Source organism: Rhincodon typus, chromosome 5, assembly GCF_021869965.1.
Source record: "Rhincodon typus isolate 14 chromosome 5, sRhiTyp1.1, whole genome shotgun sequence".
Lineage (NCBI taxonomy): Eukaryota > Metazoa > Chordata > Chondrichthyes > Orectolobiformes > Rhincodontidae > Rhincodon > Rhincodon typus.
The window spans coordinates 39,971,185-40,043,273 of record NC_063336.1 but is presented as its reverse complement, the minus strand read 5'-3'; the positions used below and the strand labels follow the sequence as shown (position 1 = coordinate 40,043,273).

The 72,089-nt window shown below is 39.6% G+C and overlaps 1 protein-coding gene across 4 annotated transcripts; it reads left to right on the top strand.

Annotated features, from left to right (window-relative positions):
* The first annotated feature begins 18,276 nt into the window (after window positions 1–18,276).
* Window positions 18,277–65,717, top strand: si:ch211-278j3.3 (E3 ubiquitin-protein ligase RNF19A). Of its 4 annotated transcripts, none has more exons than XM_048596879.1 (13): window positions 18,277–18,328; window positions 26,389–26,518; window positions 31,319–32,187; window positions 35,725–35,930; window positions 47,310–47,454; window positions 48,134–48,296; window positions 50,524–50,638; window positions 53,848–53,982; window positions 57,408–57,597; window positions 58,523–58,698; window positions 58,961–59,162; window positions 59,376–59,607; window positions 60,619–65,717. In XM_048596879.1, the coding sequence occupies exons 3-11, from the start codon at window positions 31,703–31,705 to the stop codon at window positions 58,999–59,001; spliced, it is 1,656 nt and encodes a 551-aa protein (XP_048452836.1). In that variant the 5' UTR covers window positions 18,277–18,328; window positions 26,389–26,518; window positions 31,319–31,702; the 3' UTR covers window positions 59,002–59,162; window positions 59,376–59,607; window positions 60,619–65,717. The 4 variants fall into 4 exon arrangements, with proteins under 4 accessions (XP_048452836.1, XP_048452838.1, XP_048452835.1 ...); XM_048596881.1 differs by having other exon boundaries at window positions 26,389–26,522; window positions 58,984–59,162; XM_048596878.1 differs by having other exon boundaries at window positions 26,389–26,522.
* The last annotated feature ends 6,372 nt before the right edge of the window (window positions 65,718–72,089 follow it).

The following is a 72,089-nucleotide window of genomic DNA, read 5'->3' as shown; positions in this document are numbered from 1 at the left end:
CCTAGGTGATCAAAGTTGGTATAGAAGGTGTAGCTGAAAGAGCCATGACTCACTCCTGTAATGATACCCTGGGATCGAGGTGATTGACTTCAAACAATCACAGCTATCTTCCTTTTTGCTGGGCATAACTTAAACCAGTGGAGATCTTTCCCCTGATTTCCATTAATTCCAGTTTTGTTTAGGTTATTGGCTGCCCTACTTGATTATTGCCATGATGTCAAAGGCAGTCACTAGCATTTTATCTCTGGAGTCCACTTTGTTTCTGTTTGGACCAATGCTGCAATGAAGTCAGGAGTTGAGGGACACAATGCAAGATGGCAAGAAAAAAGCCTGAAGGTGGTCTGTAAAAGCTTCGTTAGATATGCGAAAAGGAAAAGATTAGCTAGGAATAATGTGGGTTCATTACAGGTGGAGAAAGGCAAATCTATAATGATTAATGAAAATGGCTGAGAAACCATACAATTACTTTGTGTCTGTCTTCATGGAGGAAAAGATAGAAAGCCACCCAGAAATTGCTGGCAACCAAGACACTGGTTAAATTGAGAAACTGAAAGAAATTGCTATTGGCAAAAGAATAATATTTCAAAAGCTAATGGGATTCTTGTTTTATTCATTCATGAGATGGCCATCATTTATTGCCCAGAGGGCAGTTAAGTGTCAGCCACATTGTTGTGGTTGTGGGGATACATTGGCCACTCAGGGAAGCATGGCAGTTTCCATCCCTAAAGGACATTAGTGAACCAGATGGATTTTTTTGACAGTTGGCAATGTTTTCATGGTCATATGTAGACTGTCAATTCCAGATTTTTATTGAATTCACTTTCCACCATCTGCCATGGCGGGATTCAAACATGGGTCCCCAGAACATTATCTGGGTCTCAGGATTAACAGTCCTGTGATGATATCACTAGGCCATTGCTTCCCCTTTAAATTTGGATTGAAGTTTGACAAATGCCTGAACCAAATGAGCAGCAATCCAGAATGTTGAATGAGGTGACTACAGGTAATAGGGTGTACATTGATTAACATTTCTTCAGAGCAAGACAGCAACCAGAGACAAAGTAAGACCCATTAAAGATCAGAGATAACAAGGTCTAGAGCTGGATGAACACAGCAGGCCAAGCAGCATCAGAGGAGCAGGAAGGCTGACATTTCGGGCCTAGACCCTTCTTCAGAAAAGATTTTAAAGATCAACTAGGTCATCTTAGTGTTGAACCTCAGGAGATGGGAGAGATGTGAAGTGAATATTTTGTGTCAGTTACTCATGAATGAGAAAGAAATGGAGGCTAGAGAACTTGGGGAAATAATATTGATGTTTTGAAAACAGTTCACATTACGGAAGAGGAAGTGCTGGAGATCTTAGAAAACATAAAGGTAAATAAATCTCCAGGACCTGATAAAGTGTATCCCAAGACATTGTGGGAAGTTAGGGAGGAAATTACAGCGGCGCCAGCAGAAATATTTGTATCATCAATAAACACAAGTGTAGTACTGGAGGGTGGCTAAAGTTGTGCTATTGTTTAAGAAAGGCTGTGAAGAGAAACCTGGAAATTTGTGACTCTGACACCAGTCATGGGTAAGTTTTTGGAGTTGATTCTGAAAGTTTGGATTTACATGCATTTGGAGATACAAGGATTAATTAGGGATAGTCAGCATGGTTTTGTGCGAGGAAAATCAATCTCTCAAACCTCAGTTTTTTTCAATGAATTAATCAAAAAGATTGATAAGGGCAGAGTGGTAGTTTTGTTTACTTGGACTTTAATAAAGTCTTTGACAAGTCTTCACATGGTAGACTAATTAGTAAAGTTTGATCTCATGGGATTCAGGGAGAGCTTGTAATTGGATACAAAATTGGCTTTATGGTCGAAGGTTTTTTTTTCAGCTCGAGGCCTGTGACAAACAGTGTTCCCCAGAGGTTGGTACTGGGTCCACTTTTGTTTGTCATTTATACAACTGATTTGGTTGAGAATATAAGAGGCATTGTTAGTAAGTTTGCAGGTGACAGCAAAATTTGTGGTGTCGTGGACAGTGAAGAGTGTTATCTAAGATTACAAAGAGATCTTGATCAATTGGGTCAATAGGCTAAGGAGTGGCAGATGGAGTTTAATTTGAATAAATGTTGAGGTATTGCGTTTTGGTAACACAGATAAGGACAGGACTTAGCAATTTATGGTAGAGCCTTTGGTCATGTGGTAGAACGGAGATCTAGGGGTTCAGATACATAACTCTTTGAAATTTGCATCTCAAGTAGACAGGATGGTTAAGAAGGCATTTTGCATGCTTGCCTTCATTGCTCAGACCACTGAGTGTAGGAGTTGGGATTTTATGTTGACATCGTACAGGATATTGAGGCCTCTTCTGGAGTGTTGTGTGCAGTTCTGGTTGCCCTATTTTAGAAAGGATATTGTTAAACTGGAGAGCATTTAGAAAAGATTTACCTGGATGTTGCCCAGAATGGAGGTTTTGAGATATTAAAAACAGACTGGGAAGGCTGGGACTTGTTTCACTGGAGCATAGGAATTTGAGAAGTGACTTCATTGAGGTTTATAAAATCATGAGGGGCATGGATAAGGTGAATGATGATATTTTCCCTAGAATCAGGGAATTCAAAAATAGGGGACATATTTTTAAGGTGAAAGGAGAAAGATTTTGGAAAGAACATGAGGGTCCCTTTCTTATACAGAGTGGTTCATGTGTGGAATGAACTGGCAGAGAAAGTGGTGAATACAGGTACAGTTACAACATTTAAAAGACATTTTGGATAAATATATGAATAGGAAGGGTTTGGAGGGATATGCGACAAGCGCAAGTAGGTAGGCTTAGTTGAGTTTGGGGACATGGTTGGTGTGGATTTGTTGGACCAAAGGGTCTGTTTCCATGCTCCATGACTCTCTAATTCAAAATTCTATTGATTCTGGAATGGTTCATCCAACTTGAAAGTAGCAAATATAACCCCTCCATTTAAGAAGAAAGGTGAGACAAATGGAGAACTGCAGACCTGTTAGTTTGACATCAATGTGAACATAGGAATTTGAAACAGGTGTAGGTCACAGGGCTCTTGAGCCTGCTCCAACATTCAGTAAGATTAAGAATTATTTGGTTACTTCGCATTTCCACCACCCTGTAACACTGTACCCCTTGTTTATCAAAAAACTTTCAGCTTCTGCCTTTAAAAACAATCAAATATTCTGCTTCCACTGTCTTTTGAGATAGAGTTCCAAGTACTCAGGGCTATCTATGATAAAAACATGTCTGCTGTTCTGTGTCTTAAATGGAAACACCTTCTTTTTGAATGGTGACTCCTAGTTCTGGTTCTTTCATGAGAGGAAGCATACTTTCAACATCCATCCTGTCAGGAACCCTCAGGATTTTGCATTTCAAACGAGTCAGCTCTCTTTTTTTTTTAACCTTTTCTTCTAAACTCCAGCGAATACAAATTCCAGTCTGTTCAAAACTGGGTCTAAGGACCTAACTAGTTAACAGTGGTGGAGGATGAACTACTCATGAACCTTAACAGGAGGAACTAGTCTTAACAGTACTATGTAGTTTGTTGCATAATAGCAATAGGCACAAGTTACAGTGGATAGTTAGACTCAATTGTGAAGAATATCAGGAGCCAGGAATAACACATGACCCCTTCAAGATCTTGAATGGATAGTGTAAGCAATGGATACAGAATCCTTAAATATTTTTAAGACAGGGATAGATAGATTTTTGATTACCAAAGGGCTGAAAGATTATTAGTGAAATGCTAAAATCAGATCAGCCATGATATTATTGAATGATGAAGCAGGTTTGAAAGGCTGAATGGCTCAATTTTTTTTCCTTGTTTGTCTGTTTGACTCGCCTTTTTCACCCCCCCCGCCCAAGACTTTGTGCACCATCCAATTTGATGATGTCAATGCAGAATCCAGCATTAACTCTTTCAGAACCATCGCCTTGAACAGCATTCAGTACAAGCCTTTCCAGGCTGATTTTATCCCTCAAATGTACAACAACTCTCCTGTAATTCTGGCTTTTGGTCAGTTATTTGTGGGCAAGTCATGCAGTACAAGATAGCAATAATTTCAGGATTGAACAAGAAAGGCTTTCTGATCAACTAAATCATACCTGATGATTCTCATAAATTCAGTAACATTGATCAAAAGGGTATATTTCAAGGGCAGCTTTGGGAATTGAAGTGACTGCTCCTTGACATGGGTACACTATCTGTAAGGTGATCAATTTTCATTATCCCCTTCATCATCCCATTTTTTAAGGACAAAAGATTGAGAAAATTAATTTGTGTAAGGAGGAGCCTTCTAAATATGCTTGGAAAGCGATTTTAACGACCATTGTAAAATATTGGAGTGGGGGAGAAACGGCAAACAACATCAAAAAACTTGAAGTTAAAGCTAAAAACAGAAAACTTATTAAAAACAAAAGAAAATTAGGCAGGAAATGATTAAGTAGTTAAAAACAGAAGATTGAAGTCTGTAGAAAGCCGATTAATGAAACTATTTGTTTTTAATAGAATATAGATAGTATTTACTGGATACTAATGGGCTTGCAATTTCTAAGAATCAAATGTAATACTGTATTAAAAAATGGTGGGTTGTGTCTTTGTCCCCTTTTTCTCCTCTAGCCCCTCCCTTCCTTACAAAATAACACTGCTGACTTGCATGTCCTCAGATGTTTCATTGTTGCAAGGGCTGTGTGGATTCTGGGCATTTTTTATGTATGAATGACTGGAAATATGACTGACAATTGTCCACAAGCTGTTAAGGTGAATCTGCACTTTATCTCCTTTGGAAGACAGTATATCTTGCCTGAGATAAGGTGCTCAAAATTGAATGCAGCCAGTTTTGGTTTCTTTGATCCAAAGATAATGATCTCTCACTTCTCCACATTGACTTCCATCTCCAGTTGACTTCCCCACTCATAGTTTGCTTAACTTTTCCTGTCTGCAGTTTTGGGTATATAACGTGCTTATTTCATCAAAGTTATAAGCTCATTCAGAAGACAGCCTATTCTTGTTAAACTGAAGGAGCTGAAAGATTAATAGGTGCAGGCAAGAACATGGATTTGAGATTTCAATTAGATCAGTCATGTTCTTATTGACGGGGGAGCAGGCTCGAATGGCTGCATGTCCTACTCCTGATCCTGACTTGTATGTTCATATGTAACCATATTTTTACTACTCCTCATTTTGAACCTCTCAAAATAAATAAAAATCAATGCTGAAAGGATACTTCCACTTCCACTTGATCTCATGTTTGCTAAAAGTATCTTCTACAGAATCTTAGCAAATGTTTTGGGAAATGTATGTAAGTATCAGAGACATTCTCCAATTTGTTATGCCCATGACCTTCTCAAAACCATGTGCAAGATTTATGACCATTCTGAAATGCACATGTTGGCTATTTGTGCATGGCTAGCATTTCCCTGAGTTCTCAGCCATGGTCTCCAATAACATGTTCTAGGAATTTGAAGACAGTTAGCCAGGTGACTGGTTTATCCTCCTCCTCTTCCACGAGTATGCTCGGTGTTTTTGTAGAACTATTTTTGGGAATAATTGTATTATCTTCATTCTTTCATGGGATGTGGGGTTTGTCAAAAAGGCCAGCCTTTGGCTTCCTAAGCCATTGGCATTTTAGCATTCAGGTAAAAGTCAGCCACATTACTGGAGCCACAAGTAGGCTAAACCAAGTCAGGATGGCCTTTTCTAAAGGGCATCAGTGAATGGGATGGGTTTTGACAACAATTGATAGCTTCATGGTTACCATTACTAATATCAACTTTCAATTCCAGATTTCTTGTTTTATTAATGGGATTTAAATTCCACCAACTGCCATTGTGGATTTGAACCCATGACCTCAGAGCATTTGCCTTGGTTTGTTGATTACCATCCTACATTAGCACTAGGGTATCAATATAACACCCTCCAGCTCCCCACCCCCCAAACCAAACAATATGACCAGAATTTTAGTGTCTCCACTATGATAACAGTATCCTTTTAACAAGTCTGCTATTTTCTCACTTTTCATTATAGTGTCTCCAACATTTGTTTTTTTTATATTGAATCCACATTCAACGTTACTTTGCTAACTTTCTTAATAACATTATGAACAATATTTCTATTGGCTTTGATGTTCTTCAAGTTTGTTGTTCCACGTTTTTTTTTACCTTTTGTTACCTCTTTCTATCCCCTTGGTGTTTTCATGCTTCACAAGGCCTCGGGACAAGCAATTGGACTCTGGCATTGGTTTCCTGATGCAGACATGGATGTCTTCTCTACTACTTGTTAGTCATTGTTTATATGCCTAATACTTAGTGTAACCAGTATCTTGTTACTGTTGTGCAATAAATTGTACCTTCTGATCAAAGACACAATCCTTTTCTGCTGAGAACAAGTGTAGAAAGGAAGATTGGGCAGAATTCTACACCAACTACAAGGCACCTGTGCTTGGTTCTCGGTCATCGCACTGGAAAACCTCCTGCTATCAAATGGTTTCTTGGCATGATACTAATATGTGTACACCTTGGCTTTAAGAATTCACCTGCAAGGACTCCATGTGCTGGGTGTATACAATGCGCCGACTCTAGTGGCAGTTAGTTTCCTTTGTGCATCTGCATTGGACGCACAAATCAGTGTTAATGTTTGTTTCATAGATTGTAATGTATTTTGTTATTGTAAATGAAGTAAGCCATGAAGTTATTCAGCCCCTGGTTAATGATTGATTATTAAACTGCTTTCATTAGCATGACCCGGTGAGCAGTGTTGGGAAACATCATGTTGATTAGGGTTATCATGCTTTACAGTCAGCAAGCAAAGCTACTGTTGGAACACATGATTGACAGTCTTAAATTGTGCTCAAGTGTATGGGGAAAACTTCAATGCCTTTGGTTGTTACAATGTTGGAAAGTGTTGAAAAACACAACTTGCTGGACAAATCCCTATTGAGATGTCGATTTGACTAACTTATGAAAGACAAGCGATCAGGATGTGTGTGCCGGATTAATAGCAAACAAGAGAAGGTCATAGCCTAGTTTAAATTGGGAAGTTAAATCAGGAGACTTCCAAGCAGAAATTAAAATGTTTAAATAATGTTCAGTGCTCGTACTTCTCAATTTGGATATGTTTGCTGCAGAAAACAAAGCCATTAAATGTTGGTTAGCAAATTGGGAACAAAAGTCTGTGCAGACTTAACGTATCACAATGAACTGCCAAAGAACTTAAAAATCCCCCAAAAGTATGGACCACATTAGAGTTAGCTTAAACTTTTGTATTCACCAACTAGAATTCCTGTCATTTAGACACCAAGCACATAGAATGTATAGACCACTTTATAAGCAGATGCAGAAAGACGGGTTTATTGTGATTTTTTTAATGGAGCTAGCAAGTTGGTGACCGCATCTACCACCATGGAAACTTTCCAGAAAGATTTGCTTGACAACCCCAAGAAGGAAGGATAGATGCAACTCCAAAGCAAACCTTCCAGGTTGATGAAGCTTACAGATCCCAAGTACAAACCTGATGGTTGACAGAAACATGACAACATTCAAACATAATAAGACATATGCAAGATGTGACCTTCAACAGTCGCTAAGGATGTACCTAGCTTTTAATCCATTTTGCAAGGCATGTGACACAAAAAAACTTTTGGGACAGGCAAAGTCTGATACAGATAGAGTCATATACTAACTGAACAGGCATTAGGAATACCTTCAAATTTTAAAAAAATCCATCTGGTATCCTGCCAGATGCATATACGTGAAGTGATTGACAAGCCAGAACCCTAAGTATACAATACAAGGAAGGGTAGTGAACATCTGTTTCACACTGTCAATGTCATTGGAAAACATCAAAGTTATCGCACCATCCAAAGTGTGTGTGGTGAGCACCAATACGATAGCTTTGTGATTTCTTAAAAAACATGTACCCACACACATGGAAAGCCATGACAAAACCTATGAAAATAAAAGTTTCAGCACGCAAGTTCATTAGCTCCATGTGCAGGATCAAGCGTTGGCCAATACAATCAATCTGTCTGGACATTGCTGATGTTCTGTGCGTAGACACTGATAGATGAGCAATTGCAGGTGTACCAGCTTGCTGAGACCTTGCACTTGTTACAGTCCATGGATTAGTCTAACATTAAAATGCTGGAAACTGCAGCACACTGTCAATTAAATTCATGGAAAACTGAATATGACAGAAGAATGAACCACAGAATCCCTACAGTGTGCGAACAGGCCCTTGGGCCCAACAAGTCCACACCGAACCTTGGAGCGTCCCACCCAGAACAATCCCCCTATTCCCCACCGATTCTACACATCCCTGAACACTACGGGCAATTTTAGAATGGCCAATTCACCTAACCTGCACATTTTTGGACTGTGGGAAGAAACCGGAGCACCCGGAGGAAACCCACACAGACACTGGGAGAATGTGCAAACTCCACACAGGCTGGAATCGAACCCGGGTCCCTAGCGCTGTTAGGCAGCGGTGCTAACCATTGTGTCACCGTGCAGCCTCTTTCTTTCCTCCTTTCGTCCTTTCCTCCTTTCCTTCTTATTTTCTCTCTCTCGCTCTCTCTCTCTCTCTCCCCCCAATAAGTGGAATACTTTCTTTCAGATCACCTTGACCAGATGGGCAAATGGGCTGAGGAGTGGCAGATGGAGTTTAATTTTGATAAATGTGAGGTACTACATTTTGGTAGGGCACATTGGGACAGGACTTGTATGCTTAATGGTGAGGTCATAGGGAGTGTTCCTGAACAGTTGCTGGAGTGCAGGTTCATAGTTCTTTAAAAGCCGAGTTGCAGGTAAACAGGGCAGTGAAGAAGGTGTTTGGTACACTTGCCTTTATTGATCAGTGCATTGAATATAGGAGTTGGAAGGTTATGTTGCAGCTATACAGGACATTGGTTAGGCCACTTTTGGAATTCTGGTGTCCCTGCTATAGGAAAAATGTTGTGAAACTTGAAAGGGTTAGAAAAGATTTGCAAGGACAAGAGTTTTAGCTATAATGAGAGGCTGAATAGGTGGGGCTATTTTCCCTGGAATGTTAGAGGCTTGCGGGGTGACTTTACAGAAGTTTATAAAATCATGAAGGGCATGGATAGCATGAATAGTCAAGGTCATTTCCCTGGGATAGGGAGTCCTAAACTAGAGGGCATAGGTTTAAGGTGAGAGGGAAGAGGTTTAAGAAACGAGATAAGAGGCAACATTTTCATGCAAAGGGTACTGCATGTATGGAATGAACTGCCAGAGGAAGTTGAGGAGGCTGGTACAATTACAATATTTAAAAGGCAACTGGATGGGTGTATGAATGTGAAGGGCTTAGAAGGGCTTAGAACGATATGAGCTAAATGCTGGCAAATGGGATTTGATTAATTTAGAATATCTGGTCGGCATGGACAAGTTGGACTGAAGAGTCTGTTTCCATACTGTTCATCTCTATGACTCTATCATTGGAGCTTCAGTCTCAACTCTCTGCTGTTGATTGATTAAAGTTGAAGAAGAAAAGACTAAACTACTAGATTAAAGTCCAAACTAGACAATATATTGTCTGAGTTGAAATCGCTAGAGAATACCTCCACTTAACTATCAAGAGTGAAGATTTGAAGGAAAAAGAAAGGATGCTGAACAAATAGATCTGTATCACTAATCTAGTGAAAGAATTGAAGATTTATAGAAAGATCAGGAGTAGGCCACGTGCAAAACAGATCAGACTCAACAGGAGCAGCTTCAGAAGCATCAGCATGACCTCAAATCAGTGCTGCATATCTGCAAAAACAGATGGAAGTGTGTGGCATGTACAAACTACTACAAATCACTCATCAAATTGACCTTTCAGAAGTGTGATGTTTGAATAAATCCTCAAGCAAAACTAAGTGGAGCCAAACAATCACTGAAAAACCAGGTGGAAGAGGTCCAGGCTTCCACGATTACCAAAAATAAACAAGTTAGAGAGGCGGCCAGTTGTTAAAGCAGGTTATAACAGAAACAAAAAATGGACAACAGAAGGCCAAAACTTTGATAGCATTGGAAAATTCTAGGGTATAAAAACAAGGTTCAAAATGAGTTGGAACCTCCTGAGGAATAAAGCAGCAACTGCCAAGAAGATGTGAACCACTGGAAACAGTTTGGGGAATGAGATTAGTTAATGGTTAATCTGCAACAAAACCTGATAGCGTTGCATCAGAATAGGCCAATTCTGGCATAGCAACTGCCACCAATGAAAGAAAACTTGACAACGCAAACTGAGATGACGGGCAATATTACTGACTGGGATCTCCAATCAAAAGTCCAGATCTTACTAATCCCATATGTCACAGAAACTTGGGCTCACTTATTAGTGTAAATTGTTCATTTCTTTTGGAAAGCTAGGATATGTTGTATGTGTCAGTTATGAAAAAGGGTCACTGGGGTTGAAAGGTTAACTCTGCTTTTTTTACACAGATGCTGCCAGACCTGCTGAAATTCTGGTATGTTTTTGTTTCAGATTTCCAGCATCTGCAATTCCTTATTTTTACAGTAAAAAGCAGCTACTTGTATTTCAAAGGAAATCTGTCAATTTTTTTTCAAAGCCACTTTGAAACCTCAGTGTCATAGAGTCATACAGCACTGACTACTGATTCTGTGCAAAGGCAAGGTCATCTTCTTAAAGGAGACAGAAGATCATCAATTTGAAATTTAGAAATGGTGACAGTTAGGCTCAGCAGTTTATAAGTAGCTTCAAGTGTATGACTGCTTAATTCAGTGAAATGCCACTGCCATGCTCAAGGGACAAAGCACCTCTGAGTAAATTCAATGCAGGTTGGTGGTCCTAGGTTAGGAGTAATTTGTTCCAGTCCCCATCCCTCACCAGTGCTTTTAAAAAATGTCTTTTGTTTTGATCGTGAATGATGATGTAGTCAACCATGCATGGTAGATGATTTAACACGAGCAATTCAAACTGCAGACTCGCAGAAATGATGGCTGACTAATAACCTTTTGCTGATACTTGGCACTCTTGTTGTGCATGGCTCAGCAGTTCATCCACATCAGTTTCCCACCAAAGCCATTAGCGCTCATTTTTCAAAAAAAAGCAAAACAGCTGTAAAAGGTGAGAGTACAGAAAACAGGGTCACCCCTTGCTAATATTTGCCAATGATTTACCAAGCACATGTGCATGACTAATCCATTTTGATTTCATAATTTTAATTTGGTGTGTTGTTTTTTCCTTTCTATTTGTTAGCAATACTAAATGTTTTCCTGTATACCCATTTAAAAATGCGGAGATCAGTTTTAACCTAGCTTCATAGTTTTGCTCTTTGCACACAAGTATGGTTGCTGAAATCTCAAATCAGTCCTTGTTTCAAAACTGAGAGAAGTATGAAGTAAATACAGGTAAAAGCAAAATGTTGCAAAAATCTGAAATAAATGCTGAATGCAGAGCAGATCTGGTAGTATCTTTGGAAAAAAAAAACGCTTTAACATTTTGAGTCTGGTATGATGATTCTTTGGAACTCAAAGGACTTGGAAATGTTTTGGGTTTTATGGTGTTGAAAAGAGAAGACAGAGAACTAAAGGAAAGGTTTGGGTTATATTAGAAGCGAGGAAAGGTAAAAGAACAAAGCTGTCATGAATCAAAAGGCAAAGGGAGTGGGAATGGTTGCTATAAAGTAACAAAACAATGGTCAAGAGTGTCAATTGCAGAATAATGGGTATCTCTGCCTGAAAACAAACACATGAAAACAAGATGCAGATTGGAACTTGGCAAAACAAGGAATCAAAACAGAGAACTGGTTCATGGTCTGAAGTTGTTGAACCCAGAAGCTTGTTGTTCCTCAAGCTTGCTTTAAGCTTCAATGGCATTATGCAGCAGGCTGAAGACAGAAATGTGAGTGTCAGAACAAGGTGGTGAATTAAAATGACAAGCTGTCAGAAAGTTAGATCATGTGGACTGAGCATTTCTGAAAAATGGTCACCTGGTCAGTGTTTAGCTTCTCAAGTGTAGAGGACTGCATTGTGAGCAATGAATAAAATATACTAAATTGAAAAATGCATAAGTGAATTGCTCCTTCATTTGGAAGAAGTGTTTGTGGCCTAGGACAGAAGGAGACAGGAGGAAAAAGGGCAGGTATCCAGCTGCTGTAATTGCATAGAAAGGTAATATGGAAAGGGGACAATTAGTCAGACGTGCTGGAGAAATGGACCAGGATGTCAAGGAGAATATAGTCTGATTGGAAATGCTGTTTGGGGATGATGTGTTCAATGGCAGTGTCATGCTAAATGTGGTGGAAATGGCAGTATTTGGTCCTTTTGAACATTGAAGCTAAGGGAATAAGGGAAACCCTATTGCAGTTCCAGGTAGGAGGGGAAGTGTGTTAGTGCAGGAGCACTAGAATTGGGTTGGACACAGTTGAGAGCAAGCAAGACTTATCAAAAGTACTGGTGTGAAAGATCTCCAAGGAAAATATGACTGAGGCATAGAAACTGGGAGAATGGAATGATGTTCTTATAGGAAGCAAGGTGTGAGGAAGTGTGGAAGGCAATGGTTTCCCAATGAATATTACTTTATAGTCCACTTCCAAAATGGAGACAGAAATCAAGGAAGAGAAGTGCTGAAATTGAACTATGTCCCCAGTTCCACACAAGAGCAGGAAGCAGCACTGATAGGTCAATGTATCTGAAAAATAGTCGGGACAGGAAGCCTCGGCAGCACTGTAACAAGATATATTCTATACTCTCCACAAAAAGACAACATAAATATGGCTATCAGCTAATATAGTTCATCGATCATGAGTACCAATTAAACTATCCCATTGCAGCAATACATTTTTTAGTAAGCTGAGTAAGGGTAGTGTGGAAAATCTATTGGCTTATTTTAACCATTCCTCAAGCCAGCTGGTTCTGTATCTGCCACATTGGCTTGCAGACTGAAAAAAAAGACAGTAAGCCAATGTTGCAGGTTAGAATATGAAATGCACTCTGACCTTCCTCATTCACCTACTGGAGTCCTTTCAGCCCCTCAAATCTGTTCCATTTCTGAAAGAAAAATTATGATTGTTCAGTAAATACCTTAACCTCACTTCATCATGTTTGCGCTCTACATCCTTGCCTAAGAAAAAACAAAATGATCTCCTGTTGCATTTTTTAACAGACCCATGATCCAATGCCTTTTTGAGATACAGGCTCCAGATTTTCAATAGCTTTGTATTTTTTTTTAAAGAAAACTAGATTTACTCTTAAATTTCTTGGCTATAACTTTAAGACGATGACTCCTCGATCTGGATCCTTTCATCAAAGGGAATAGTTTCTGTGTGTCTGTGAAAGTGCATTTCATATCATTTTCCAGATATCAATAATGAATCAGTCAAAATCTTTTGAACTCCAGAAGAAAGGCACGTTAATATAAATTACTCACATCATTGAAACTTGTAATTCCTAGTAGTCTCCTGAATTTATCTTGCAGATTTTCAGGAGGTTTGGTGCCAAAATGGAATGCTGCTGCCCCATCTAACTGGGGTAGCAATCTTGAAATTATGTCACACTATACCCAGAGTTGTCACAAAAGCTAAATGCTGTTACCTTGATTCTTAAAGGTTCCGCAGTCTTTGGTTTTTAAAATAGTCCTTTTCCCATTTTGATTCACAATAATAAAAAAAAAGAAAAATTTGGTCTTTACATTGTTCTCTATATGAGCAGACCAAGGCACTGTCCAACTGAAAAATATTTCTTCACTTTTGAATTCAAAACTCCTTTAAATAAAGGCTAACATTTTATTACTTTTTTATATCTCTGTATCAGCTTTTAGTTGTCAATATATGAGCATGCACAATTTCTTTGAAACTCCTATAATCTTACCAAATTAATTTAACCCCTGAATGTAAAAATAAACTTTTAATTAAAATAAACTGCCATATAGTAAAAGGGAGTACCCTAATTAGTGCTTGATTATCACTTAAAATAATTTCATCTTTCATCCAAAATTCACCATTGACCAGCAACACCAATATCCCACAAATCTATTTTTAAAAAGCAGCTAAGTTGCACACAGGAAGATCTCATAAGCCAGGAGTAAAGCAAGGTGGCGTTTCATTTTGTTGTTTTAATTCTGCTGACTATTGACCAGGACCTGGCGAGAACTCCATGCTGTTTTTGTAGTTCATACCGTGGGTATTTTCCACCCATTAGAACAAGTAATTGAGCTTAACATCTCGTCTCAATCTGGAACTTCTGCCTGTGCAGCATTCCTTCAGTACTGCACTGAAGTGCTAGTCCAGATTAGATGCACTGGAACTTACACTCATGACCTTTAGACTTGAACACACATTATCAACTGAAGCACAGGGTCATTTAGTGTAATTCCCATCTCTATCTCAGTAATTCATCATTAACTCAGAACTTTGGTACATAATCTAGTTTGATCCTCAATGTCAAAACAATGTACCCTCTAAACTGTTTTATTATTGTTGTGCATATTCTGTTACTTTAAGCATTCAGTGCCTTTAATTTTATTTTGCTTGGCTGTGCACATGGTATTGTAAAAGGAAACCAACTTGAGTGGCATGACAAGAACCTTCCAGATTGATGCACTGCAGCAGTGGTGTACACTTTAGAGTGAACATTGGTGTCAAATTGAGGTTAGCAGTTAACCATGAGTAACAAATCCTAGACAGCTAGCAGTTTTAAAAATTATAGTCCTGTTGTTTTTCCTTTTAGTAGAGCTAGAATTGGAAGATTTAAGAGCCGAAATGTGTTAAGGTACTAGCTGGTCTTTTCCTGTTCTATTTGGTATTTTCATATTTCAGTTTAATCCCTTTTTTGGATTGAGCTACATGATATGGTATTGTTCATCAGATTACACGTCTGAGTGCTGGATGTTCCATTATTGTCTACCAAAATGGACCTGGTCACAAAAACTTAAAATTTTAAGCAACCGTTAATCTTGAGAAGAGATCTTGAGTTAGCCTTTCCGAAGCAGTAATGCGTCCAAGGATTGAAGTCATGTTGAAAATAAATTTCTCAAACTTCACAAGTAAGGTAAGTGATGGCCTAGTGGTATTATCGCTGGACTGTTAATCCAGGGACCCAGATGATATTCTGGGGACCTGGGTTCAAATCCTGCCTTGGTAGATGGTGGAATTTGAGTTCAATAAAATATCTGGAATTAAGAACCTAATGATGACCGTGAAACCATTGTCAATTGTTGGAAAAACCCATCTGGTTCACTAATGTCCTTCAGGGAAGGAAACTGCCATCCTCACCTAGTCTGGCCTACATGTGACTCCAGACCCCAGCAATTTGGTGGAGTCTGAATTGCCCTCTGGGCAATTAGGGATGGGCAATAAATGCTGCCTGGTCAGCGATGCCCTCATCCCGTTAAGAATAAAGAAAAAAGAACTTCACAAATGATTTATAACCTGGTCTGAGCTTTTTGCTGTGCGTTCCTTCTTTGTGCCCACCCCAATAAAGCAGTTATTGCCTCACACTATGGTGTATGGTCTGTGTTGTTCATTTCATGGTGCTTACAGTAAAAAGAATCCAGCATCATTCCAATTCAGTGTGAACTAAAGTTAAATCTTATTAGGGGCTGAAATTCTATCACTTTTGTAACGTTTACCAAAAAATAAAGCCTAATTAGCTAGCACTTCCCTGTTAGGAGCCATAGCTTTTGGTATGTGTGTAGGTTTATATTTGCAGAATGGGGGTTCAAACAAGTCAAATTTCTGTGACCAAATTTTTCCATGTTTCACTGCACATGAACAAATTACTTTGCAGAAAAGGTAAACAATTCTGCTAATGTGTTGTTATCTGTGTGAATTGGGTAATGCTTATAGTTTTACTCTTTTATATTTAGTCAATACTGATTTGATGAGTCATGTAATGTTCAAGACACATGCAGTATTTGCAACTGTTAAACCTCCTCATTTGTCATTTGAATCGGATTGCTCGTACTTTGTGACTGTCCTTCAGCTTATTATGTGTTATATCATAGAATAAACTGGATTTTTTTTGCTTAAATTAAATTATGGATCCATATGCAGAACAATAACAAGACATACTGCAAACTCATTATGATTTATTGTATTCAATACTGTATTATCTGGCCATAGCTTCTTAGTTAAAGGCTGAAGAAAGACACCATTACTATGCCATCAAGCCATTGAATTAAATCAAGGTTGGCTACATGAACTGTACATGTTCCTATGGCAAAAAATCCTTAACCCCATTCCTCTTGCACACCGTACCTCAAATGAATATGATCAGACAAAAGAAATTGACAGTTTAGTGAGGAAATTCTAACGAGTTAAGCTGAGGGGTGTGATGAAATGTCTTTACATTCCTTTATGTAACGGCTGTACCTACCTCCAAGAGGTCCATATATGGCCAATTTACACTGCATCGTGGATAGATCATTGGCTGAAAAAGCCGGAAGAAGTGCCTAAATTAATCTGACTCTTTTGTTCCTTCCTCTTTGATGCCAACAAAAACACTTACGACTATAATACATAATCTGCTATGTAGTAAAATGCTGATCCTTTTGCAGGTAAAGTTTGTATGTTAATGCACTGTACTTAATTATTAAAGAAAATATTTAATCAGATATGAATACCAGCTTTAATAATCAGTGCTTTCCTGTCATATCTTCTTCAGTATCTTTTAAAGTAAAATACCTTGCATAACAAAGAGACAAATTTGTACCTTGGCTGTTCAGTGTGACATCATGTTCCATAATGAGAAATTGAGCAGAAAAATAACGGTCTGTTGAATGGTCTTTTTGGAGCCTTTGCTTATTATCAGATATAAGGTGCCTGTATTTCAATACGATTACTTGCTATTTAATTGGGGTGTTAAAGTAAACTATTGAAGATTTGCTTTGTTTCTTTCAAATGTTGCTTTTATTCACTCTTTCAATTCTGAATTATTGGCCAGAATGAGCGAGTGGAATATAATGTAGCACTGTACTATTCATTGTTGACTATTTCCCTTGATCAAAATTTATGAAAACTGATTGAAGTACAAAACGTGAGAAGTGTAGAATAAATCTTTATCCCATTCTAATTTTCGTAATTTCATTTGACCGGAGGTCGGGGTTGCCATTTACTGAACTTTTGCAATTATCCTAGGGTGGCACGATGGCTCAGTGGTTAGCACTGCTGCTTCACAGCACCAGGGGCCTGGGTTCGATTCCACTCTCGGGCGACTGTCTATATGGAGTTTGCACATTCTCCCCGTGTCTGCATGGGTTTCCTTCGGGTGCTCCGGTTTCCTCCCACTGTCCAAAGATGTGCAGGGTAGGTGGATTGGCCATGCTAAATTGCCCATCGTGTTCAGGGATGTCTAGATTAGGTGGGTTATAGGGGGATGTGTCTGGGTGGGATGCTGTGAGAGTCAGTGTGGACTTGTTGCGCCGAAGGGCCTGTTTCCACACTGTAGGGAGTCTAAGTCATCAATTAATTATGGTTTATCATAGTTTGTAGCTTCAGTATTGTAGTGACTGCATTCATAAATATTTGAAGAAGAGGCATAAACGTATTTTTGAAACATTTCAGTAGCAAGAATGTGGCTTACTTCAATCCTCACGCAATAAGATGGGTTGAAAAGCTAAACACGAAATGAATTTTGGCTTCTTGTTGTTCAAATATCTACAAGCCAAATAAGATATAAAAAAAACTCTACTTGAAAAACTGGTCTGTCAGGGAGTATGCTCCACCTTCCATCCATCCACTCTTAGAATAACTTTAAACTTTTAAAGAATCAACAGTTGTCAACCAAACCCATTTAAACAGATTGAAACCAGTACTTATAAAACAATAGACTAATAGTCTTTGCACTCTTGTATATTTTCACTGAGCTACTCTTCAAACACCAATTGTTTCATATTGCATTAAGTAATTGCTTCAATTACAAGCTTTAGTTCAAAATTTCTCAGGAAATATTATTTAATTTATTTAACAACTTTTGTAAGGATGGGTGAATCTGTGTCAGTTATTTATCAGGAAAATAAGTATTCTACTACTATTGCGTTTTTTTTTAACTTTACTGCATGTTTGTATGTTTATGTCAGTAAGTTCTCAGTTTAGCCTGAGCTCAGTTTTGAAAGTTATAGAATTTCAATTGACATGTTTTGACATCTAGCAACTTGGTAGCAAACATACAGTATCCTCCAAAAAGTTGTTTTATTTTTGAAAAGGAGGCCTTAAGCCAGCTAAAAATGATCCCTTCTTGCAAAAGTTATTTCCATCAACAGAGTTTCCCTGTGGAGAAAGAATTTAACATTAAAAATGTTTCACTTTCCCAGCAAAAAGAGAACCTCGTATCGACTGAGACTGCTTTTTGGGAGACCTTACTGGTGAGTGATATCATCTAACCAAACTTGTTGGATCTACGTTGGACACTGTTGGCACGACATTCAGGACATCAGCACTTCTCCTATCATTCTCTGCAGCACAGAACTGTCCACCAATCTAGTAAAGTTCATCTCTCTCACATCTTGTTGACGGTCAATTGAATGTAATGATGCACATCATAATTGGAGCCCTATGCTCTATATCTCTCCCATGGCTTACTGTCCTCTCAAACACCACCTTCTCCACATATCCTCCACTGACAAAAAACCCACAGGCCGATTGAAACCATCATTGCTATGCACTTTGCACTCCACGACGGCCCATTCAATCCATGTATTGCTCACCTTTCATCTCTACTCATCATATAGAGTAACCTTCAGAGCAAAATGGCCCAGCAAACAACCTTGGAGCCAAAGGATGGGAAACGCAGGCAGTCGCCAAGTTTCTTGAGATAAACACCATCTGTTCAAAGGCAGGGCTTTAAGTGACCACAGCAGTCCTTGCAAAACAGTTTAAGACTCAACCAATAAAAAAAGTGTTGTTTTCCCAAAATCCTGAGAACTCACGCAAAAATTGTAGTGAGGTCTTTCACTAAACCATTTCATATTTGTACTTCATCAGAAAAATATTTCTCGTAAACGGCACTTGATGTGGCTAGCTAAAATCGCACTGAACAAATTTGCTGCCCATCCTTTCTGTATCTGTCTCATATATTAAAAGAAAACTTCTTCAGATTATTAGTTCTGTTTAAAACCTTGGAAGTGTTTGTATTTTAGAAATTTTGTTTCTGATTTATTGTTGCTCACTTTGTTGTAATGGACTATAATTTTCTTTCTTCTTTTCAATCATTTTGCTGGTGTTAATACTTGTGAGCATAATCAAAAAATGTGATGCTTCTGAAGGAATTTCAACAAAGTGCAACCAAAAGTAGTATTCCAATCTTTACACAATGGTTCATTGAAAATGTATTCTTGCAGTTCAGTCTCATCCAACATAAAGACGTGGAGAGATGTTTATTTCATTCCAATAACATTCAAAAACATTTCTTTGGATATTGGTCTTCAAGTTTTTGAGGAATATAAGCCTTTTCACTACCTCTCATTGGCAATTGAAGAGAAACCATCAGAATGACATTTTAACAAATGGGAATCTTAAGGTCAGCTCACTGAAAAAGTCATTTTCTGTAACTGGGATGAGTGGGCGGTGATTTGTTTCTTTCTGAAATTCTTTTGCTAGGATCAGATATTTCTTTATTTGGAAAGGAATGTATTTCTTTTCTTTCCTTACTTACTGATAAGCATATCTGGATTTGATGTCTACCTTAAGAGGCAAAATCCAAATTATTGGTTGCACTGACAAAATCATAGATACCAAAAATTTTCATAAGCACTGTTTCAAAATCATTTTTATTACTTTTGCTTCAAGACCGAGTCTCTCTTCACCAATCTAGTGCTGGCCAGCATTGAACATTGGGTCTACCTGTGCCAGGAGAAAATGTCAGCCTTCCACACGAGCAGTGAATGGCAACATCCAAATGACGGCTAGCACTTGAAATAAATTTTCATGCAACAAGCAGTATTTTTAATTTGTTTTAAATCTTTAGAACGAAGAACAAAGAAAATTACAGCACAGGAACAGGCCCTTCGGCCCTCCAAGCCTGTGCCGATCCAGATCCTCTATCTAAACCTGTCGCCTATTTTCCAAGGATCTGTATGCCTCTGCTCCCTGCCCATTCATGTATCTGTCTAGATACATCTTAACTGACGCTATCGTGCCCGCCTCTACCACCTCCGCTGGCAACGCGTTCCAGGCACCCACCACCCTCTGCGTAAAGAACTTTCCACGCATATCTCCCTTAAACTTTTCCCCTCTCACCTTGAAATCATGACCCCTAGTAATTGAGTCCCCCACTCTGGGGGGAAAAAGCTTCTTGCTATCCACCCTGTCTATACCTCTCATGATTTTGTAGACCTCAATCAGGTCCCCCCTCAACCTCCGTCTTTCTAATGTAAATAATCCTAATCTACTCAACCTCTCTTCGTAGCTAGTGCCCTCCATACCAGGCAACATCTTGGTGAACCTCCTCTGCACCCTCTCCAAAGCATCCACATCCTTTTGGTAATATGGCGACCAGAACTGTACGCAGTATTCCAAATGTGGTCGAACCAAAGTCCTATACAGCTGTAACATGACCTGCCAACTCTTGTACTCAATACCCCGTCCGATGAATGAAAGCATGCCGAATGCCTTCTTGACCACTCTATCGACCTGCGTTGCCACCTTCGGGGTACAATGGACCTGAACACCCAGATCTCTCTGTGCATCAATTTTCCCCAGGGCTTTTCCATTTACCGTATAATTTGCTCTTTACTCAAGAATGAGCACACCTTCTTCTGCCTAAGGTGTGATGTGGGCATCCTTCCCCACCTGATATTGTACCTTTAGTAATACCAACAAGTCAAATTGGTGACGAATCCACCCAATACATCCCAGATGACAATGAGTATTGGCAACCGTTCTTTTCATAGACTATAAGAACTAGGAGCAGGAGTAGGCAAGTCAGCCCTTGAGCCTGCTCCATCATTCAATACTATTATGGCTGATCTCATCTCAGTCGCAACTCTGCTTTGCAGCCTGCTAAACCATTGACATACTACGAATCAAAAATATTATCTCCTCCTTAAATTTACTCAGTGTCCCAAAATCTATCTCTGGGTCAGTGAATTCCACAGATTCACAACTCTTTGAACAAAGTAATTTGTCCTCTCGCTCTCGTTCTCTCACACACTCCAATCAGTTTCCCCTAAAACTATGACCTTTCATTGTAGCTTGTCCCACAAGGGAAAATATCCTCTCAATGTCTACTTTGTCAATCTCCTTTAGCATCTTTTGTACCTCAGATCTCATTTCATTCTTCTCAACTCTCCAGACTACAGGCCTAAGTTGCTCCATCTCTGTTTGTAAGACAAACCCCTTATCTCTGGAATCAATCTGGTGAACCGCCTCTAATGCAACTACATCATTTCTCCAAGTAAGAGGACCAAACCTGTACCCAGTACTCCAGTTACAGTCTCGGTAATACCTTGCACAGCAATACTTCCCTGCTTTATATTCTATTCCTTTAGCAATAAATAGCAAAATTCTATTTACCTTCTTTATTATTGACTGAACTTGCATACTAGTTTTCTGTGATTCATGCAGGAGAACACCCAGATCCCTCTGCGCTAAAGCATTCTGCAGTTTCTCTCCATTCAGCTAATAAGTTGCTTTTTTTCTCATAGATCAAAATGGATCGCAGTTATCTCCATTAAACTTGGTCTGCCCTGAATTTTGGCACATTCAGCTGACCTATCCATATCAATTTGTAAATTTCTTATTTCTTCATTGCAATTTACTTTCCCATCTATTTCAGTGTCATTTAAGCACATTTCATTATCAGGGCTGTCCACTGTGCCAGTGCTTTCACATGCTGTTCCAAGACTCATAAGAGCTATGCTTTATAGGCAGAAACAAAAGCCATGAACTATCTCTCATTATAACATATGTTTTGCATAGTTCTCAAAGATTGAACTTAAGCAGAAGATTAAGTGTGACTGTAGTTCTAGAGCAGTTGGCTTGACATATTCGTCAACTATTTTCAATGTTACAAAATGCTTTGTCACTGGAATCAATTACTGTACTCAAAAGATAACTTAACTTAAAACCATTAGTTACTTTGTCCAGCAGCACTAACAGGACAGTATGTTCTGTGCCCATTATGTTGCATTGTTCTGTATCTAATGCAAGATAAATAATTTCACAATTAATATATTTGTGGTTGCGAGGCATTGCGGCCAGATGAGTAAAAGAAGCCTGCGCAACAACTTGACCTGCTTAATGTTTCAGATAGGTGCATATTTATGGATTGAATTTGCAATTATGATGTCTTAACATTTGGTTCAGTAAAATTTGCATGCTGGATGAGAAATTTAAATAAAAATCTTGCAGTTAATGGCGCAAACATAAACTTCATATGCTTAACCTTTGTTTCAGTAGTATTGCAGCAGCTGTGGGGGAAGTGGTGGCGATTGCAACACAGTGGAAAACTCTTAATTGTCTGCATTAGTGGAAGGCAAATTATACGAGCAGGAGTTTTTTTCTCTTATTTGTGTATTCTGACAATTCAATCTTGCCAATTTGATAGAATTGACAGAGATAGTAGGAACTGCCAATGCTAGAGAATCTGAGATAAGGTGTAGAGCAGGCCAAGCAGCATCAGAGGAGCAGGAAAGCTGACGTTTCGGGTCTAGACCCTTCTTCAGAAATGGGGGAGGGGAAGGGGGATCTGAAATAAATAGGGAGAGAGGGGGAGGCAGATAGAAGATGGATAAAGGAGAAGATAGGTGGAGAGGAGACAGACAGGTCAAAGAGGTGGGGTTGGAGCCAGTAAAGGTGAATGTAGGTGGGGAGTTAGGGAGGGGATAGGTCAGTCCAGGGAGGACGGACAGGTCAAGGAGGCGGGATGAGGTTAGTGGGTAGGAAATGGGGGTGGGGCTTGAGGTGGGAGGGATGGTTAGGGAGGCGAGGACGAGCTGGGTTGGTTTTGGGATGCGGTAGGGAGAGGAGAGATTTTGAAGCTTGTGAAGTCCACATTGATACCCTTGGGCTGCAGGGTTCCCAAGCGAAATATGAGATGCTGTTCCTGCAGCTTTCGGGTGGCATCATTGTGGCAATGCAGGAGGCCCAGGATGGACATGTCGTCCAAGGAGTGGGAGGTGGAGTTGAAATGGTTCGCGACTGGGAGATGTACTTGTTTGTTGCGAACCAAACGTAGGTGTTCCACAAAGCAGTCCCCAAGCCTCCGCTTGGTTTCCCCGATGTAGAGGAGGCCACAACAGGAACAGCGGATGCAGTATACCACATTAGCAGATGTGCAGGTGAACATCTGTTTAATGTGGAAGGTCTTCTTGGGGCCTGGGATGGGGGTGAGGGGGGAGGTGTAGGGACAGGTGTAGCACTTGCTCCGGTTGCAGGGAAAAGGGCCGGGGGTGGTGGGGCTGGAGGGGAGTATGGAGCGGACAAGGGAGTCACGGAGAGAGTGGTCCCTCTGGAAAGCAGATAAGGGTGGGGAGGGAAAAATGTCTTTGCTAGTGGGGTCAGATTGCAGATGGCGGAAGTGTCGGAGGATGATGCGTTGGATTCAGAGGTTGGTAGGGAGGACGAGGGGGATTCTGTTTTGGTTTTTATTGCGGGTAGGGCGTGTGAGGGATGAGTTGCGGGAAATGCGAGAGACATGGTCGAGGGCATTTTTGACCACTGTGGAGGGGAAGTTGCGGTCCTTGAAAAACGAGGACATCTCGGATGTCCAGGAGTGGAATGCCTCATCCCGGGAGCAGATGCGGTGGAGGCAAAGGAATTGGGAATAGGAGATGGCCTTTTTGCAGGAAGGTGGGTGAGAGGAGGTGTATTCTAGGTAACTGTGGGAGTCGGTAGGCTTGAAATGGATATCGGTTTCCAGGTGGATGCCAGAGATGGAGACAGAGAGGTCCAGGAAGGAGAGAGAGGTATCAGAGATGGTCCAGGTGAACTTAAGGTTGGAGTGGAAGGTGTTAGTGAAGTGGATAAACTGTTCGAGCTCCTCGTGGGAGCACGAGGCGGCGCCAATACAGTCATCGATGTAACGGAGGAAGAGGTGGGGGATAGGGCCAGTGTAGCTTTGGAAGAGGGATTGTTCCACGTATCCTACAAAGAGGCAGGCATAGCTTGGGCCTGTGCGGATACCCATGGCCACCTCCTTTGTCTGTAGGAAGTGGGAGGAATTGAAGGAGAAGTTGTTAAGGGTGAGGACGAGTTTGGCTAAGCGGATGAGGGTGTCAGTGGAGGGGGACTGGTCGGGCCTGCAGGACGGGAAGAAGCGGAGGGCCTTTAGGCTATTTGCATGGGGACTGTGAGTGTACAGGGACTGGGCGTCCATGGTAAAGATGAGGTGTTGGGGACCAGGGAATCGGAAGTTTTGGAGGAGGTGGAGGGCGTGGGTGGTGTCATGGACGTAGGTGGGGAGTTCCTGGACCAAGGGGGAGAAAATGGAGTCGAGATAAGTGGAGATGAGTTTGGTGGGGCAGGAGCAGGCGGAGACAATGGGTCGACCAGGGCAGTCAGGTTTGTGGATTTTGTGAAGGAGATAGAAACGGGCGGTGCGGGGTTGGGGAACAATGAGGTTAGAGGTTGTGGGTGGGAGGTCACCTGAAGTGATGAGGTTGTTGATGGTTTGGTGGTCGGGGGTAGGGTCATGATCAAGGGGGCAGTAGGAGGTGGTGTCGGAGAGCTGGCGTCTGGCCTCGGCGATGTAGAGGTCAGTGCACCATACTACAACTGCGCCTCCCTTGTCCGCAGGTTTTATGGTGAGGTTGGGATTGGAGCGGAGGGATCGGAGGGCTGCACGTTCTGCGAGGGAGAGGTTGGAGTGGGTGAGAGGGGTGGAGAGGTTGAGGCGATTGATGTCTCGATGGCAGTTCGAGATGAAGAGGTCAAGGGAGGGTAGGAGGCCTTGGGGTGGTGTCCAGGAGGAGGGGGTGTGTTGGAGGCGGGAGAAGGGGTCAGTAGAGGGAGGGTTAGTCTCACAATTAAAGAAGTAAGCGCGGAGGCGGAGGCCGCAGAAAAACTGTTCAATGCCCAAACGTGAGTTGTATTCATTGATGTTTGGGTGGAGGGGGACAAAGGTGAGCCCTTTACTGAGGACTGACCGTTCACCCTCAGTGGCGTCACAAGCTTCAAAATCTCCCCTCCCCCGACCGCATCCCAAAACCAGCCCAGCTCGTCCCCGCCTCCCTAACCATTCCTCCCACCTCAAGCCCCACCCCCATCTCCTACCTACTAACCTCATCCCGCCTCCTTGACCTGTCTGTCCTCCCTGGACCGAGCTATCCCCTCCCTAACTCCCCACCTACATTCACCTTTACTGGCTCCATCCCCGCCTCTTTGACCTGTCTGTCTCCTCTCCACCTATCTTCTCCTTTATCCATCTTCTATCTGCCTCCCCCTCTCTCCCTATTTATTTCAGAATCCCCTTCCCCTCCCCCCATTTCTGAAGAAGGGTCTAGGCCCGAAACGTCAGCTTTCCTGATAGAATTGACATTCTGATTCTGACTTGTGAAGGAAGTTTGTTTTATGACCAGTTAATAGGTAACCACTTTTCTTGGGGGAGGTAGTGGAGGAGGTATTCTAGTTGGCCCTCCAGTCAAAAGATATCAGTCTTTCCACTGTCTGCCCTGTGATTTCATTATGACTTCTTAGAATTTCAGTCTTTTCCAGTTTAATGGGAGAGTATACATTTTTAAACTGTTCAATTCTTATAATTTGTGATTAGTTTCTTTATATACTATGCAATCTATAGATTTTGATTAAATTAGTTTGAGATTTCTAAAGTTACTTCTGAGACATTGTAAAATTTTAAACAGTTGATCATTTTAGAACCAACTATGTGGTGTATTATTCTTTGTGATTACGTCAAGGAAATCAATTCCTCACTCGGCATCCTTTTTGGAGAAATGTTAAATTGAAAGCAGATTGCAACTCTGTCTTAGTTTTTATCCAGACACGTTTTTTGCCTTAGAACAATCCATGTTCAAATATCTGAGGAGCATGATCTTGTAGTACTTAAGGTTTTCTAGATGGAGGTACTTACAGTAGAATTACATTGTTCTAGTTGTTCACTAGTACCCATTCCTAACAGGTGTACTAAACATGATTTTCTTGGATTCAGGTAATCATTTCAATGTTACAATGAAACCACTAACATATATGAACCTTGCCTAAAGAAAGACCAATTTGACCCTAATTATCAATCATAAACAAATAAGATTTGTTTTGCTTCAGGTAAGTAAACATTTTGCAATCCATAAAAGTCAATTTGTCTGAACATCTGAGATTATAGTGAAGAAAAAACATTGTGTTCATTTCAATGTTAAAAGTCACTGGCAACTGTAACATTGGGCAAGTTATAGTAATTGCAGTCTTCTGAAGTTAAAGACAAGCAAATATTTGGGTGCCTTCCTTCTAATACGCTGTTCTCTTCTCCAAACAGAAATCAAGAAGTAATCAATAGGAAAGTGGAAAAGAACTTAAGTTGCCAGGAAAGCCTTTGGATAAACAACAGCTATGAATTAATCAGGGATTTAAGATGGTGGGCTGACAGGCATCATCAGTCCACATCTGTAAGTACGTATATTGTGTTATAAATTATTTACATTTAAGGGATTAGCAGGGATCTGCAAAGTTTTTGATTTTGGGTCTGACTTTCTGAAATAGTAAGATATCTCAGAAAAGCAACTTGCTTTTGGAGTTGATTTTGCTTAATTTTCTAAACTCCTGCTGGCTTGCTAGAGAAATAATTCATGTTTAATACTCTAGGCAACTGTTTGTCTCTGCAGGTGATAACAATTTCATTTTAATTCTGTTTTTGTTCCATGATCGGTCAGGATGATATAATTGTATTTGTATTTCAATATGCGCATCTTATCAAATATATATGGTATTTTTGATTGTACTACTATAAAACCAATTAGGATTTCTGCAGTGTGAAACAAAGTAAATTGGTATTTCTAATGTATTTTGAACACAAGGTACTTCTCATGCAAAGAAGCTAAACAGTTTCAGATTATCTCCAGATTGACACTTTTTTTGGTTATAAAGATTTTGGGCTTAATTTTACCAAAATCTGATAATTGTCAATTTTGTAGAGTTTCATGGAGGGTTTTTCTCTGCGATCGTGAGTGAAATTTCCCATGCAGTTCTCTGCTACTCGCCTCATTCTGTGTGCACTATGCTTCTCTGGTGCTGCACTCAAGCTATCCTGCATTCACCTCCACTGAAAGTACCCATCACTATCGGACCTTCTAGGATTTCCGCTGCCATATTTAAAGCCCTGCTGTGTACCAGATCAATTGCTACTAGCCCCGAAGAACCCTTTCCAATACAAGCTCAAATTCATGATTGTATTGCTATTTTGTATCATCACCTGTTTTGATTGACAATTATTAAAATGCAGCTACAAGCATGAAGCTAGGCAGGCTTCCCATCCTTGGTGCCGTACCATGTTAGAATCTTACCTGAAGCAGTAATATTCCTTCTCAAACACCTAGCATAGCACAACATTTTGTTGAATGTGGGACCATCACATGTTGGAAAACCTTCAAACAGTTGAAAACGCCAACTTTTAGTGAACAACAGGAATAGCAACTTTATTTCTTGTTGTGTTTTCTTCACATATATTTCAGGAATAAAAAAGGGCTGCTTGCCCTTCTAGCAATAGCAAATTTGCTGTTAATGAGCAATCTCTTCATCCAACTCCATTATTGGACACGGGTATCATTTAAGACCAACGTGGCTTATGGTGCCTGAGGCTGAATTACTCTATTATGCCAAAGGCAATGTTCCTCCTGCTCAGGGTGTGTGTCTTCCTTTTGGTGACTGCTGCAGTTGTCCCAGTTCTTCACCATCCAAAACTACCCTATTTCTGTGCTCCAGTTGCGCAGAGCACAGCATGCAAGGATTATGCAGCACACTCTGTCTACACTGTACTGAGACCCACTATCTCTTTCCAAAGAAAAAACGACTGTCCAAACATCATAACCTTGTCTATAATAAGATAAAACAAACAATTACAGATGCTGGAGATCTGAAACAAGCAAGAACAGATATTAGTGGAGAAACTCAGCAACTCGGAGAGAAAACACAGATTTCTCTCCACAGATGCTGTTCTCAAGGATATAAACTGTCATGGCAGCTTCTAGGGAAGCTGGTGCAGACTTCTACAATGTGGTTTCAATGATCACAGATGATTGTACACTGTGGGAATGAACCCATGTTTGTTGATGTAATCTGCTTCGTTATAGGAAATGCAGTAGGGTTGGCCTGGGATTCTGGATTGCTTTTCACTGGACAATGCTCATCAGTAAGTAAGTAAGTAAAGTAAAAATCCACTGAGTTCCAAATAAAGAAATACCTGATCCCAGCAAAAGAACTTCAGAAAGAAACAAGAATAGAAATCAAAACCAGAAAGATAAGAAGCAAAAATGGAAGGCGAAAAAGGAAGGGCAAAAAACAAATTGGGCCATAATGCAAAATAAAGCTGAAATGATGAACGAGGTTAAACAGATAAGCCTGAAGGTTTTATGTCTAAATGTGAGGAGTATTCACAATAAGTTAGGTTAATTAACAGCATAGATAGATATAAAAAGTTATGGTATAGTTGTGGTTAAAAAGCTATGGCTGCAGGGCTATCAAGGATGGTAACAGAGCTATTCATTATTTAGGAAGCATAGACAAAAATGGAAAGGAGATGGGGTAGCATTGTTGGTAAAAGATTAAACCAATGCACTAGTGGGAAAGGATATTCACTTGGAAAATCATGATGTGGAATCTGTTTGGGGAGAGACAAGAAAAACAAAAGGGCAAAAAACATTGCTGGGGATTGTATACAGGTGTCCCAAAAGTGGTGAAAATGTCAGGGAAGGTATTAAACAATAAATCAGAGATGCATACTTTATTTTACATATAGATTGGCCAAACCAAACATGAAATAATATTGCAAAGGAGAATTTCCTGGAGCAAGTATGTGGTAGTTTTAGACTACTGCATTGAGGAGCCAACCAGAGAACAGGCATAGGCTATTCTAAACTGGGTACTGCGCAGTGAGAAAGAATTAGTTAACAATCCTATTGCTGGAAGAGCCACTACAATATGATAGCTTTCTTCCTTAAGATGGGAAATGAGGTGGTCAAATCCAAAACTAGGGTCCCAGGGCAGCACAGTGGCTCAGTGGTCAGCATTGCTGCCTCACAGCGCCAGGGACCTGGATTGGATTCCACTCTCAGGTGACTGCGTGGAGTTTATGCATTGTCCCCATGTCTACTTGGGTTTCCTCCCACAGTCCAAATATGTGCAGGTTTGGCAGATTGACCATTCTGAATTGCCCATAGGGTCCAGGCTAGAAGGATTAGCCATAGGAAATGCAGGGTTACAGAGGTTGGGTGGTGGGCTGGGGTGTAGGTCTGGGTGGGATGCTGTTCGGAAGGTTGATGTGGACTCGATAGGCCAAATGGCCTGCATTCCCACGGTAGGGATTCTGTAATTCTACGAAATCTAAATAACGGGAATTGTGAGGGTGTGAGCCACAAATTGGCAAGGATAGATTGGGGAACCTTAAGAAACGGGTTGATCGTGGATAGGCGATGGTTCATATTTAAAGAATGTGCGCACGATTAACGATAATTATTCATTCCTGTTCGATGCAAAAATGAAACAGATAAGCTGTGCAACCATGGTTTACAAAACAAATTAGAGATAGAATTAGATCCAAAGAGGAGACATACAAAGTTGCCAGGAGGAAAATGTTGGAGTCTGAGAACTAGGAGCATACAGCAAAAGAGGACAAGAGGTTGATAAAGAGAGGGAAATAGTGTACGAGTAAAATTTGCAGGAAACAGAGCTGATTATACAAGCTTCTATAAATATGTGAAGAGAAAACATTAGAACGACAAATGTAGATCCGTTACAGTCAGAAGCTGGGGAAATGATAGTGGGGAGCAAAGAAATGGTAGAAGAATTGAACAAATACTTTGGTTCTGTCTTCACAAAAGAGGGAACTAGCAACATCTCTGAAATGTTAGGGAACCAAGGATAGAGTGAGAGGGCAGAACTGAATGAAATGCATATTAGCAAGAAAATGGGGAAATTAATGGATTTAAATGCTGACAGATCATCAGGGCCTGATAATCTGCATCCTAAAGTAAGTGACCCTCGAAATATTGGATGTAGTGGTGGTCAACTTCCAAATTTCTGTAGACTTTCAAACAGTTCCTACAAATTTGGACAGTAGCAAATGTAACCACATTATTTAAATAAAGGGAGGGTAACAAAAAACAGAATTACTGAACAGTTAGTCTAACACCGTAGTGGGGTAAATGCTGGAGTCTAGGATAAAAGATGTGATAACAGAACAATTTGGAAGGCATTAACTGGATCGAACAATGCCAGCATAGCTTTGTGAAAAACTATCATGCTTAATAAATCTACTGGAATTTTTTGAGGATGTAACTAGTAGAACAGACAAGGGAGAACCAGTGAATGTGATGTATTTAGTGTTCAGACGGCTTTTCATAAGATTTCTCATAAGAGACCAGTGGGCAAAGTTAAAGCACATGGGATGAGGGTGACATATTAGCATGGTTCAAGAATTGATTGACAGATGGGAAGCAGAGAATGGGAATAAATAGGTCTTTTTGAAAGTGGGAGGAACTGACTTAGTAGGGTACAGCAAGGATCTGTGCTTGGATATATGTCAAAACCATGTGTGTGGTGAGTGTTTTAATCATGCTGTTCAGACTTGTGTCGCATCTCTGGAGCAGGTAGATTTGAAATCAGGCCTTCTGGCTCACGGTAGGGATACAGCCACTGTGCCACAAAATCCCATCTGCATTCTCAACCACAGAACTCCGATTTAATTACGAAAATGGGCCAGATCTGTAGGGTACCATTGTGAAAGGAGATATATAAAGAAATTAGACTTTAACAATTTTCTAACCAATTAACACTTAAAACCTTATCATTAGGGTAGTGCAGCAACAGTCGCATTTAATATGAACAATAAGGAAGTGAGTAACTTTCCTACTATTGGTAAGTGACTGATGTACATGAGTTTAGTTTTGAGACCAATTTTTCCAAGTGTGGTTTTGTAATGAATTCAGTTTTGTGTAGAATTCATAACTCAAGTGTCAAATTAACACACCTTGGTTCTAATCTATTGAGAGTTTTGTTTGCAAATACGTTTAGGTTCAATTGAAAATTTTCAGCGGTGGAAAGGTCTTTCTGATGTGATCTCGCTTTAGATGAACAATTATAACATTACTGCTTGGATAAGCTTTATATTGAGATGAACATATTGAAGCATGTTTTAAATGCAAGAATTTTCATACAACTAATTTCCCCTCCTTTTTGCTTTCAACTTTTTCTAGATTTCCTAATAAAATTGGACACAGCAATGAATATTGCAAGATGACATCATAACATCCAACAACTGTTCAACTCTGCGACTACATAATATCTCAGCTTGCTATGTGAATCTGTTCTGTGCTCAGACATTAAAAAATCAGTGTTGTGATTCATACTTCATGTAAACTCCATTGAACAAAACACTAGTTGTTTCAGTATTGCTAATTATATTTAGAACAACTTGGAATTCCTAAGTGGATCAAGAAACTTGCCACATTTTCTTTTTACAGTATATCCTTATAAGGATTTTGCCTTTCAGTGATCGGAGACTGTGGTCAACCACTTTGTAAAGTAATTAAGAGGAGTAACCTTGATCATTGTTGTAACTTTGCAATATATTCAAGACTATGAGGAGACCGAATAAACATCGACAGCTCCAATTCTTTAGTCTGTTCAGCAGGAAACCTAAATCAAAATCAAAGCTGGAGATGTCCACAGTTGCTGTTGAGGGAATACATGCAAAAACTGAAAATGAAGATGAAAAGAAAATGTCCTCCACTAACAGGACAACGCACTCATCCAGTAATGAACAGTTGTTGGGTACTCTAGAGTGCCCACTCTGCCTTCTTAGCCAACCTCGATCCCAGTTCCCAGAGATCACTTCTTGTCACCATCGTTCTTGCCTGGCTTGCTTACAGCAATATTTGAAGATTGAAATTACAGAGAGTCGGGTCAATGTTGCCTGTCCAGAATGTTCTGAGTTATTTCATCCATCAGACATCCGTATGATTCTCAACAATGGCAGTTTGATGGAAAAGTACGAGGAGTTCATGCTGAGGAGATACCTTGCATCAGACCCAGATGCCCGATGGTGCCCTGCACCTGACTGTAGGTATGTTCTGCATGACTAATCAATTTGATTTATTTGCAGCACGTATGTTTTATTTTCTCCACCTAATTACCGTATAAATGAGGGAGGTGGAATTGATGATGCAAGAGTAAGCTACTTTTGTGAATGATATTTATCACCAGCTATATGCTGAGTTATTGTGTGTTCATTCATGGCATGTGGACATTGTTGACTAGACCACCATTTATTGCCCATTCCTAATTGGTCAGAGGGCAGTTAAGAGTCACCCACTTTGTTGGTCTGGAGTTACATGTAGGCTGGACCAGGTAATTACATTAGTGAACCAGATAGGTATTTCCAACAACCGATAAAGGTTCCATGGTCATCATTAGATTCTTAATTCCAGATGTTTGTATTCTATATGCCATAGTGGGATTCAACCCCAGGTCCGCAGAACATTATCCAGTCTCTGGATTAAGATTTTAGCAATAGTACCACTAGAACATCACCTTCCAAGGTTATCATTGCTAATAATATAGAAAATACATATGCAAGCTAAAAAAAAAACACAAGAAACATGTACAGGAGTTGGCTCCTCAAATTGCTGTACAATTCGGTTAACTCATGGCTGATTTTCAACCTCACTCCAGTTTCTCACCTGATCCTTGCATCCCTGGATTCCCTTTAATATCAAAAAAGCTTTTTTCCTTAGTCTTGGATCTGCTCATCAACTAAGTATCTCCCACTTCTCTGAGGTGAAGATTTCCAAAGATTGCTGTTTGAGTGAAAAAAATCTCATCATCTCCACCCTAAGGGCCCAGCCAACCCCTTCTCCCTAATACTAGAGAGTTCAGTTTAATCTATAGTATGTCCAGTTTATTTTCACATTAAGTTCATGTTTGACATCTCTCTGAAGATGCAATACGTTAACTCCCGTCAGAGTCAGCCTGTGACTCGGGCTTAAGCCAGACATTCTCCCTCAAGCCAGCTTCTACTGGCATTGGATAGCTAGAAGAAAGCAACTTTTGATAATGTATGCTGTAGGTGAAATGAGTAGAACTGTGACAAGTGTACCTGGGGCTTCAGGCTGTCATGAAGAGGACAAATAGCAAAGAAGAAAAATCATTGAGTCTCACCATAGGGGATCATAATGCAGTTTTTTTTTCTCCACACCCCTCAATTTTGGACTGATTTGTTTGATTGATCTTATTGTCACGTGTGCCGAAATACAGTGAAAAGCTTTGCTTACCAGCAGTATAGGCAGATCACAGCAAGCAAAGGATGTAAAGATCAGAAAGACTTTAGAGGCATACAGGTTACATTATCTGAGGTTTGAGTCCATTCAGCAGTCTGATGACGGCCATAAGGAAGCTGTTCCTGAACCTGCGTGCGCGTGTTAAGGCTTCTGTATCTCCTGCCTGACGGAAGAGGTTGTAGGAGGTCATTACCAGAGTGCAATGTGTCTTTGATTGTGTTGGCTACCTTTCCATGGCAGCGAGCCATATAAAGAATCCATGGCTGGAAGGTTGGCTTCCATGATGGTCTGGGCTGTGCGCACAACTTTCTGTAGTTTCACTGTCTTGGGCAGAGCTGTTGCCATACCAGGCCATTATGCACCCGACCAGTGTGCTTTCAAAGGTGCATCTGTAGAAGTTGGTGAGGGACCTTATGGACATGCCAAATTTCCTGAGCCACCTGTGGAAGAAGAGGTGTTGTGCCTTCTTGAATGTCGCATCTACGTGGGAAGCACAGGACAGGCCATCGGTTATCGTCACTCCAAGGAACATGATGCTCTTCACCCTCTCGACCTCAGTTCCGTTGATGTAGATGGGGGCATGTTCGCCTCCTTTCTGAAGTCGATGATCAGTTCTTTAGTTTTGCCCCATAATGTATGTCCACATAATATCAGTACCATTGAGCTGACCATTTCGAGCAGTGTGGAGAAAATGGTTTTGAGGGAAAGGATAGCCATGATCTAGCTGAATGGTAGAATGGGTTTGATAGGCTACATATGACATTTGAATGTACTCCCTTCACTTTTCTTTATAGCATTTAATAAAGCCTGGCACAGCTTATACATGAGCATAGAGTCATGCTACAATTTTCCTTGGTCATATTTTAAAAGTCTAGGCCTTATGTAAAATGTTCCAATGTATTTACACCTTAAGAGAATTTGCAAGGGGTTTTTGCAAACCTTTTTATTGAAACAGAATATTTTATAATTGGCAATGTGGACCTCCTTGCTTCTGCTATATTCATGAACTTAAATTTGGTGTGATTCTCTTTGGAGCTTGGCTCAAAGATTGTTTGCTGTCAGAAGTGAATTGTTCATCTATAGTATTCTCCATTTATTAAAATGCTGAGAGTCTGATTTATTTAACTTGTTTGAATACTGAGCTTTTGAATAATTTTGTGTTTTTATCTTCAAATGATGTCAAATGTATCATTTTGGCATAATTTGGGTGGTCAGCATGATGGTGATTCAGCTGGTATTTCTACATTTATTGTAATATGTAGTAGACTGCTAAATACTGGGTCTGTCAAGGAAATTGGCAATTTAAATTGGACATAACTGTTTAATGTGCCGAGTCGTCCAGCATTCAGTGATAGCTGTTTAATATTTTTGAAACCTGGCAAAGTGTGGTACAGATACCTGGACCATCTGTTACAGATTTAATCTTACTGCTGGGAATTGGTATTTGTGATACTGGCTAAATATGCCCAATTTTACCTTATTTCTAGGGAAAGGCTCTGAATCATGGTTGTGGAGGTGGGAAAGTTATTGATGGAACTGACTTTTTCCAATTTTCCATTCTATGGTAAAAAGACTTTTGGAGGAAGTATGTTTTGGACAGAACTTTAACAATAGAATAAAGACAGCACGGAATGATACCATTTGGTCCGTTGAACTAATAATTTTTTTTTATCGAGCAATCTAGTTGTTCCATTCCCTTGCTCTATCCCAGCAGCCCTGCAATTTTTTTTTTTGCCCAAATACCCATCTGCTTCTGTTATTGTTCGTAGCATGTTCCAGAATGCATAACATTCAAGTTTTATTGGTAACTGTTAGCAAACTTGACTTTTTGGAAGTAAAGATCCATTGGACTTTTTTTTAATGTGTGTAGAATTTGAATGTAGCAATTGTGATTGCCTGCATTCTGTTCAGGCCAGTTCAATGTATTGAGATGCAGTAAACTCTCTGATAGTGACGTATGTTGCAAAACTAATTTTTTTTTTCTAAGAAATGTCTTGAGTTAACAATTAATATCTGACAGTATTTTACAGGAACTTCCTGTTCAGGCACCTTTTAAAGCTCCATTCCAGCAATACTGGCTTCTAAGTAATTAAGTGTACAAGAATTAAATGTTTCAGACCTAGTTTTGTGGGTGGGACTGACTCTTTGCATAACTACACCTTGATTGAGATGCTGCAGTTTACTAATTTGTGTAATGCTTCTGTTTTTTATATATTAAAATGTCGAATGATAACATGTTACAGGTGTCTTATTACTGCTGCGTGAGTATTGTGGTCTCTTAAAATACTGTTGATGTTTTGTGAACTTGGAATCTGTCTTTACAGTTATGGAGTAATCGCCAGTGGCTGTGCAACTTGCCCAAAGCTGACATGTGAGCGGTCAGGGTGTGCGACAGAATTCTGTTACCACTGCAAACAACTTTGGCACCCAGATCAAACTTGCAGTGAGGCTCGAAAGCAGAGAGATGTGTTTGTTGCTGGAATAGAAAAACACTCTACCTCTCTTATTCACAGTGAAGAATCAGATAATGGTAAATATTACTTCTCTTGGAAAGCAAGAATTCCACCCAAGATATTTTCTTTACAACTTGATATATGAAATGTCTTTCAATACATTGCCCAAAAGGGTTCTAAACAAATAGACTACAAATGACCAAAGTCACTACTGTAGTTCATCAGCAAGGTTAAATATTAACAAACTTCTCCATACTTGTGTAAACATTGTTCAGTTGAGACATTCAAGAGGGCATTGGATGATTGTTCTGGATAAAAATAATGTGCAAGGGCATGGGGAAAAAGTAGGAGATTAATACTACGTAATAATGCATATTTAACGAGCTGGTGTAGGCACGATGGGCTCCTTCTGCGTTGTAACACTTCTAAGATTGTGCCTGTGATTTGCTCAAACAGTGTAGCAAGCTACTGAATTGTAGAAGTCAACAACAAATGAAACTTTGAGCCAGTTTAATGCAATTGTGTAAGTATTCATTTGGAGACATCTAGATTACTATTACTTGAAGTCATTGATTTTTGAAGTCAGGAACTGTCAAGGAGTTTGGAACTACAGTTGATATTTTCACTGGTCAAGTTAATAGATCTGTTTTTCTGAGATTTATACAGCAAACACCGATATTCCTCTCTGCTCATTGTATCCTTCAATTTCTGTTTCAGTCTGGAACAGTGAAGTCAGGCAATTTTTGCCAAAGTTAAACCCAACAAGAAATAAAGGTTTTTTGCTCGTAATTTTTTTTTCTCCCTTACCCTGTTTATCTTCACCTTGCTGTAAAAGAGTACAAAACGAAATTATTAGAAATTCCAAACAAATAACTAAATTCTACTTGTGAAATCGGCTGATAATCTAACAGGACAGAAAGTTTGATTCTCATTTATAAATTAGGGGCTAGAAAAGATTTTGCCTCTGCCTTTCTAGTTGATCTCTAGGTCATCTTTGAACTATATCTCTTCTTCACCTCTTTTTTCCTACTTTTTTCTCATCAACCTGTTCAGAGGTGTTTTTACACCCCTTTAGATCTAGTGGGATTTGAGCCTGGGCCTGTTAATCCAGGGATAGGAACAGTGCCACTGCACCACAAGAGGGCCCTATCACCTCTTTTTCTCCCCTCCTCTTGGCTGTTAAATCTAATGTATTTTTCTTTCTGCACAGTGATGCTATTAGACATATCTGGACATTTTCTTTTACAAATCATATGTGTTACTAATTAAAAGAAAAAAGTTGTTGATCATTACCCACCAGAGAGTGTGCAATAATAACAAGTGCTGGAGAAAGAGGGTAGAGGAGGGAACCAAATTACAAAATCTAATGACAATAGATGTATGGCCAATTAAAGGAAATCTCTCCAGTTGGTTCACAAATTACAATCTATCTGATGATTTGGTTGCTGGAAGTAGATTCAGTTGTCACAGCACTGTGATCGAAGACATCTGTGATTCCAATGGTATCTCAAGTGCCCATCTTGAGCCCATTGTGTAGCTTTTTGCAGCCCTGAATTATTTTAATGTTGTTGATCTAAATAATTCTAGTTGCAGTTTGAACTCTTACCTTCAAAGAAACATGTTTTTCGTGTTTCCAGACTCAGAATGAACCTTCACTTTGAAGGAGGAGTTTCAAGAAAAAGTTAAAGTTCATGTGGCTAAACTGATCAAAGGGAGGGAGCAAAAGTGGCTATAGAGGACTGAGTTAGATGATCCACCATGATTGTATTAAAGGCAGAACATGCTTGAAGGACCAAATGGCCCACTCCTCTTTTCTATGTGAAGTCTGCCAGCAGTGCATGCATGCTTTGTTTCAACTGGTTCATCAAATATTATTTCGACTTGTGGCAGCATTGTTCCATTATGATTAAAACTATTGCATTTGTCTCAGCCATGCTGACAAAAATAGTCCCAGAGGAAAGCTTGAGTTGCAATTAAGGGCAGAATAAATATAGTTCAAAAAAATTGTCATCTGAATCTCTGTTTGGTCTCTCCAGTGTGGAGAGTGAGTTTGAATCATCTGGAGAAAATACTAGGTTGTCAAAAATCCATGAATTGATCCATCACATGGAAGGAATGGGTGACCAATGTGTAAAACATGTTTGGGGATGTTGACCATGTTATAACTTGTTCTCATGTATCATTAAAACCTATCAAGGAAGAGTGTAAGTAGCGAAGAGATGAGACCGGAGAAGTTGGCTGAAGTGTTATTTAGTCAAGAAAATGCCACTTTATACTTTCGTGCGAAAAGAAGCAAAGCTGTGGGAAACTATGAGACAAAATAAAAAGAGCAAAATTAACAAGATTTTGAGATTTTTTTAGATTTAAATTTTGTTGTCACGTGTACAAAAATGCAGTGAAAAGTATTTTTTTGTGTGTTATACTCAAAGTGTCACCACACTTTGGCACCTGGAGATAGTGGCCAGGATTTAGTGCTAGCAACATTCCCACTAGGTTTTAAGACCTAGTTCATTTCTTCAGTGGGATTTAGGTACTCACAGGCACTTAACTGACCAGAATAGGATCTCCTACTTAAATGGAGACACCAGTGGGGCAGAATTCCCTATGCACTATGAACCAGCCCCAAGGTTACTCCTGGATTAATGGACACAGTTGAATGGGGGAGGATGGAGCATCATGTTATGAGGAAGGGGAGGGCAGGATGGTGGAAGTAAGAGCATAGGGCTGGTTTTCAGCGGCCTTCACTCCTGCACTACACTCTTCCCAGAGCTGTTCCCCACAGTCAGAACTGAGTGCCTCTTAATGAGTGAAAGCCCTATGAGATCTTGAGCAAAGCCAATACTGTATGTAGATGGCCTTCGGGTGGTACAGGAGAGATAAGTATGTTCCATTAAATCCCCAAGGTGCCAATTAAATTTGGTTAAGGTCAGAATATTGCTCTCAAGGAGTTAGTGAACCTAATTGATATCCCATAGCTACAAAATGTGATTCCAGTGTTAGGCCTTTCCTACCTCAGCTTAATTGTGACTAGTTTTCTCAACACCAGCAATATGATGTGGGCATTCCTGCTATAATGCCTGCTCCGTTAAATTCTCCCTGAAAGTGCTTCTGTTGACCCCATAAAACAATAATTAGTGAATAAATTGAAATGTAATTGTGTTGTGTTTTGTGCACTGGAACAATGTAAATGAAGCTAAAAATAGAATGCAGGAAATTGCTCTACATGTGGATTTCAGAATTCCAGACGAAAATGTTGTTCCTCCAGTTCCCTCCCTCCCTCCCTCTTTCCCAGGATGAAGAATCAACTGCTTGTCAACTAGGCTTCTGGGAAGTGACCTAACCTCTTGAGCCAATTAAAAATCAGACTTTTTTTATTTACAACTTCTTTAGATATCCATTTAATTCTTTTACATATCTGTGTTGCTAGTTATACAATAGCATGTTTCTTAGTACTGATCTTACACTCTAGTTTGTTAGAATGCCCTAAACATATATTGGCAGGGTCCCATGTGATCTTAAGATCTGTGCCACAGAGCTATTAAGCAGAAAATCTATGTTTTTAAAGTTATTGACATTCTCTCTTATTTATCTTTTTCCATTGATTCATACATTTTAGTAGTTTTTCCACAAGCCCTCATTATTGTTATCTCTAATTAATTGATATTGCAATCATCCATTAAACGTCAAAAATGGCGATCTTTAGTAAACAGCTACTCAAGTATTCACTTACTTGGCCCTTAGTAACCTGATCTTTATCTCAACTCTGCTTTGATTTTGTTTTAATATGGTCGCCTTGATGGTTGAATGCTGCACTGCCTGTTTACCTAGAATTTTTTTTTAGTTTGGTGGGAGAGAACTATCTATTCCTGCGAAGCAAGTTGATGTGTACTAGTGTTTGCTGAAATCTGTGATCATTTAAAAATATTATGATTTCTGGAACATGAAGTAAGCAGAGGAATTCCTATGCATGTCGAATATGTTTCTTGCATTTTTTTTTTCAATTAAGTATTGTTGGTATCCAGTGCATGTCACAGCAGAGCATTTTAATAGAATGCTGTTGGCCTGGCAGAGTTTAGTTCAACTCATGAAGTAGCAAGAATGCCTTCTTACCAATGCTGCCCTTAGGAATTCAATATCACAGAACTTTTGTTTGCATTTTGTTCCTAAGGAAATAGAGACTTTGGATAGGAAATCTTTTAAATAAAGACTGATAAGGGATGAAGCATGAACACTAAAAGGAAATGCAATTAAGTGGGAACTTTGAAATTGAATCAACAGAAAGTACAGGAGAAGTAAATATAAGGAACTTAAAGCATCATAACTTATTGCTTTCAAAATCGTCTAATTTTGGTTCTTCTGTACATTGTCTTAAATCTGAGCTCTCTGGTGCAATGTTTCGATGTATTTCATCTGTAGAAACGTTTCAGTATTTTGAACAGATCAATCACATCTCCCTTAACCACCCTTAGTTTAATGAAAGGAGTCTTAGCCTATTTAGCCTATCCACATAAATTGAAGTCCTGCATCTCTGATATCGTTCCAGTAAATCTCCATCTCTTTCTGTTTTATGCACTTGGAATATTTTACCATAGGTACAAGCAAGATTGATCTGCTTCCCTTTTGCGAATGTAATTTCTTCTCTGGGAAAGTAGCTATGGCTGTGGGAGATTGCATTAAAAGTTTGTAGACAAATCAATTTGCAAAATTGATCATAACTATTCATGACCTGGATCTTGATTTTATGAACCTGCAGTTCCAAAGTGAATGCAGGAGCTCTGCCAGGGATGCCTGTCTGTTATCATGGAAAGAGCTGGGGTGGGGGAATGAAACTATTGAATCCACGGAGTTTTTAAGAAGAGTGCCTTTTTTTTTTGCTGGATTTTTCAAGACAACAGTCAGACCTCCAATATCAATGAGTTAGGCCATCCTCGCGAGTTTTTTTTTAAAAACTGAGGAATTAAAGAGACCACACAGCAGTTGGATCATGAGATGTAGGCTATTCAGACCTCAAGTCTGCTTGGCCATATAATGAGATCATGACTGATATGATAATCCTCAACTCCATTTTCCTGCCTTTTTGTTATAGTCCATGATTCCCTTACTGAATAAAAATCTGTTTATTCCAGCTCAAATTACAACCTTAATGACTCAGCCTATGGTAAAATTTCCACAGATTCACTAACCTTTGACAGAAGAAATTCCTTCTCATTTTAAATGAATGACCCATTACTCTGAGATTATGCCTTCTGATCCGAGACACACCCACAAAGGGAAACAATCTCTCCACATCTACTCTGTCAAGTCCCCAAAGAATCTTAGACATTTCAATAACGTCGCCGCTCATGCTTCTAAACTCCAAAGAGTTTAGGCTCAACCTACCCAACCTGTCCTCATAAAACAGTTCCTCCATATTTGAGATCAATCTAGTGAATCTTCTCTGTATCTCTCCAATGCCAGAATATCTTTGCTTACGTAAGGAGCCCAAAACTGTTCACAGTATTCTAGGTGTGATGTAACTAGTGCCTGGTATAGCTTCAGCAAGAGTTCTCTATTTTTATGCTCCATTCTCTTTGAAATAAACACCAACATTCCATTTCTCTTCTCTATTACCTCTGAAAATTATCTGCTAGCTTTTTGAGATTTATGCCTAATGACTCCCAAATTCATTTAGTGTAGCTTTCTGCAGTTCTGTCCAATGTTTAGTTAAATGTTCAGCTCCTCTATCATTCCTACTAAAGTGCAGAATCTCACATTTTCCCATTTGTATTCTTTCTGCCAAGTTTTTGCCCTTTCACTTAATCTGTCCATATCTCTTTGCAGAATCTTTGTGTCATTCTCACCACTTGCCTTCCCAATATTTTTGTCATCTGTAAACTTGACTATCGTACATAAACTTCCCTGATCTAAGTCATTTATGTATATTGTAAATAATTGTGGGCCCAGAACCGATCCCTGTGGCACTCCACTAGTTAAAGATTGCCATCCTGAAAATGTCCTCGCTTTCTCAACTCTGTCTTTAATGAGTTAGCCGGTCTCTACCGATGCTAATATGCCACCTCCAATACTATGAGCCCTTATCATATTAATTAGCTTAACGTGCAGTATCATATGAAGTGAATTGACTTGGCTGAAGACTTATACCTATGATGCGTAGGACCCTTCAGATTGAGACGGATCACCCATTTAGCAGTTCTTGCTGACTATGGTTATGAGTCCTTCAGCCTTGTCTTTAGTACTGGTATGCTGGGCTCCCCGATCATTGAAGGTTGGTGATATTTGGGGACCCACCTCCAGTGAATTGATTAATTACTTACCATCATTCATGATTGGATGTGGCAAGACTGCAGAGCTTGGATTGAATCTGTTGGTTATGGGATTATTTAGCTCTGTCGACTGCAAGCTACTTTCGTTGTTTAGCATACACGTAGTCCCACATTATAGTTGTACCAGATTGTCACCTAATTTTAGGTATAGCTAGTGCTGTTCTCTGCATTCCATCCTGCATTCTTCATTGAACCAGTTTTCATCCCTTGATTTGATGGTATTGGTAGAGTAAAATATATGCCAGGCCATGAGGTGGCAGATTGTGTTTGAGTATAATTGTGCTACTGCTTATGGCCCACATCACTTTGATGGATGCCCACTGTTGAATTGCTAGTCAGCATGGCGATGGTGCCACGCAAGACAATAGAGGGTATTCTCCATGTAACTTCGTCTTCACAAGAACTATGAGATGGTCACCCTTGTCAACTCTGCCTTGTACCTGCAGCAGACTAGTGAGGATGAAGTCAAGTATGTTTTTCCCCCTTATTAGGTCACTCAACTGCCACAGGCCCAGCCTAGTAGCTATGTCCTTTTGGACTTGACCAGCTCAGTCAGTAGTGGTGCTGCAAAGCCATTCTTGGTGGTGGACATTTGAAGTCACTCACCAAGAGTACATTCTGTGCCCTTACTCTGTCAGTGCTGAAACCAACTAAGGTTCTACATGGAGGAGCATTGATTCATCGCCAGGGGGTGAGTGGTATGCGTTCATAAGCAGGAAGTTCCCTTGTCAGTGTTTGACATGATGCCATAAGACTTCATGGTGTCAGAGGGGATGTACCAGACTCGCAATTCCCTCCAGATTGTATTCCACAGGGCCATTACATCTGCTGGGTCTGTCTTGTCAGTGGGAGAGAACATGTCCATGTATGACTCCATGAGTATGACTGTGTCAGGCCGTTACTGGACAAGCCTGTGAGACAACTGTCCCAATTTTGGTACTAGCCCCAGATGCCAAGCGTTAGTAAAGACAGCTTTGCAGGGTTGACAGGGTTGTGTTTACAGTTGTCATTTCTGTTCCACTGTGCCAGGGGGTCCATCCAGTTCAATTTTATCTTCCCTTTCTATTCTTTCTTCATTGCCTTCCTCTTCTATTTTGGAATTTTACAACTTGTTAATAGGCAATGTTCCTGATCCATGTCCAGTTTTGGCGGAGAGAATTGAATGGCACAGGAAAAGAGTGAATTATGACAGTGACATTCACCAGAACATTTATATGGTATTCCCACCTCCATAATGAGCTGCTTTTATCATATTAAAACATGAAATAGACTGCAGAGTTACAGTAGCAGAATCAGACACATTCAGCATGGATTTATGAAAGGAAAACCATGCTTGACAAATCTACTGGAATTCTTCGAGGATAACAAGTAGAGATGATAAGGAGAGCAGTGGATGTGGTTTATTTGGATTTTTAGAAGGCTTTTAATGTAGTCTCACGTAAGAGATTAGTGCGTAAAATTAAAGTACATAGGATTGGGTGCAGTGTATTGAGATTGATAGAAAACTAGTTGGCAGTTAGGAAACAGTAGGAATAAATGGGTCGTTTTCTTAATAGCAGGCAATGACAAGTGGGGTACCACAGGAATCGGTGCTAGGACCCCAGCTATACACAAAATGTATTCATGATTTAGATTGTTATGACAGGGGGCAGCAAGCCAAACCAAATCAGTCTCTGTGTCCCTGTTAAATTAAAACATTCAATGATTCTCAAAATTGTTGCAATAATTCCTAATCAGACTTTAAGAATAACAAATATTAAACCCCAGGTTTATGGTTCAAACAAAACTTAACAATTTATTATTAATACTGTAACTTAGCAAAGCAAAACTAAACAACAAGGCATTCCAATGAATGTCTATGATTTAAACCCAATCTTCTTTGAACACAGCCCCATTTTCTCATAGACAGAGTTAAGGGATAAATCAAAAGAAAAATAAGAGATGTAACTGGCCAGTTCACTTAAGCAGTTTCAGTGATGCTCAGTATCACAGGCACATGGGATTGTATCTTGCTTGATTTGAGGACACCGGTCAATGCAAACAGCTTCTGGTAGGCACTGAGGAATATCACTACTTCTAACTGGGATACCATTCTCCAAACTTGCAATGAGTTGATAACTGGAGGGCAACCAAAACTACTTCCAGGAGTTTTCACACCCAAAGCCTGTCTGTCTGAAAACATAGTTCATAGCTAATTCAGTCTATGGTTTCTCTTTTTTATTTTGTTTTCACAATCTCTTTGTTTGTCAGGCCGACACTAGCCTCCCATTGATAGTCCGTTTTAACATGAAGCAGTCATGGGTCCTTGAGCATAATGCATCTCAGATGCTGAAATATCTGCTAAGTTCTGAAAATGATCCCTAACCTGCAATTAACTCTCCAGGCCAGTACCCATAAACAAATATCAGTTTGTTTCTTTTTCTTAAGATAAGCTGTTACTCAAAGTTCAACTCTCAATTTCAGCTTACAGTTCCAAACCAAAAATGAGAAAACTAAAGAAAACTGAGTTCCAACAAGACGGGGTAACCATAACATCTCCAAATTTGCAGATGACACAAAGCTTGGGTGGGAGTGTGAACTGTGAGGAGGATAGAGAGATGCTTCGGTGTGATTTTGACAAGTTGAATGAGTGGACAAATGCAAGACACATGCAGTATAGCGTGAATAAATGAAGTTGCCCATTTCAGGAGTACAAACAGGCAGATTATTATCTGGCTATTAATTGCAAAAAGGGAATGTACAACAAGATGTGGGTGTCCTCGTATACCAGTTCCTGAAGGTAAGATGCAGGTGCAACAGATTTTATTTGCTTGAGTTCAGAAGAATATTGGGCTATCTCATTGGAAACATATAAAATTCTAACAGGACTAGACAGGGTAGATGCAGGAGGGATGTTCTTGATGATGAGGGAGTCCAGAACCATGAATATGGGATAAATGATTTTAGGACTGAAATGAGGAGAAATTTATTCACCTGGAGTAGTGAACCTATGGAATTTTCTACTAGAGAAAACAATGGAGGCCAAAACATTGTTGATTTCAGAAAGAGTTGGATAAAGCACTTGGGGATACAGGGATCAAGGGTTATAGGGGAAAAGAGGAAACAGTCTGTTGAGTTGGATGATCATAATGAATGGCAGAGCAGATGTAGGGCCGAATGACCCATTCCTGCTCCTGTTTTCTGTGTTTCTGAGTCCTTGAACAGAACACATTCTTTATGAATGGAAATTGACATATTTGGTTTCTGCCAAATTTACTTTTGCTTAGATCATGTATAATGATCAAACCCTTTATCATGCTAATTAATTTATTGACGTGTGTAGTTTTTCACCATATTCTTCTTTGACCTTAGAAGATGGAAAATAACCCCTCTCTAGCACATTAAGCACAGGTTAAGAGTAATCATTTACAGGTAAACTAATACAGCAAAGCAGAAAGATTGCACTATACTAGCATAATTTTAAACAAACTTCATTGTTTGTGAGCAAGGTAACAGATTTAAACAAGGATCACATCGTAACTGAAGTTCTTGCAGGTCCTCTCAGTACTTTATGAAAACTATACCAGTAAATATTTTTAATTATTTCTCAATTCCTCTTATCCTATGCACGTGTAGAACTTGGTGAGTAGAAGACTGAAGTAATCAAGAGGATCTCTGGACTATAAGTGTAACTTTTATTCTTAAAGTTCAAACAGAATTTTTGATTGTATCACTGATCTACTTTGATTCATTCAGCAGCAAATAAACAAGTGATGTTTCACTCTGACAATGACACTAATCCTGAATCATACTTTGTAATAATTGACACCTTTATTACACCACTTCCAGTAGAAAGTTTGAGTTCACTAAATGCCAGCGAAGTTGGATCTCTAAGGTTTTGGAGTAGATTTGTAGCTCGGGTTGTGGGTTTTGAGGTTGGTTGGCTAGCCGAGCTGGTTTGTTGTTGCGCAGACGTTTCGTTACCATGCTGGGTAACATCATCAGTGCAGCCTCCGATGAAGCGTCGGTGTGTTTTCTCGCCTGGTTTTTAATAAATAATCACGTAGAACTCGACCCTATATACACTCCACTACGAAGGAAAACCGGAAGTGAGGCAATCCAGCTCAACGGGCTCCAGAGTTTAAAAACCAGGCGGGAAAACACTGCAGCCTCCAATGAAGCGTTGGTGTGTTTTCCTGCCTGGTTTTAAACTCAAGTCCGTTGAGCTGGATTGCCTCACTTCCGGTTTTCCTTCGTAGTGGAGTGTATATGGGGTCGAGTTCTATGTCATTATTTTTTTTAAAACCAGGCTGGAAAACACACCGACGCTTCGTCGGAGGCTGCACTGATGATGTTACCCAGCATGGTGACAATACGTCTGAGGAACAACAAACCAGCTCGTCGAGCCAACCAACCTCAACAGAAATTAGATCTGTCTTGACAAACTATTTGAGTTGACACTTTTTAAATCTTTTATCTTAACCATGAAAGTATCTTTATCTTGTGATTTCCAAACAAAAGACACTTGGTCTTTTTTTTTTGCAAACTATGTCATTCCATCTTGAGCCTGAGAGACAGTGCATGATCAACAGCCTTTATTTTGCCATTAGCTATTTTAAAACCATGTGAAATGGCCCAAAAGGTGTGTGTATGTCAACGTCTCCCCATCTATCTCCCAAGGTTCACTTCCAGAGGTAGTGGCCCTCCATAACTTGAGCCTGTTGCAAATGTCCATGATTTTCTTCTCATTGATGCACACATGAGAACATCCAACTTGACATAGTTAAGGTCAATCAGAAGGTGGACATTTGACTGATTTACCCAACCCCCTTCCATTATTTTTGGTAATTGAGCTGAATATTTGTACAAATTCTGACCACAATATTTTGTCCATAATGCAAATCCAACGGCTGTTCAATTACAAAATCAGTTTTCAGTGACCTTTCCTGTTATGTTTTCCTTTAGTTTTGCAGACTGTAATCTACTTGAAAGAATAGAATGAAGATGTTTTGGCTTAGGGTGGAATTGGAAGGTATTGGGAAAGGAAAAGTAAATCAGCGTAGTTTCATCATGGATGGTTTCGTGCAAGTATGATTTGAGATTTGTTAGTTATAGAATAAGACCCTGTTTCCTCCTCCTTATTCATTTTTGTAGCTGAAGAGATCAAGCCATGTCCACGCTGTGGTGCTTTTATTCTGAAGATGAATGATGGAAGCTGTAATAGGATGACATGTGCTGTGTGTGGTTGCCAGTTCTGCTGGCTGTGCATGAAGGAGATTACAGATCTGCACTACCTCAGGTATGGCAACTTACATTTACAACAATATTTATGACTGCTTTTTTTTCACTTCTATGACCTAAAAATGGGATCTGCCAGAATTCTGTACCTAATACAAGTGTTAGAAATGAACAGAAGGTTTTCTGTAGCCTCGCATAGCACTACCTCTGACTGAAAGATAGGAGAAAAGTTGTATTGTATTTTTGTCTCCCTGCCCCGACACAATTGTCATTCTTGAGTCTGACTTATCCAGTAATAAGACCAGCTGGGATCATAATATACTGGATATGCCTTGCAAAAAAAATCACCATTTGCCTTCCTAATCTCTTGCTGCACCTGCTTGCCAGCGTTTTGCAAAACATACTAGAAGGAATAGAGGAGACATGAGGAAAATGTTGGGTGTCTGGAGTTGTGAAATTTCAGGAGAAAATGGAATTGGATTGGGGAAGCAAGATTATTAGCTGGCATAGACATAATGAGCTAAACAGTCTCTTTCTGTGCAGTAACCTTTCTAAGTACCAACGAGTCTCATGGCCAACTTCAGACGAAAAACATCAAACAGTTGTGGTTATATACAACTTTCCCTTTTTAAAAAGTTTAGTTAACTCTTACTTCCTGCATTCAATGGTTGATATAAGTTGCTTCATTTCAAAGGGAATGTGATTCCACATTACCTTTATTTGAATTTTTTCATTTACAGTCCCTCTGGCTGCACTTTTTGGGGTAAGAAACCGTGGAGCCGGAAGAAGAAGATTCTCTGGCAAGTGGGTATGTTGGTTGGTGCTCCAATTGGAATTACCTTGATTGCGGGCATTGCTGTTCCAGTTATGATGGTTGGGCTTCCCATCTACGTAGGCCGAAAGGTAACAGAACGCACAATGGATCAAGCATTTGGGCCTTCATTAGGCCTCTTTAGAGTTATCAAAATTTATGTAAGATTTTATTGAATTATTTCCTCGTGCTTTGGTGATGCAGCATTGTATTTCACGAAGGACTCTGAACTGTTACTGCAATTAATACTAGAAAATATTAATAGACAGAATTGAATGACTGAAACAAGAGTCTCACCTGTTAGTTGGAGAATGGGGTGGAGAGATCCAATGCAATCTACCAGGTAATTAGGCATGCACTTGGAGATCTTTAGGCCTCCAACTAGATTAAGGCTCAGGTAGAATTGAGAGGCTGACAGGTCTTCAGTGCTGGCAGTATGTCTGGCCGCTGTTGCCACTATTATTATTACTCTGCCTTGCAGGAGGCATTCAACCATGGATCCCTAGTCGGAGGTGAGTGTGGGCAGGATGGGAGTCTTCGGGAGGAATTTGCCAGCTACTGAGAGGTTAGGGGGCGTACTTGGGTAGTGTGAGGGGAGGAGGTAGTGCCTGCAGTTTTGCTAGGAGACTGGCTGTTTGCAGGGTCTTCCCTTTCTCCTGATGCCAGATCTGGGCAGAGAGTGCCATTGAATGATTCCGCCCACGCCTGCAAAAAAAAGTGCTGTTATGTGACTTGAATGTAACTAGCTTGTTTGCATTGAGGTTTCTCTGTCTCATTGAAGTACAGTTATTCATGTGAAGACATTGGCATTGTCCAATCAACTCCCCATCAGTCTACTCTTGATCATTATTGCAGTGCTATCAAGCTTAGTAATAAACTGCTAATTTCCCATTTTGGGTTCTGCCAGGTCCATTCAGCTCCTGGCTTCTTTACAGCCTTAGTTCAAACATGGACAAAAGAGCCAAGTTCCAAAGGTAAAGGGAAAGTAATTGCCCTTGACGCAAAGGCCACATGAGCAAAACTGGAGTAAATGGGAATCAGTGAGGGAAAGCTCTCCACTGGTTGGAAACATCATCATTTTCCTTTGTGCAGGGTGTGAGGGTTGGATGCCAGTCACCTCCGCTCCAGGACATCTCTGCAGGATTTCCTCAGTGTAATGTCCTAGGCCCAACCATCTTCAACTGCTTCAGTAGCAGCAGTGTGTATCTACAGGATTGGTACGGTAGGAGGGCAGAGGAGAGATAGCACTGAACTATAAAGTATATGTGAATTAACCCATTTGTTATCAGCTAAGTGCAGTAGAATTATCTTCTGTGCATTCCCTTTTGTGGCACAGTTGGACTCTTGGCAGTTTGTATCCTGATGTGTTTGCCACTTGTTCACTTTAAACAGAACAGGGAAAGCAATCTGAAATTGGCAGAACAAAACCAAAGAATACTGGAAAGCACAAATTGCTTGCAATTAATTTTTAACAGGGGCAGCAGAAAAGAGACAAATTCCTATAAATTACTCTGTGCCAACTAATTAGAATTTTCATTTTGGCAGTAGAGTATCGGAGTTCATACAATCTTTTTGAAATTTTTGGTCGCTGATAGATCTAAAGGAAATTATTTGAAATAAAAGTTCAACACACATACAGAATCTATTGCTACAAGATAACAGCATTTTGTAATGAAGGTATTGGTAGGAATTAAACCCAAAACATATCTCCTGAAAATCAAAATCCCTCAAGAAAATCTCAATGTGAGCCCTCACCTATAAAAGTTGTTTTGATCCTTATTCTGAAAATGGTCTTGGATGGCACTGTGTAAATGCCGTACTTTGTGTCTTTATTTTCTTGATGTATGTATTGTTTGTACCTCCTCTGCAGCACTGCCAGCTAGTTTTTGAAGTATTTAAAACTCTTGAGTGTATTAATCTAGATTTCACTTAAAAACCCTGTTGTACTCTCCTAAATAGGACTTTATGAATCTGATCGGGGAAGGTCCTACATAATTAGTAATATGCAGTATTTTGCTCAGATTTAAAACAAAATATGGATTTTTAGGTAATTTAAAACTAATATGAATAAAAGAAACAAAACTACTAATTGGTAGAGAAATTCAGCACGTCTGGCAGAACCTGTGGAGAGGAAAACAGTGTTAATATTTAAAATCAAGCGGTCATCCTCCAGCCCTGAAGAAGGGACACTAGACTTGAAACATTAACATTGCTCTGTCTCCACAGATGCTGCCAGGCTGGCTGCGTTTCTCCAGCATCTACAGTTTTTTGGTTTGTTTTAATGTAACTAAAATTTGTTCTCGTACATTTTTTTTTAAGATATACAGCCGTTGTGAAAGTAACAAAATATCAAAACATAGACGGAGGCTTGCTGTGGCTGGAGGAGTGGTTCTATCAATTATTGTCTCTCCTGTGTTAGCTGCAATAACAGTCGGTAAGGTTAAATCTCAGGACAATAATATTCAATAGATTCTTTCAATTTATAAAAACGGCAAATGATGTTAGATGAGTTTTTCAATGAGGAAATGTATTATGTGAACGCTTTTCTTGTATATCTGGAGGAACACAGCAGGTCAGGCAGCATTAGTGGAGTTGATGTTTCGGGCCTAGATCCTCCTTCAGCCCTGGGGAGAGTGAAGAGAGGGAGAGTGGTGGGGTTGGGGGAATGTAGGTGGATAGCGATAGGTGGATGCAAGTAGGTGTAGTGGGGATTGGTCAATGGGAAGGGTGGGGCAGGTAGGTGGGGAAGAAGATGGACAGGTAGTGTCAAATCAAGGAGGTGGGATGAGCGGGAGGGTTGGATTTGGGATGAGGCCAGGGTGGGGAGATTTTGAAACTGGTGAATTCAATGTTTAGGCCATCAGGCTGTAGGCTCCCGACGCGGAATTCGAGATGTCGTTCCTCCAGTTTGCATGTGGCGTCATTGTGGCACTGGATGAGGCCCAGGATGGGCATGTCACCAAGGGAATGGGAGGGAGAGTTAAAATGGTTAGCAACCGAAAGATAGTGTTGATTATAGCACACAGAGCGCAGGTGCTCTGCAAATCTGTCACCGAGTCTACGTTTGGTCTCACCAATGTAGAGGAGGCTATGTCGGGAGCAATGGATACAGTAGACCAGGTAAGAGGATGTACAGGTGAACCCCTGTCAGATATAGAAATGCCTCCAGTCCTTGTACACTTATATCCCGACGCAGATGCCTAAAAGCCCTCAGCTTCTTCCTCACCTGCAGGCCCAACTAGTCCCCCTCCAATGACGCCCTCATCCGCTCAACAGAACTTGTCCTTACCCTCAACAACTTTTCCTTTAACTCCTCCCACTCCCTACACACCAAAGAGGTGGCTATGGGCACCCATATGGGTCCAAGCTATGCCTGCATCTTCGTAGGATACGTAGAGCAAACCCTCTTCCACTGTTACACTGGAACCATCCCGCACCTCTTCCTTCACTACATCAATAACTGTATTGGAGTTGCTTCAAACAAAGAACAAAAAACAAAGAAAATTACAGCACAGGAACAGGCCCTTCGGCCCTCCAAGCCTGCGCCGATCCAGATCTTCTATCTAAACCTGTCGCCTATTTTCCAAGGATCTGTATCCCTCTGCTCCTTGCCCATTCATGTATCTGTCTAGATACATCTTAAATGATGCTATCGTGCCCGCCTCTACCACCTCTGCTGGCAACACATTCCAGTCACCCACTACCCTCTGCATAAAGAACTTTCCACGCATATCTCCCTTAAACTTTTGCCCTCTCACCTTGAAATCGTGATCCCTAGTAATTGAGTCCCCCACTCTAGGAAAAAGCTTCTTGCTATCCACCCTGTCTATACCTCTCATGATTTTGTAGACCTCAATCAGGTCTCCCCTTAACCTCCGTCTTTCTAATGTAAATAATCCTAATCTACTCAACCTCTCTTCATAGCTAGCGCCCTCCATACCAGGCAACATCTTGGTGAGCCTCCTCTGCACCCTCTCCAAAGCATCCACATCCTTTTGCTAATGTGGCGACCAGAATTGTACGCAGTATTCCAAATGTGGTCGAACCAAAGCCCTATACAACTGCAACATGACCTGCCAACTCTTGTACTCAATACCCCGTCCAGTGAATGAAAGCGTTCCGTATGCCTTCTTGACCACTTCATGCTCCCATGGGGAGCTTGAAGAGTTCATCAACTTTACTAACACCTTTTACCCCAACCTCAAATTCACCTGGACCATCTCTGATACCTCCCTCCCCTTCCTGGACCTCTCTGTCTCCATATCTGGTAACCATCTCAGCACCAACATCTATTTCAAACCCACCGACTCCCATAGCTACCTTGACTGCACCTCCTCTCGCCCACCCTCCTCCAAGAATGCGATCCCGTACTCCCAATTCCTCCGGCTCTGCCTCTGCCAAATTTGCTCCCAAGTTGGAGCGTTCCGCTCCCGAACATCCCAGGTGCCCTCCTGTTTCAAGGACCGCAGCTTCCCCACTCCGTTGATCCAAAATGCCTTCAACCACATCTCTTGCATTTTCTGCGCTTCTGCCCTCAAACCTCCTCACCTGAACAAAAATAAAGACAGGGTCCCCCTGGTCCTCGCATACCATCCCATCATCCTCCGCGATTTCTGCCACCTACAATCTGACCCCACCATAAAGAGCTATTTCCCTCCCCACCCCTATCTGCCTTTCTTGGGGACTGCTCACCCTGCGACTCACTCGTCCGCTCCACATTCCCCACCACACCTGACACCTTTCCCTGCAACCGCAGCAGATCGACACCTGCCCCTACACCTCCCCCTCACCTCCAAGGCCCAAGATAAAATTTCCATATCTGACGGGTTCACCTGTACATCCTCCAATGTGGTCTGCTGTACCCGTTGCTTCCGATGTGGCCTCTCTACGTCAGTGAGACCAAATGTCGTCTCGGTGACAGATTTGCAGAGCACCAGCGCTCTGTACGCTATAATCAACAACACCTTCTGGTTGATAACCATTTTAACTCTCTTCCCCCACCAAAACACCCTTGGTGACATGTCCATCCTGGGCTGCCTCCAGTGCCACAATGATACCTCATATTCTGCCTCGGGAGCCTACAGCCTAATGGCCTAAACAGTGAATTCACCAGTTTCAAAATCTCCCCATCTCCGTCCTCATTCCGTGTCCAATCCTCCCTTTCATCCCCGCCTCCTTGACCTGAAACTACCTGACCCTCTTCTTTCCCACCTATCTGCTCCACCCCTCCCACTGACCAATCCCCACTACCCCTACCTGCATACACCTATCGCCATCCCACCTGCCTAGCCCCAGCCCTACCCCTCTTCCCTCTATTTATTTCCCAGCTCCCTTCACCTTCCCCAGTCCTGATGAAGGGTCTACACCCGAAACGTCAACTCCCCTGACCCTCTACTGCCTGACCTGCTGTGTTCCTCCAGCTCGACACTGTATCGACTCTGACTCCAGCGTCAGCCATCTCTGCTTTTTTTGTATACTTAGAGATACACATGTGTAAAATCTCCTGCTCAGGCTACCGTCCTCCTTATTCAATCACAGCTAACAGCTGTGTAAGGTTTTTCTCTATTTTATTTAAAACATATGGTTACTTCTTGAAGTTATTCCCTTTCCAGCAAACAGTTTCTTTTTTTTTTTAATTTTAAGGTATTGGGGTGCCTGTGATGCTTGCCTATGTGTACGGGGTTGTCCCAGTGTCGCTATGTCGCAGCGATTGGTGTGGAGTTACAACTGGAAACGGAAAAGGAGTGAAGATTGAAATAGATGAAGATGCTGCCTCTGGTAAGTGTCGCTAACATTTCCTTAAAAGTTGTATAGTTAACCTTATTCTAAATACTTTTACATGTATTTAACTTCCATATTTGGTAATATGTGCATTCAAGTTTCAGAATTATCTGGGAAATTATCACAATGTAAATCCTCGTAATCATTGTCATAAATACCTTTTTAATATTTTGTCTTGCTAGTTACAGAATATTGCATTGAAAAAGTGGAATTTAAGAGCCGTACAGAAAAATGTAATTCATGATGATGAGTTATACCAATTCCACATTTCAAGCTTTACATAAAAGAAATATTTTAAGCTTATCAGGCCCAACAAGAATGATCTGTTTTTTACCTTCTGTCTGCCGCCTTAATTTCTTCCCATTTCAGGAATGAAGAGTTTAGACATTTTATCGGCAAAATCGAGAACAACTCTTCATTGATCCCCATCTCCTTTCCAAAGGACATTTCAGGATATAATTATTTGCCATCAATGTTTTTGAGAGTAAAACAAACAAAACAAAACCAACAGCTGACTTGCACAAGTATGGGGAGAAATTCCCTTGATTTCTGCCTGCCAAAATCATGATTTGATTGATTGTGTATTGTGCACTTGGACCTGATCCTTGAATAACTGCTCATTGAACTACAAATATTATTTGAAAAGGTCATGTCTCATTTCTCACCATTTCTTGTTTCCTACATCCTAATCAGTTCCCTGTGCATCCCATGTGATAGTCTTCAAATTCACATGCCTCAATATTATCTGCCAGTCTCCTCGTGCAGGATTTTGCCACTTCTGTCAATTGTTTCTGAAAGATATATTTTCTTTTCTTTACCCCAAAACCACCGCTTGAAAAACAAAATATCTTTATAAACGTTGCTAACTGAATAACAGTTGACCTGCTGCAGTTTGTTGTTTGTTAATAAGCATAATCTGCTTGGCACTATAATGTGGATGAGGTTGGCTTTGTAGAAGACACATATTTTGTTATCTACCACATGATCAGAAGGCAATCGTCACCTGAAAACAGAGCATCATTTTCCACGTGACTAGGCCCAGTTCTACTTTGCTATCAACTCTCTTAACCCCACCACTATCTCTGATTTGTCAGCCTGCTTTTCCAATGTCCAAAACAGGATGGGCAGAAATATCTTCCAACTAAATATTGGAGAGACTGAAACCATTGTCTTTGCTGCAAACTCCTTTCCATAACCACCTATTCCAAACCCCCTTCTGCCAACTGCCTAGGGCTGAATCTCACAAATGGTGAAAACAAAATGCTGTGGAAGCTGAAAATGTTGGAAACCTTCAGCAGAACTGGCAGTATCTGAGAAGGGAAAAACAGTTAATGCTTGAAGTCTGTGGCTGTTGATCAGACCTGAAAAAAATTGGAGCAGTAGCAGGTTTAATGCAAGTACAGAGGCAGAGAGAGAGCATGTGGGAAAACAACACAATAATTAAATATCCCAACGTGCTTTACAGCAGCATTTTAAAAAAAAAAGTATGATACCAAGCGACATATGAAGATTTCAGGTCAGATGGCTGAAAACTTAGTCAGTGAGGTAGAGACTTAAGAGTATCTTTGAAAGATACAAGGCAGAGAGATGGAGAGAAGTCGGAATGGAGTTTCAGAGCTTGAGCCTAGGCAATTGAAGATACGGCTACCAATAGTGAAGCCACTATAATTCGGAGGTTACAAGAATCCAAAATTAAAGGAGTACAGATACCCTACAAATGCAGAGATGGGAGTGGTGAGGTCATGCAAGGAATTGAAAATGAGCACAAGAATTATAAAATCAAGACTTTGTACATCAGTCAAAGTAGACTAGTGAACACAGTAATGTTAGGGGCCCAGAACTTGCTGCAATTGGGACAGCTCCACTCAGTCTACGTGTACAACTGAACCTCTGGGTTACCTTTCATTTTAACTCTCCATCCCACTCCCACTCAGACCGTTCTGACCCTAGCCTCCTACACTGTTTGAATGAACCTCCACAAAAGTTCAAGATACAGCTCCTCATTTTTCAAGGAGGCATTTTTACTGCCTTGCAAAGTCAATATTGAGTTCAGTAATATCAGATCACAACACCTACCCCTACAATTTTGCTTTTCGTTTGTGTTTGTATTTTGTTTTGTTTTGCTTTGCTTTTGAATGTCACCTGTTGGTAATGATCATGCTCTTTCCACTTAAATCTCATCTGGACCCATCTTTCGTTTCCAATCCTGTTAACATACACTTTTGCCTTGTATTATCATATCTTCTGTCATTTTTGATTTTGCCTGCCTTTCACACCTATTGCACACCATTTTTTTTCGTTCTGTATTTTGCCCTTTCATGTCTGTGTACTTGCATAAAACTTGTTTATCGCTAACCTTTTCTAGTTCTGTTGAAAGGCCAAAAGCATGAAATCATAACTTTTCTTTTCTCTCTGCCATATCTGCTGACTATTTTGAATACTTTAATGTTGACAACTTAGTTGCCATGTTGCTGAGATAAACTTGTGAATAGATATCAAGGCCATCACAAAACACCTTCAGTCGTTGCTGTTGTTTCACAAAACCTATACATTCCCACTACTTTGACATTGCCCAACTCTGCTGTAGCTGATACCTTTATCTATGCTTTCGTTACCTTTTAGACTCCACCATTCTGTTACAGTTTTTATTCTCTGTAAACTTGAGGTTACCCTGAATTCTTATTTGTACCCAACCAGAATTCTAATTTTGCACCAAGTCCCATTCACCCATCACTACTGCTGTTGTAGATTGGCTTCTGAGTAGGCTATGCTTAGTTAAAAAAAATTAGTTATTTTTGAATCCTTCCATGGCTTTGGCCCTCACTATCTCTTTAGCACCTTCAGGACCTGCAAGCTTTCAAGACGTCTGCAGTTCTATAATTATAGACCTATACAACGGAAGGTGTTTTTAAAACTGTGCTATAGTATAACAATGCAAGAGACAGGCAGTCACTGTTTCCATTGAATTTTATACCGTCCACTGTGCTTGAAGCATTGTAACAAAGTACATTGAGATTGGAACGATCGGAATACTATGAGTCAGATCTTATGTCAGCCTTTCTGCCAGCCTACACTGAAGATGTTGTTTTATGACAAACCCTGCTGTTTGATCTATGTATGGCACAGAGTTCTGAAGAAGGGCACCAGACCCAAAACATTAATTCTGATTTCTCTTCACAGATACTGCCAGACCTGCTGAGTTTTTCCAGCAATTTCCATTTTTTGTGCCACATTTAATTAATTTTTCATATTCATGGTATGTCTACATTGCCAGCTAGGCTAATGTTTCTTCACCATCTGTACTTGTCCTTGAGATCATTACATTATCCAATAATAAAAAGTTCTGTTTCTTGGAAAACATAGCCTTACTTTCATCTGTGTTCCAATTAAGCTAAGTATCATTGCCTTTACATATTCTGCAGTTAATGAGCCACGGCCTAGACTACATAACCACAGTATCAGCGGGAGCAGTGTGCAAGAGGTGACCAGTGGCCTGAGTGCAAGTGGAAGCAACCTAGACAGAGTGGGTGTCAAATTAGAAAATGATCAATCAGCAAGCACTGTTGCATTAGCAGGAAGTATGCTGAGTGCAGAACAGGATTCTTCAAACAGGTGAATGCATACTAAAGAATATTTTTATGAATTGACTTGGGTAAATTGCACTAATCGTAATCTTCTGTTGAGTCAGGAATCAGAAATAGCATTTAATGGCATTAATCTAAACATGGATTGTGTGAATTTTTCTTAATCATTGTAAGACAGATTGTATGAGCTGTTTTATTTGAATAAACTGGACCAGAACTCTGCCAAAGCTATCCAACCCATTACAGTTAGAATCGGAGAACAAGGGAAAGAGGTTACTTCACTCCTATATTTATCTTTGTTTATTCTTTCATCAGACACAGGTATCACTAGTAAGGCCAGAGTTTATTGCCCATCCCTAATTGCCCTTGAACAGAATGGCTTGCCAGGCCAGTTCAGAAAGTGGTTAAGAATTAAGCACATTGTTTTGGGTCTTCTATGATACGTAGACCAGACTGGGTGAGGATCACAGGTTCCTTCTTTAAAGGGCCATAGTGAACAAGATGGGTTTTTATAACAATTGACAATTCGGTGGTCACAATTACAGAGAATAGGTTTAAATCAGGTTTATTCATTGAATTTAACTTTTGGGATTTGAATCTGTGTCCCCAGGAGACTAACCTGGGCCTCTTGATTACAAGTGCAGTGACATTTCCACTGCGCCATCAATCTTTCTTTTCATAACATAAAACAAATGCTGGAGATATGCAACATGCCTACCAGTATACTTTTTGTCCAGAATCACCACCAAGTCTGTCTGTTTACCTTTAATTTCCTTTTCCAAATGCTTATTGACCTGATGTATCCTGTCAGCATTTTCTGTTTTTATATTCAAATTTCCAGCATCTGTACATTTTTAATCCTTTGCTCTTAGCTTTTCTGTGAGTATTTGTATTTCATGATACAACAATGCATTGTGGTTTTGAAAACTTACAAAATGCTGCTTTTGTTTTAGGGAAGGAAAGAACATAGAGGTCCACGTGGATATTGAAACAGAACCTGGTGGTGCAAAAGACCGCAGTAGCAGTAGCTACTTGTCAGTTCACAGTTTGTCTATGGAGTCACCAAACTGCTCAAGAGAACTATTGTGTGGCACTAGTCCAAATACCGAACGGATTTCCATTCAGACTTGTGTGTGAAAAGAGTTTAAAGCTTTTCATTTTTAAATGCGGTAGTTTCTAATCCCCCATAAATCAAAGTTTAAATGAAACAAATATGCAGAATGTGGAATTTCTGAGTTTTTACAGCTGTAAACGCTGATAGCATCTCAACACAACTACTCCCATCTGCCTGCATAAATTTTGATCTTCCTTAATTTTAAAATTTTTAGTTTTCCTTTCATTAAAATAAATTCTTGAATTTTAATACTGTTTATCTGATTTTTGCCTGAAAGTTTACAGACTTTCCAACCCACAGGATTCCCAGAAATTTTGAAGCTTTTGTCCTGCCTGTTGCACTTTGATGTTTACACCACTTTCAGCTGCATTAGAGGTGTCATAGAGTGTGATTTCTACTGTTTACCACCATCTCCGCTCTATTAAAATGTTGATTATTCGTCTAACCCAAGTACGATTAAGAATTTAAAGTATAAAAAGGTAAGAAACTCTTGTATAAATTTAATTAAAAATGATTTTGCACTCCACTAAAACAGCGAAGTAATATAATGAAGCACTTGTTGGCTGATATTGGAAATACTAATTGCTAGTATTGATAAGTTTTGTTAAAACCTTGAGCCTTTTTTTCCCTTTCTCTTCATCCTTGTACTTACAGCATTCCTTTTCCTCCTGTCTTTTTTTAAAATTTAATAGGTTCCTTAAAGAGAAACAGGAGTACCTAGGAGCCATCAAAAACGAAAACCCTATTATCATAGGATTTCAGTTTCAACCTGCCTCCCCTAACAGAATATTAGTGGTGTCATTGCAACTGGTCGCTTTGATTTGGACATTAACGAGGTGGCTGATGGAAAGGGTGACTTTCTCACTCCTTTCCTTCATTTGGCAGTTTTATTCAACAATATGATGACAACTTCAACATGTTAACGTAATTGATTCAATACAGCTTACGATAAAATACTTTTGAATTCAATCTGTATGTTTATACTAAATGGAAAATTAAAACTGTAATTTTGACAGACTTTGTACAGGATTTGGCTAAAGATATGCAGTCAGAGAATTAAAATCCTGACTTTGCTTCAAACAGCAATTTTTTCAGCTGTGTGAGTAAATATAATGGTGTTTATCTGCTATACACACACGAGCTGTTTCTGCCCCTCTGCGCCTCATCCTCTGTTTCTCTGCCCCCCCCGCCATTTTTCTGCCCCCACTGTTTCTCTGCCCCTCATTTCATGCAGACTCTCCCAATCTTAGGCTGAAACCCATTAGAAACAACTATCTTTGGTCCATTACACTGCCTCCTGGGGATGTTCAGCTTCCACCAGGTGTTGTAGCGAACAATTAGCATTACTCCCACTGAATTAAGGGTGCAAAAATTCAGCTGTTTTCTTCACACAGACACACGTGTCTATCTCATATTATTTGCTATTTGCAGTTGCTGAATGTTCTTAGTTTGGACACTACTTAAGTAAGGATCACAATTAGATCAGATGCTTTATGTTTATGTTCGTTATGCATTGCCTGAGTTTAGTGATGTCAACTTTTGTCTATTACTTCTTGACTCCCTGATGGATCCCTATTGAGAATAAACAAGATTTTCAATCCCCTTTGACCAAAGTTTAAAACTCACCTGTTTGGAGACAAATCATTGTTCCAAACACACACTACTTTTCCTGAACTAAACATTGCCCATCTTGCCAACAACAAATGTTCTTCCCTTCATAAAAAAATGGAAAAACATTGTCAACACTTTTCAGGAACATTATTTGATTAAAAACAGAGTTTATTGATGTAAAAACTCAGGCTTAAAATTTCAGTAAATAATTTCCAAAGTCTGTGACTTTTTGCTGATATTGACCACTGGAGGGGTTGGTTGTTCATTTAAGTACAAGAATACTTGAGCTGTAGAAGTAACAAGTGATTTTCTGATTTTCTTCAGGATTGATTGTGTCACCTTCTGATTGTGGCTCTGTGAAAATCCACCAGAAGACACTTTAACTCCTGAGCTCAATTTCAAACCATGACAACAGCATGCTGGCTTTTCCATTCTGACACTGTGTTGTGAAATTTGTCTTCTGTGTGCAATGAGAAAGAGACTAAACACAAACATGCATTTTCACTACTATCTGACTCTGGAATTGTATGACCAGTGAAAGTTTTTTTTGCCTATTTTAAAGGCCAACTTGCTGGAAAGTATTGCTACTACATAACCAGGAGTACCTGTGAAATACAGAACCGGAGTTGGCACAGCCTTTCCATAACGTGTCAGATTCCAGTTCTCTGTAGATCCAGAGACCTCAAAGTGCCAGGAATATTCGTTTTGGTATCTGGAATTCTGGTAGACAAAATGAATAGAATCAACTTTAAAAAGACCTAAGTTGTTAGAAAAATGTATGCCGATTAAATTGAAAGCTTGAAAATGCTCAGCACAAAACATTAATCTGTAAGAGTTTGGTACAGCATGTTTAAAATCTCAAATGTGCGTAATAACAGCAAATAATTTACTGGGTGGTGGTGTTGAATTAAATGTGGTCAGCTTTAACTTGATATCAGCTCAAAAATGTTATTCATGTGGTCAATGCTGATTATGGTCCCCTGATGATCATTGTATGACAATTGGCACATTACAGTCTCTGTACTCTAAACTGTAAAACTTATTGCTGCAGAACATTTTGAGCATGTCTCATTACAATTCAGGACCCTTTATTCTGTTACCATGTTGGATTGTGCACTACAGATTGACTAGTTCCATCTTCAAGAAGCTATTTCCATATCTTGAAGGGGCATCCCTTCATAAAAAGGGCACCATGTGTTCACATTGCTAGTACCATACAAAGAAGGCAATTCTTTACAATTTCCATAGCATTGCTTATTCCAAAAACAATCTTTTTAAAAACATGAATAATGAATTACTGTGCTCCACATACAATGATGTAAAATGTACATTGTTTCATGCACTAACATCTGAAACACTGCTAGTTTAGTCTGTGAAGATTATGTTTGGGCCACTGTGTGTTACTTCCAAGTTGCAAAGGTGGATGGTAAATCCTGGAAAAAAAAAAGTGTACTTTTTTATTTGAGGTTGTCTTGCATTAGATGTAATTTAATACTCATTTTTGATCACCATTTATAAGTCACTAAGTGAATATTTTGCAATATTTTAAGTGTTTTGCAAGTTGTTTGTCAAGGGATGCTCCACATAAAATGTATGATTTGCTTAAATTTGGTTCATGCCTATTAAACAGAAGCCAAATTTTAATAACATCTATAGTCACCAATCATTATAACTTCTGCTTTGCTGTGGTAGTAACATAACCAATAAGACCATAAGATATAAGAGCAGAAGTAGGCCATACAACCTATCGAGTCTGTTTTTCCGTTCAATGAGATCAAGTCCTCAACTTCACTTTCCTGCCTTATCCCAATGGCCTTTGCATATGTGCATGTGTTAATATGGCAGCTGAGACATTAAAATCATTTACCATTAAACCTGATATAATAATTGTAAACTGCTCCTTAACATATGTTATGATAATAATATAAGAACTCTATGTACCTATAATTCTCTAGTTTGCACACTGCTGAGTGGTGGATGCAATCATAATGGGGTCGTGCAGTTATAATACGACACAGATTGTGTTATATCTAAAGTACAAAATGGAAATGCCTTTAATATAAACAAGCTTGAGTGAGAAAAGTTTTCAATGCATACTTTTCACAACTCAAATAATATCCTGACTTTGTTCTGCTGAGGGCTACAAAGTTAGTATTTTAATGCCCTATAGTCTTTAATTGATGAATCTGCAATGAATTCAGAAGAAAACTTGTTCAGTATTCTACATGATGCCTCCATCTAGAAACAAGTATAACTGTGTTAATAATCAATGGATTCTCATCTCTTAAGGAGTTGTTCTAAAATCCATCTCTGAAGGATCGTCCGTTTTTGTTGAACTGTACAAGATTAGAAGTGTGCTCAGTTTCTGTCTAGATTCAACAAACCTTCAACTTGTTCGAACATATTGTTCCAAAATTTTAAGTAGAAATCTCTGGGGCACGAGAAAAATTTGGATTAAAATCTAAACAAATCTATTTCTGATCTGAGGATATTTGATTTTACTACCTATAGTTTAAAGAAAGATATATCTACTGAGTCATTCCTTCTGCTGAAATCGTGCACACAAAACAAATATCACTTATTTACAGTAAATTGGTTCTTCACCCTCAAGTTTGTTAAATTTTTCTTTCCTTGTCTAGAACATTAATGAAATCTATCTAATAAGATAATGTCTGTCTGTGGATATTACCTTGTTGATTCTAATTTTTAAATACTTTATCTGACTTTTAATGATTTTAAATGTCTCATCAACAGCAAGTTTTTTTTTCAAACCGGGAAACATAATTTCCATTCACCTCAACTGGCCGTCTTTTCAAACTTGATACATGCATTTTTATTTTTATAATTCTGTTTCAGATTTTAACTTGAGGGCTGCTTTCTCACACACACTGTGTATTCCCTTTGAGGACAGACATGATAGAATTTGTTGAACGCCCATTGTTAAAGATCTCTTGTTATTTTTTATCATTAATAAACACCTTGATTTCAACATTGTTACCTGTCATTCTTTTGAAACCTGAAAATTAAACAGCTGTGTGAACTCCTGTAACTTGAAAAAAAATTACAATTTTTGAGATTTTTGGAAGTTTTAACTTTTTTTTAATCTTTTTTTTGCATGGAATTAGGTGAGACAGCTTGGTCCACCATTCAATCAGATCCTAGTTGATCTGTACATCAAATCTATTAATCACATACATATCCTCAAATACTCCAGACTAACACAAGTCCATCAATCTGAGTCTTAAATTTCAATTAATTCTGTATCCAGTGACTTTCATGGAACAAGTTCTAGATTTCCACCATCCTTTATAGTGAAAGGTGCTTTCACATTCCATTTCTGAATGATTATCTCTGTTGTAAGATTCTGCCTCCTTGACCTGAATACCATCCTACTCAATCCAATTCACTTGTCATCGTAATTATCTAAACTTGATTAGCGTTTGCCCTTCTAAAATCAAGGGAATTCTGCTTTGGTGTAGAGAATTTTCTCACCTTCCGCCAAACATGAAAGCTATTTTAACTGAAGTAAAGACGGGATTATTTTATAATAAAACTGAATGCAGAAAGAAGCAGGATAAGGTGGGATGAAGCACACAGGAGGGAAATCTAGTCATCTTTCTGGATGAATGAATTAAAGTAGGCTGAGCAATCTACCCTGTCTTTAAGTATCATCTGAAATAATTCAGAACAAAAGTATGAACACATTTAAAATCTTAACTTTAGTATGAATCACATTTTGCTTATTGCTCATAAACACAAGCTAACCTATATATTTTGAATGTACATTGAAGCTCTCCCTCAAGTTTTCATCTGGAAGTTTGTTTTATCTAGATATTTTCAACAAGATTATTTAGAGCAGTCCTAACCTGCATAAGCAAAATACACAAACAGACTTTTTCAGACTGTGTCCATATACAAGATTTCTTCAGAGATAGTAGGAACTGCAGATGCTGGATTTCTTCCCTTCCTTTTGACTTTTGTTCCTTCTTAGAAGTTAGGCAGTTGAGGAAAAAAAAGGGTACTTTTACAAGACCATAGTGGCTTACACCCTCCGTGGCTTTTTCTTCGCATTTTTAAGCTACATTTTGCAATTATTTTGTATTTTTGATTACATGTTTTCATTTATATGAATGTATTTACCTAATCAAGCCCTTCAAGTACTGTGCTGAGTGTGCTAATATCACAAGTACTTCCAAATGCACTAATACTGGTGATGTGCCAATACAATTATACAGATTCTTATTATGTCATAGTATCTCTTACTTGAATCTATCTTGTTGCTTGCATAAATAATCTTTTAGATTGCAGTGATGTCTGCATGTTTGTGTCTTTTCTGCACATTACCATGTAATTCTTATTGAATAATTTGCCAACTCATTTAATCAAGTTCTTAAAATATTTTTTATTTAAAGCTTTTGTATTCTTACTAAAGTATTTTTATATTCATTCATGGGATGCAGGTGTTGCTGGCAAAGCTGGCATTTATTTTGCATCCCGAGTTGTTCTTGGGGAAAATACTTGTGAGCCACCGCCTTGACAGCTGCGGGCCATGAGCTACAGCAAGTAAGTTTAGGAATTTTGACCAAGTAATGGAAAAGGATCATGATATAGCTGCGAATTCGATTAGTGTGTCTTGAAGGGGAAGGTGCTGGTGATTGGGTTCCCATTCATCTGCTGCCCTTGTTCTTCCAGATGATGGACGCAGCAAGTTTGGAAGGTGCTGTTGAAAGAGTCTTTACAAGTACATTTTGTCAATGACACGTACTGCAGCCAAGCTGTTCCAATGGAGGGAATGAATATTTAAGTTGGTGGATGGTGAATCATATTAAATTTCTTGAACGTAGTTGGGAGATGAAACAGTCCAGGTAAATGGGGAGTATTGCATCATATTCCTGATCTGCTTCTTGTAGATAGTAAAAAGGCTTTAGGAAATCAAGACGTGAGTTACTACAGAATTCCCCACTTTTGACTTAATTTTGTAGCCATAGTATTTTTGTGGCTGGTCCAGTTGGGTTTTGGTTCAAAGATTTGTAAGTTTCCTTTTTTGTCTTTCCGAATTTGAGTCAGATACTTAAGAGATTTTTAAGCAACTCTTGGATAAGCAACTCTTGGATAGGCACATGGAAGATAGTAAAATGTAGGGTATGCAGGGTAGATTGATCTCAGTAGGATAATAGGTCAGCACAACATCGTGGGCCGAAGGGCCTGCACTGTGCTGTGCTGTTCTGTGTTCTATAATTGGGGTTTTTCTGCAAATGTCGATCTGTGTAAAAATGACCCCTTAAAAATTAACATTTAATTGCACTTTATATTTTTTCAATTTTATTCATTAAAGGAAAGAAGTCCAAATACAATAATAGTAAATGCTTGTATTTTTATTGATGTACAATTGGAAAAGACAAATTAAAAATGTTATTAAATAATTCCAGATTGTAAAGTTGGATTCTTTTTCTTGGTTCTCCTGAAGTTGCAGCATAACACTGCACAATTTAGGCATACATTTCAGACTGCTACCATTCAGCATTGGTTTTGGTAAAGCAATGTGTAGCTGATGATTAGAAAATATGGTGCTTAACTATCGATTTAAATTCAGAAGGGCACTTTTGTAAAGAGAGTACAATAGGCCTTCAAATTTAAATAGCTGCAGCTGGTTTTCTAGAATTTTTTTGATGTAATTATATACTTGTGAGCCCAAGTATGTGCCTGTGATGGTGTGCTTTGCTCCTTCACTTGTAAGAGTAATATTGATCGAAAGAGGGCTCAGACATGGGGGTTGATCATGGGGCAAGTTCGAAGGACCAATGCCTCACCTTGGTGTCAGCACATCAGAACATGGAGTCTCTTGAATTGTTGTTGCTTAGAACCCCATCCTTTCCAGTCAGACATCAATTGGAATTTAGTCACAGCTATGTGAGACATCACGACAAGCTGTTAACCAAACTTTCCAGTGTGCTTCCCTTTGATGTTGTACTTGGATTGTTGCTGATGGGCCTTGCCTTGGCACCACCACAAATCTGAATTAACAAAAGAACATGGAACTGTGAAATGAAAGAGACCCTCTTATGATGAACCCATGACATTTTTCAGTAATTATTGAGACCTAACTGTAGGCTGCCTTCAGTGGTGTAGTTATCTCAAAAAGCAGTATAAGTATTGTGGATATTATGGACAATGTCTTAATGTTCAGTGATGCATTTTCCAATGTGTTGGCTCGTGGACAGCAATCCAGATTTGTTTTCTTATTAGTAAATAAATCTGTAATTGGCATGTAATAATACCATATGTGTGCAGTTTGACCATTTTGTCTATCTATTAACTGGTAAAGTTAAAAGAAGAGTTCTTTTAATATTATCTATCCTTTACTTCCTTGGTTAATTATTAATTATCTGCGCTAATTGTGTTTGGTAGACAGTCCATGAGCAATGAATGCTGTCAAGACAGTGAAAGGATGATTGGATTAGAAACAAATCCTCAGTGACTAATCCTGTTGTAAGCAGGTATCTAACAAAGGGAATCGTCATGAATATTATTGGCACTTCTCTGATCCAGGCAAATGGTGAGTATTTCATCATATTCCTGACTTGTGCCCTGTAGATGTTGGATAGGCTTTGGAAAGTCAGGAGGTAAGTTACTTGCCACAGTATTCCAAACCTCTGATCTTCTCTACTATTCACTGTGTTTATTTGGCAAGTGCAGTTGATTTTTCTGGTCAAAGGGAGCCCGCAAGATGTTGATAGTGGGGGAATTCACTGATGGTAACACCAGTGAATGTCAAGGGGCAGTGGTTAGATTGCCTGTTATTGGAGATGGTCATTGCCTGGCATTTGTGTGGCGCGAATGTTACTTGCCACTTGTCAGCTCAAACCCGGTTTTTGTCCAGATCTTATTGCGTTTGAACATGGACTGCTCCAATATCTGAAGAGTCCCTGATAGTGCTAAACATTGTGCAATTATCAGCAAACATCCCCACTTCTGACCTTATGATGGCGGGTAGGTCATTGATCAAGCAGCTGAAGATGGTTGTGCCTAGGACACTACCCTGAGGAATTCTTGTACAGCAGCAGCGATGACTGATCCCCAGAATCACAGTTATCTTCCTATGCACCAGGTATGACTCCAACCAATGAAGAGTTTGACCCCTGATTCCCATCAACTATTGCCATTTGCTAACACGTCATCCTGCTTATTTTGATTTGGTTTACTCGAGAAAATGAGTATAAAACTAACAGCATCAAGCAGTCATACATGTCGCAACAGTTAGAATTTGACTCTGCCTTGTATTGTTCTGAACTGTGGCTAGGCAATCAAGGGAAGGCCCCAAACTGAAACAATGATGTGCCATAAGCAAAAAAAAAAATTTCAACCAATTTGGCCTGGTGTGGTATGCAGTATAGATGCAATGACACTAACTAATTCCACCAGTTACATCACAGAAGTGAGAGAATGAGGGTTGATTTCCGCCCCCAACCCCCCCCACCCAGTCTAATCTGTTTCTAACCTGAGCTGTGGCAAATGGAAAGATGCTGACATGTGTTTCTTTGCTGGAGCATGAAAAGTTAATTCCTTAGAGGCCTTGGGCCATGAAACTAAAACACAGAGCAGGGGAGCGTTTGGTTGACTGGAGGTTTGGAAAAATGCTATCCACCCTCCTTTTAGTAGAGAAGGACACTTTCCTAAGGATGAAGAAATACTAATGATTAACTCAAAATCATGAAAGTACTTTGTGTATCATTAGACTAGCTTTTAAATAAATGAAACATTTTCAAATTCTCAAATGAATAAGTTCCTTAAGCTTTGGATTTAGAAACTACAAAATATTTGGCTTGCTTATAAAATATGGGAAAGCGAGAGGTTATGCACTTTGCTCAGAAAAATAGAGGTACAGACTATTTTCTAAATGGGGAAAAGCTTCAGAAATTTGAAGCACAAAGGGATTTAGAAGACCTAGTTCAGGATTCTCTTAAGGCTGGCATGCAGGTTCTAAGGTTAATTAGAAAGGCAAATGCAGTGTTAGCTGAGGGGCTAGAATATAAGAACAAGATGTACTGCTGAGACTGTATAAGGCTCTGGTCAGACCACAATTGAAATATTGTGAGCAGTTTTGGGTCCTGTCTCGAAGGTAGGATCTGCTGGCGTTGGAGGGGAGCATGATCTGGGGATGAACAGCTTGTCATGTGAAGACTCTGGGACTGAAATGGAGTTTAGAAGGATGAGGGGTGATCTCATTGAAACTTGCAGAATACTGATAGGCCCGGGAAAAGTGGAGGTGGAGATGATGCTTCCACTACTAGATGACATTAGGTCCTGAGGGCACAGCCTCAGAGTGAAGGGATGACCTTCTAGAACTGAGATGAGGAATTTCTTCAGCTAGAGGGTGGTGAATCTTGGAAATCATTGCTGCAGAAGGCTGTGAAGGACAAGTTTATTGAGTGTCTTTAAGACAGATTTTTGATTAGTGAGGGATCAAAGGTTGCAGAAAGAAGGCAGGACAATGGAGGTGGAAAACCTATTAGCCATGATTGAATGGCAGGGCAGACTTGATGGGCTGAATGGTTTCATTCTGTTCTGATATATTGTTGTCTTATGGTATAGGATAGAGTATACTTTTTTAAAAGTAGCTAATTGAAAGATCTTGTATGATACTTTGATTTATTAAATATTTTGCCTAATAACTGTACTCACAGCTGCATCTCAAATTCAAGTTCAACTAATTAATATGGTCACTTAATGAAAGTTTGAAATTGTAAGTTATTCTTAATTTCATGGCACTATTACTATACCTGATTATCATTAGTGAACCAGATGAGATTTTTATAAAACAAAGAACTGGAAATCAAAAAAAAATAGAAGAACTACCGTTCTGACTTGGGGTCATGAGCGTTAATTCTATTTCTATCTGTACAGATGCTGTCAGACCTAAGTTTTTTTTTAAAAATGTCCTTTTAGAGGAAGAAACCTGCCAGCCTTACTTGTTCTGGCCTGCTCCCGACCCAAAATGAAGTTGACTCTTGAGTACCCTATGAAATAACCTAACAGCACGCAGTTGTAGACTAATTTGAGAGAGGCATAAATACTGGCCTTATCGGCAACACTCATCCAATGATTTTTTAAAAATAAATTAACCAAGATTTTTCTGTTTTGTATACATGCTCATTTAATCATAGAATTCCTACAATGTGGAAACAGGCCATTCAGCCCATCAAGTCCACACCGACCCTCCAAACAGCAGCCCACCCAGACTCGCTCTCTAAGCCTATAATTCTGCATTTCCCATAGCTAATCCATCTAGCCTGCACATCCCTGGACACTATAGGTAATATAGCATGGCCAGTCCACCTAACCTGCACATTTTGGGACTGTAGAAGGAAACCGGAGCACCCTTTCAGAAACCCACGCAGATATGGGGAGAATGTGCAAATTCCACACACAGTTGCCCAAGAGTGGAATCAAACCCAGGTCCCTGATATTGTGAGGCAGCAGTACTAACCACTGAGTGACCATGCACCCCTTCTAAAGTAAGAGACACTTGAAGATTTCTCCCAGTTCTGTCAATTCAGCAAAAGACCTATGAAATCTGGATAAGTGGCATTTGGCTCCAAAGTTACAGTAGACATGAGAACCTCGTGGATGTTTGCTCCCTATATTTTACTTGAACATAATGCATGAGATTGTCATGTGTTTGTAAGACTTTGAGGCACTTTGTTCATATTTTTGCATCTAAATTAGATCAACCTGTTCCAAATAGAGGGAATTTTTAAAACTAAGAACACTGACCTGAGTCATTGTTCAAAGTTCTTTCTTGCCTCTAATTGGTTTTGCTGAAGAAATTTAACTTCTCACCTAATGAGGCTGCACATTCTGGCTTTAAAGTGTGATGATGCTGTCACTTTGAAACAGTTATTTTGTCCTAGGTTTTTTTCTGGAGGGTTTTTCAAAAGGCAGAGTTGCTGAAGTGGCTACTGGCAACAGCCTAAGTCAACAGTTTGGGAGGCCTTTAGGTTTTTGTTGAAAAAAAACTTGTAACAATGGAAAGGGAATGGCCAGTTCTCTCAGATCAGGCATTCTAGTTTTTATAGCTGTAGCAGTCAGAAGTTGTTTGGGTGCCTCAAGGGTTGGAATCTTCAGCAAATAATTCCTAGCTACTACTTTCTCTGAAATCTCTGCTCTTGATGTTGTTTCTTCCTGGATTGGAGAATCTGTGTCTGAATTTACCAAGAGGTAAAATTTTGCCAAGAGGTGTGTTTATGGGATGCTGCTGTATTGGAACAATTAATTGGTAATAGGTACTGTACCTATTATTCAGTTAAGTTCTAAATTCCTCTGTCTTTTGTATTTTATCTACTGTATAGTGTTTAGATAAAGTGTGTTTTCCTTAATGTTGAGTAGTTGCAGCACATCTGGAACATGCACTTCGTATCTATCTTTAAAATAAGAAAGACTTACACTCGAAGCTACCTTTCTAAAATATTTTGTGCGGGCCTGGTCTGGTACATAACAAACTGGGGGCTCATCCAGGATCAAATTTTATAATTTAATTTGAGTTTAGAATTGTTGGACTGAAAGGTAGTAAGTGTCTTTTGTTTCAGATGTTGAATTTGGTTAGTTTAAACAGGGCGTGCCTTGTGTAGTAATGGCTGTTTCGGTCACTAAGAGTTTTCTGGGAGTAGAAGAAATGACTTGAGTTTCATAAAAAGTGAGCAAGGCAAAGCTGTTGGAATTGGCGATCAAGCTGGAGTTGGGTTTTCCTTGTCTGTGGGAAAGGGAAGGTAATTGCAGCAACAACCGGGCATTTAAATTTGCTGGAATTGCCATCAGAATCTTTGAAAACAGCTAGAATTCAATTGTGGGTGAAGCAGCTTGTACGTGAAAAGGAAATGAAAGAGTTTGAATTACAATTAAAAGCAGGAGAAAGAAGAAAAGCAGAAAGAGAAAGAGTTTGAACTTCAGAAGTTGGCAATTAGAGAGGAAAGTCAACTTAAAAGGGTGGAGGTGAAGGTAAAATGTAAGCTTAGTGAGGAGGATAATGATGACGAGCAAATCCATCATTGCCAAAGGCCTGGTGGAGATCTGCTTCAATATGGCCAAGCATTGCCTAAATTTGACAAGAAGGATGTAGAAGCCTTTTTCATTTCATTTGAGAATGTGGCTAAACAAATGAAATGGCCAGTGACCATGAGGGTTTGTTGATCCAAACAAAGTTGGTAGGTAGAGCTGTGAGGTATTTGCATCAGTCAGTGGAGGTATCTGGGAGTATGAGGAAGTGAAGAAAGCCATCTTAAGTGCATATGAGCTAGTGCTAGAAGCCTGCAAATGTTTCAGAGATCTAACGAGGGACTCTGGTCAATCATACATTGAGTTTGAAAGTAATTTTAGTGGGTGGGTAAGGGCATTAAAAATTGCTTAAACATATGACGCTCTTACAGAGACAGTTATTTTGGAGGAGCTCAAATTCACTTCCTGAGGTAGTGAGAACTCGTGGAAGAGTAGAGAGTTAAAATGGCAAGATTAGCAGCTGAAGTGGCTAATGATTTATGAGTTGGTTCATAAATCAAAGTTTGACTTCCGCCATCAACTTCAACCTGTGAGGGATAGAAATTCGGGAAATGAGAAATCCTCGGGTGGCAAATGAAAAGTAGACTTCGTTCAAGATAATTTACCGTAGGGTGTAAAGGAAACCCATGAAGGGGAAAGAGAAGTAAAAATGCTCCAGTGTTTTCATTGCAATAAAGTAGGCCACATTAAGTTGCCGTGTTGGTGATTTAGAAGTAGTACTGGGAAGACAGATGTAAGAAAAC

What these genes read in the sequence shown, in the direction of transcription:
- si:ch211-278j3.3 (XM_048596879.1), top strand. Translation starts at nt 31,703, where the DNA reads ATGAGGAGACCGAATAAACATCGACAGCTCCAATTCTTTAGTCTGTTC. An exon ending in CAGTGAAGAATCAGATAATG is followed by an intron (nt 35,931 to 47,309) that starts GTAAATATTACT and finishes TCATTTTTGTAG; the next exon opens with CTGAAGAGATCAAGCCATGT. An exon ending in ACAGATCTGCACTACCTCAG is followed by an intron (nt 47,455 to 48,133) that starts GTATGGCAACTT and finishes TTTCATTTACAG; the next exon opens with TCCCTCTGGCTGCACTTTTT.